Source organism: Haliotis rufescens, unplaced genomic scaffold (assembly GCF_023055435.1).
Source record: "Haliotis rufescens isolate VD_foot unplaced genomic scaffold, xgHalRufe1.0.p SCAF_7, whole genome shotgun sequence".
NCBI classification, from domain to species: Eukaryota; Metazoa; Mollusca; class Gastropoda; order Lepetellida; family Haliotidae; genus Haliotis; species Haliotis rufescens.
This window is the reverse complement of record NW_025964361.1, coordinates 46,192,287-46,264,375: the sequence shown is the minus strand read 5'-3', so window position 1 is coordinate 46,264,375 and position 72,089 is coordinate 46,192,287. Positions and strand designations below refer to the sequence as shown.

The 72,089-nt window shown below is 38.6% G+C and overlaps 2 protein-coding genes across 2 annotated transcripts; both read right to left on the bottom strand.

The window, feature by feature from the left end:
* Window positions 1-19,700: 19,700 nt before the first annotated feature.
* On the bottom strand, window positions 19,701-44,187 carry LOC124143663 (penicillin-binding protein 4-like). Its single transcript, XM_048388179.1, has 6 exons — window positions 43,778-44,187; window positions 24,469-24,577; window positions 22,673-22,852; window positions 21,900-22,163; window positions 21,230-21,477; window positions 19,701-20,551 (listed from the first exon to the last, which is right to left on the bottom strand). The coding sequence occupies exons 1-6, from the start codon at window positions 43,992-43,994 to the stop codon at window positions 19,860-19,862; spliced, it is 1,710 nt and encodes a 569-aa protein (XP_048244136.1). The 5' UTR covers window positions 43,995-44,187; the 3' UTR covers window positions 19,701-19,859.
* Window positions 44,188-53,739: 9,552 nt separating this feature from the next.
* On the bottom strand, window positions 53,740-62,791 carry LOC124143662 (tereporin-Ca1-like). Its single transcript, XM_046512689.2, has 3 exons — window positions 62,694-62,791; window positions 56,262-56,496; window positions 53,740-56,168 (listed from the first exon to the last, which is right to left on the bottom strand). The coding sequence occupies exons 2-3, from the start codon at window positions 56,463-56,465 to the stop codon at window positions 55,779-55,781; spliced, it is 594 nt and encodes a 197-aa protein (XP_046368645.1). The 5' UTR covers window positions 56,466-56,496; window positions 62,694-62,791; the 3' UTR covers window positions 53,740-55,778.
* Window positions 62,792-72,089: the final 9,298 nt, after the last annotated feature.

The window sequence follows — 72,089 nt, the reverse complement described above, 5'->3', positions numbered from 1 at the left end:
AAAGAGGAAGTAAGAAATATAAGGAAACAAAAAGTGAAACATAAAAAGTAGCCAGTTCCTGGGATTACATATCACCAAGTAGCCAGTTCCTGGGATTACATATCACCAATTCTGAGTCCCTCGGGTGAATGAGAGAGCTCAGCATTATTCCGGACGTAAAATGTTAAAATTGCAGAATAAAGTAGTTTAACTATGTGCTGCTTGTTGGTCAGTTTGGGAAACATGCGTCTACGGGTAATTGATTGGTGGTGACACCAGAAACCCTGGATCTGCCTATGCCTCTGCTTGCTACACAATAATATAAAATATAATTTCCGTCGCTAGCTTGTCAGTTTTTGCTGACTGTGTCGTTAAACAAAATTCAACATAATATGCCACACATCACTTCACGTACACAAGAATAATTGTGGATATCCTATCTTGTGTAAACGGGACAGTTATAATAGCTTTTCGTCACAGGGATCACGTTTTACACATGATTCTTATTATTGACCATAAGAGAGAAATGTTCAGAGGAGATAATGCCGGACTGCACGTTCCACTCTTGCCTATGAATACATTACATTACCACTTTCACATGGCTGTCCAAATCGCCAAACATTAAAGCCACAGAACATTTGGGCTAGATAGGACCCAAAGCCTTCTTCAATCATGACGATGCGGATCAGTTTTGGAGTCACGTAGTGGTCTCAATAGCTACCGAGAACAAGGCCCATTTGTGAACTGACATCATCACTGCTTGAACTTTTATTGACTTATTTACAATTACTAACATTCTCACATTCAGGCCATCATTTCCATGTGAGACGTTGACTTGCCTTTACACGTGTTCGCAATGTGTGGGGCACAAAAATCGCACCTTTTCGCAAACATCCGATGTCAACACTACTTTTCACACTTATTCATGAACACTTGATATGGTCGCACTCGTAGAATGTACACGGATGTCACTTTTATTTCCAAGTTCTAATTTTAGCGGTTACACTGTGTGTAACACTCACGCATATTAATTTAATTCATCAGGGAATGGTGTTGGCGTTTGCTGTATATTACAAGATACATGTTGAATGGAGCAATGCCTTTGATCCCGTTTGTTACGTGGTATTATAACAGTGATTGTTGATTAATGAACTGTCATAAAAATATCGAGCAATTAAATTTGGAGAATCGACATCTGATGTGGACATGGCAAACGTTGAATTACGAATTGAAGTATAAGAGCACCAATTACTGCATTTTTAAGATATCACATAATCCCCAAATCATTAACGATACATCCAACAATGGGTATATATATATCCAATCAACAACATTGGTATTCTATGTTAAAATAGAAAGCACGTAAGTCTCCTAAAAGCAAGGTTTGACCAACTTACTGGTACATTAGCATCAAATAGGATATCAATATGGTCTAATCAATGTATTGATGTACGTGGGGAAACCTGGCCAGCATACATGTGTAATAATATACAAAGCAATATGTCATCAGGTCGGTTCGTGACCAGTGAAGATCCGGGGTAGAATAGATCTTCAGCAGCCCATGCTTGCCGTAAAAGGCGACTATGCTTGTCGTAAGAGGCAAATAACGGGATCGGATGGTCAGGCTCGCTAACATGGTATCCCAATTGCATGGGTCAATGCTCATGATATCAGTCATATATCATGAAACACTGAACATTGAACCATATATGTAATCCTGACACAGGACACCTCACATTTGAAGTCAGGATTTGTGTGAGTCAGTGTGTTGGGTTTAACGCCGTTTTGAACAGTATCCCAGTTATATCACGACGTGCCAGCTAGACGTGGGCTGAAAGCCCATACTAATGCAGGTTTCAAACCTTTATCACCTTGGTGAAACCCACAAGCACGGGTGTGGTGCTGGCAAACCTAGAAAGGTAATCGTGGCGAACCGGGATTCGATCTCACAATCATATGTTTTCAATGGACCTAACTCTGCACAGTGAATTGCTGAGCCTTAGACGACTGGGCCACCCATGGACTCAAATCAGAACAACTGTTAATGCAACGTTGCGAGGACACCTTTTTAAAACGACGTCCAAGCTAATACTTGATTATCTGTTATTCTATGCATTGAACCAATGTCTTGCATGCACAAAACATGATAATGATGTATGATGAAACTATTCCATTGTCACAATGGATGTAATGTGTGGATAGTGCTTGAATAGGATCCGACCCGTTAAGATATGGGGTAGAATAGGTCTTCTGCAACCCATGCTTGTCGTAAGAGACGACTAACGGGATCGGGTGGTCAGGCTCGCCGACTTGGTTGATGCATGTCATCGTATCCCAATTGTGTGGATCGATGCACATGATGTCAATCACTGGATTGTCTGGTCCAGATTCGATTATTTACAAACCGCCTTCATATAGCTGGCATATTGCTGAGTGCGGCGTTAAACAGCAAACAAACAAACTGTTGATAGAATTTTAGATCTTCACAATCACCGGGTGTGACCATATAGACAGAATCTCGTTAGGGTTTGTGATTTTTACATTTGCCCAATGACCATGGTGAGTGTTGTTGGGTATACCAAAGGTGACAGTTTACTATTAGAGGAAATTGGTTGTGAGTACTTATACCATTTGGATAGGATATCTTTAGGATTTTAATCCTTTCTTTCGCTGTGGGTAATCCTTTCACGTTGATGGAAGGAAGTCACTCAACCAGGTCATGACAATGGTTATGCGCAAGGCTCGGAATCACGAATAGATCACTAGAGGTGTTGATGCAGGCTGGACATGCAGCATACAGCATTTCCAGTGTAGGCTGGCACCTCGTCTTTGTTTCACTCGGTATTTAAAACCTTGACCTTTCACAGGTGCATTTGTCTATTTACAATGAAGTTGTTTGGCATTCCCAGTATTTATATAATATCTCACTGATTACTTGTTAACTGGTCACTGCAAGTGCCTTAATTATTTAAGTTTCAGTGAACTGAGTTTATTCACATGTTAGCTTTCAAAGGTTGTGATACATACTTGTAAAATCCTCAGTTGAGTTTACTCACTAACTACTGTGTTTTTGGCATGATATCTGTGGGAATTGTATAAACACAGTAACTGCTAAAAGCGGCGTAAAACCATGCTCACTCACAGTAACTGTTAATCCTCTGCATTGTGCTGGCAAATTGGAGATAAACCTGTGACGATCAAACTCAGTTAGAATCCTTGTTTATCTGTGACATCTTCCAACTGGAGACATTTTTGTAAACTTGAAAAGTGATGATGAATTTTAATATTCATATTATTGAAACCGTCCTTTTTAAGGGACCGTTTATGCCTAGAATTGTTACGGGGAATTAACTCCGGGATCTCCACGCCTTCAAAAACAGACAGAGAGGTTCCCAGGCGAAATTCAGGAATGACCCTATGCCAAGATACCCCTGCATTTATACCCGAGGCCTCCAGTCCACGTTTGAAAACATGTCACTACCCATTTGTCCAGTTTGGAATTGATAACAATGGTTTCCCACATGGTGGTCAAATTTTGAAAGTTTTGATGTGCTGACTTGCTTAGTTAATTGTTTATAGGCTGGTCGGCTGTGTTTGAAACTGGTCAATCGGCTCTAGAATTTCAATACATGGAATTGATAACAATGGCTTCTCAAATGTTGGTCAAATTATGCAAGTTTTGATGTGCTGACTTGCTTAGTTAATTGTTTATTGGCTGGTCAGTTGTGTCTGAATCTGGTCAGCCGGGTCTAGAATTTCAATAGCGCTAGCTGATTAGCATCTGCCAGCTCGTTTGACTGGTTTCGACAGCTTGCATCTCCAAGCGTTACGTATTATGATAGACGTCCTGTAAACTATGTAGCTTTTACTGGCTTGGGAATGTGAAACTTAAAGTAGTAGAATATATTTGATTTTGATAAAACTTGAAGAAAAACATTATGATTTTCGCACCGTTATATTATTATACTTTTTCAAATTGTCAATAAAACTTTGATAAAATTGTGCTACACTCTCTTGAAAAAAATGTATTGTCTGTGGGTAAGTTTATATGTCACGTCACATTAGCATTTTTTCAGTTATGTTGTGGCGAAATAATTGCCAGCTTTTGGGACTACATGTAACATGGCTGCTTTTATATTTCTTATACAGGTGCTTGACTGCCTCAGTAGTGCATGATCAATTAGATTTTTTATTGTGTAAACAAATCAGTCAAGTTTGCAACAAAAGATGAATAAATTAAATAAATCTGGACCGCAGTTACCGATTAACAACTTAAGACATAGAGACAGGCAGTCGATATATAACAAACGATATGGTCCTGTTAAGACGATTGAAAGTTAGAACGTTGGAGTAAATGACCCTATATTGTAGGGTCAATCGCTTTTGACATGTTTAAACTCACTTTAAGGCACACGACAAGTCAAAGCTGGCCGCCCTGATTACGTTCTTATGTTTGACAGAAACTATGCCCGTGGATTTCAGAGAAAGATATGACTTTTTACCTTGATCTCATTACAATAAGCGAAAATGTCTCCAAAGTCCACAGTTTGTTTAATAGTACAAAAATAAGTGTGTTAAAAATCAACGTTTTCTTTTATTGAACACAATATTTGAACTGTATTACTGTAAATAATCTAGCCTGCTGCCTATGTAACTTAAACATATTTATGTATGATCTTCTTATGCCACGTCTTATGACCTCTATTATCCCTGCTGACGCTATCATAATGTTCAATTTCATTCTGGCACACCAAGCGTGAATAAGCATTATACATGTGTTGATAAAGCACACTGACGCATATACATTTTGGTGGATATGAAACATTCTAGTTAATTGTGGATACACTGGATACATAAGGAAACCACGTGACCGATGAATTGGTACCTTGATATTCAACAAGAAAGAATCTTGTTTATTTCAAGGCCATCCTGGTCATCGTTTACTCCTACTTCATGCATGGTTAGAGGCAGGATCAAAGGCGCCGCCCAGCATTTATTAGACAACAGACAGGGTTGTCTGTTTCGCTTTGAACCACAATCCCCAACCTGTCGGTAGGTGTTTATCTAATCGGTGAGCACATAACTGTGTCCAGTCTACCGCGGGGTTTGATGCGGTGTCAGTGTCGAATGGTTTGGTGATAGTTGTGCAAATATGCGTTGTATATCGTATATTTTGTTACTAACTATCCTCTTATTTGCTAAAAGAAAACGGATATTACCAACAGTAAGTTAGCCAACTGGAAGATCCACTGCCTGCTACATTCCTTATATAGGCTAAACGGTCTTGTTTGTGTGCACTAGCAGAGACCATATCTATTATATGGTCTCTGGTACTAGACGTAACATCCGAAGACTAATAAAGTCAATTTTAAGACTGTACAGACAATGGAGCCGAAAGGTAATATGACCAGAACGCATCTGCTGTTTATCAGAGGATGTCTATGACCTGAAATGTTATAACGTTAGATCGCGAGGGCGAAACATTTACGAGCATTGGGACACTGGCTGTGGTTTAAATCAGTCACTGACATAAGAGATGATGTTAATCAAACACACAATTTTGCTTTCATATGAAGCATTATGAGAACTGGGGAGCCAATATGCAAGTATTACACGCATTCACACACGGAAATAATTTATAGTTGATATTGTATATTTTTCAATCAATCTGAACACATGTATATCAAAATAGCAAATAAACAAGTCCATGGAAAATGCTGTGTTGCACGTTAATGGTTTTTTTGCTTTCACTTTGACATTATATATCATAACAGAGTAAGAGAAGGTTTGGGATTCCTCTTCAAAGTACTAAAATAACAACTGTTGTTTACTGACCAGAGAGTTTTTATGATAAAAAACATTGACAATTAATTTCTTCTCTCATTTTCAATATAGTTCACTTCAAATATCTTCTCTTTTTCTAAACTGTTAAGAAAAAATGTTAACATGATCACAAGGTAAAGAGCCTGTTGAATGTTACCCTGTGAGATCTGTCAAATCCATCACGGATTTGACGCTATCTACAGGTTCAGCCATTTCCAATTTCCTCCACTAGTTATTGGAAACGTTCAAGAAAATATTTCCTTTCTCCCTTAATCCCATCTGTCATGCATGTAAAACATATACTTAGTGAGAGCTTTATATAATCCACACAATACACTAATGTTCATTCATTATGATATTGATGAGTGTAGGGAACAGTCCCTTTGAATTTTATGACACACACACATTTATGTATAGTTTGACAGATTATAATAATATGAATATAAAAAATCATCTCCACTTCTCAAGTTCACTACAATGTCACCAGTGGGAAGTTGTCGGAGATAAACACGGATTCTAACCAAGTCTGATTTTTTTTTTACCATGGAATGCATGAACTGGTTGAGTGACTCCTTTCAATCAGAATTACACACAGAGAAAGAAAGGGCTAAAAATCCTGAAGATATACTGTATAGATGGTATTAAGTTTTCACTACCAATTTCCTCTGATAATAAAATATTCCATTTGACATCACTAAGCACCAATACTCAGCAGGATCATTTGGGCAATTGTACAAATCACCTCTAATGTGAAACCCCCAGTGATTGTTAAGATAACAAATCCTGTCTGTAGTCAGACAACATGACAGTCTACAGTATATTCATTTCCAATATCATCCAGTAAATAGTGGGTAATGCCAGAATAACACCCTCTGAAAAGATACCACTAGTCCTCCACCAAACCTCCTCTTATTAACTTTTACCATAAACAAACAAAAAGTGGGGTGTGGGGAAATGTCCAGTATTGAATATCAAGAGAACTATTTTTTCATAACGAAATACTAAATACCCTTATGGACCTTCTACTATAAGAAATACATCTTCTTCAATAAATGTCTTTAAAATTGTCCAATTCCCATGTGTAATCTATCAAAATAAAGCTGAAGTTATTACGGTTACGATTATGTTATTTTCATATAAATATAATGACAAGTATAGTGGCTATTAAACTTTTACTTAGTAGAACACACATATGGAAATTCACTCCACGCAGATCGCTCAAACTTTCCATAATTTTCTATTATATGGAAAAATAAATACAAGGTAATCACAAAAACAAATACAGGCAATTATCTAGTGATATATAACTTTATCTTTAGAAAAAATCATTTGAATAAACATGATAATTGGACACATGAGAATTCAAACTATCCATGGTACAATCCATAGAATTACCATTTACATTATAGATTACTTTTCACTTAGAATAGCTTTTTAGAATATCTGGAATTACATTTGGGTCAAACAAATGAAATTTCAAAAAGACTCTTGGCCACATAAGTAGATATCAAATTAGGTATTACAGTGCATGTTTTACATATCATAAGTATAGTTTATATACATATGATTCCATGTTCAGGGCACTCTAAGGCTTCAGGAAAAGCATTGTTTTCACGCAACAGCCGATAATCCCTAAGCTTACTCTGCTCCATTCGCCTTCTCCAAAAGAATTCTGCGAGAGTAGTTTCAGCTCTAGTGAGCTCTGCGAGAGTGGGCTTCTTTCCCGAGAATACCTCTGCCTTCTGTCTTCAAACGACCGAAGCGTTTAGGCTTACATACATTTACACGCACGCACACACATAAATACACATACATAATTTACATACATTTAATCATACATACAGCCATACAAACCATGCATACACACAGCCATGTAATCATACGTACATACTGAATAGGAAGGGTGTGTATTGATCTGTTGTCTTAACACTGACCCACCAAGGGTGTCAGTCGGCATGTATCAAATCTTTATATTGTGATAACTCTCACACCTGACTTATTTGTCAGCGACATGCGGTAACGCTTTGAAGTTTTAATCTGTTAACGTAAAGGAATAGTATGTTTTAACATAGGATTAGTATGTTCTCCATGACCACATCTCAGTAATTGATTATGATTTGGTAATCATGCCAATCATAGTAGCATGTTCAATCAGTGTCAATCTTAATTAATTAAATGAGCATTATTAAAAAGCGAGAAGTAACTTGCAAAATGGCAAACGCTCAAGTTGACATCAAATTCATACCATCCCATCTTGGAGGTAGGATTCTTTGTTTTCATGGATTTATGTTCCGTTGCAATAAGAAGAGAGACACGTGGCAGTCTTGGCTGTGTCTTGAAAAGTCCTGCACGTGTTTCGACTGAAGGTCCTTGGTTACTCCACTGGAGACAACTTGCGACATCTTTCGAACCACTTCGGCAACGACGGTCCAAGAACTAACAACTAGAGCACGACTGATGGATGGTGCCGTATCCAGAATGGAGCATGCCGACCATCGCTTCACTTGGAGTAATGTAAAATGATCAGTGTTGTGACATTGTTGATGGTGTGTTTTGTGAATAAAACGAGAGTGACAAAACTTTTTATTATCTTATTTTGTTATTAAAAGAAGAAATATATCTTATTTATGTGTCATATTTCGTGGTGATGTGAAACATGATATGGATTACTGTGTTGTTTTAAACCCTTAATGTGTTTTTATAAGGATTAGACATGGGAGCTTAAACGCATTGTGCACTAAATCCGACCTAAATTGGTTCGTTAGCAAATCTAACGCGAGAGCGACACACAAGTTGAGTCAAATTGAGCTATTGTCACGGTTCACTCCCAAAACTTCTACATGCCAAAACGTCTACATGCCAAAACATCTACAGAGAGTTGTCATGGCTGATTGAGTTTACCTATTGTTATAATGGTTTAGTCCTCCTGTAATTAAGAAGACTCATTAGCTTCTTTTCGATGTTGTTTTAGAAAGGCAAGGAAGGGTACTTTGGGAAGATTAAATAGTTACAGATGTACCTAATGAACACAATTTATTTGTAGATAAAGAAGATTATAATAAAAAAAGACCCGTCACTTTTAATGAAATTAACTGGTTTTGGAAATCACAATGATACACTGTTTAAGATCAAAAGGTTTCATGTGTATGCAGGAAAAGCAACTTACAAGTTGTCGGGCTGAGAGTAGTTTAAACCTTAAATTGGGTTTACTCAATTTATTGTGGATTAACACTATAGTATATAACTAGAGTCCATCATGATGACGCTCCCGTGTGCGAAATACGCATCAGTCGGAAAGCGCACGTTAAATCTCCAAAGTAAGTAAGTAAGTAAGTAAGTGATGCCGTGACATTTGACAAACCAAATTCTCTCTAAATCCCCCTTCACTCACTAACGAACCCCCTTTAGAAACCACCCAGCAAATAAAATTCAATTTTCAAAAAGCCAATTGGCAACTCTTTACAAAACTATGCAACCAAACCGACCCCCCCCCCCCCAATACAAAACAGCAACATAGACACATTCAACACCAACCTTACCAACACACTATTCGATATCGCAAGCCAATGCATACCCACAACCAAACCCGCCCCTTCCCACAACCCAGTCCCCTGGTGGAACGACGACATCCAAAACTCTAGAAAATTAAGAAAAAGAGCCCTAAATAGAAGTAAACGGGATAAAACAAAAAAAACTGATTTCATTCATCTCAGAAACCATACTAAACAGCTTATTAAAACGGCCAGGAAAAAACACTGGCAGCTCTTCTGCAATACCCTAAAAATTGGCGAAAATAATTCAAGAAAAATCTGGAACAAACTTAAATGACTAAAAGGGACATTTCGAAAATCAGTCTAACCCAACTTCAAAAACTGCCCATCCAATAAAGATGAAGCCAATCATATAGCTATTCACTTTGCCAAGATAGCTAACCAGCACCGCCAACTACTCCCCCCCCCATTCCAAGAGACAATCAAAAAGCACCCCCCCCCCCCCCCCCCCCCCTACGTAAAGCGCCCCGACTTAGCCCATCTTCCCATCAATAAAACCATTAATATACATGAACTTCTACATGCACTTCATAACAAAAACACAGCCGCAGCCACAGGACTCGATAACATACGTTACATAATACTAAATAAAATCACACCTCAAATACAACAATTATTACTACAACTCTACAACCAAATATGGTCAACAGGCACAACACCACATGTACAAACCTGGAAACACGCAAAAATCATTCCAGTCCTGAAGCCGGGCAAACCCCCCAATGACCCCGACTCCTTCCGCCCCATATCTCTAACCTCCCATATATGCAAAATCCTTGAATCAATTATCAATAATAGACTTAAGCATCACATCTCTATAAACAGACTAATAAGTCCGGACCAGAGCGGCTTCACAAATAACAGACAAACATTAGACCACATTCTACACCTAGAACAAGACATTAGGACTGCGCAATCAATGAAACAATACACCCTGGCCATCTTTATAGATTTCAGCAAAGTTTTCGACATGGTTTGGCATAACGGCCTCCTTAAAAAACTCGAAAATAATCATATCAATGGGAGAATACTAAACTTCATTCACTCTTCCTAACAGACAGACACATCACCGTTAAATCCCATCAAACCCTATCCGACACACACCCCATTGAAAACGGTACTCCACAAGGAAGCATCTTATCGCCAACACTATTCAATTTTATGATAAATGACATCTTCTCAGATTCCAAAAATAAAGAAAAAAATACCACAGCAAAATTCGCAGATGACGTTTCCTTTTGGACCTCCTCGGCCTCCATCAATTTATTAAAAACCAGAATGCAATCTGCTTTAAACAATATCAATAAATGGGCTTCCAACTGGGGATTCCAAATCAACACCAAAAAGACCATTGGCATGCTCATCAAAAAACAATATATGCAAAATTACACACCCAAACTTCACCTTAATGACAAAGAAATTACATACCAAAAAGAAGCTAAGTTCCTAGGGGTTACATTTGACCGACACCTTACATGGGGCCCCCATATATCAAAATTGGTCAACTCTTGTGAAAAAGATTTAAACTTAATGAGAGCTATTAAAGGTAACACTTGGGGGTCTGACAAACAAACCCTCCTCAACATCTACAAAACACTTATTCAATCCAAAATCGACTACGCCGCTCCGGTCCTAAGCGGCATTTCAACTACTAACTACAACAAAATAAAATCAATTCACTATAAGGCCCTCACAATAGCTACCGGCACCAGGACTGGTACCTCACACCATGCCTTACTACTCATGACCAACACTCTCTCCATTACACACAGAATACAACAGACAATCTTCAACTACTGGGCTGGGGCACAACACAATCCAATCTTTAAAATACTCAAACAAAATATAACAACATTAACAAACAAACGGCACACAAATTCAATAAATCCCCTGACCAAGCCCCATACATGACCCACCTACACAAGCTAATACACACCCACAATCTAAGCAATATATCACACACACACCCCTCCCTACAATACATAGCCGACCTCCCATCCCCCCCAGTTGACACAACGCTCCACGAACTTTTCATACAAAGCCCCGGCACCCCAAGTGCAAAAAAGGCCGAAGCAACCCTTAGACACCTCCACAATAACTGGCCGACACACACTTACATTTACACCGACGCACCCCAAAATAATGGAAAAACAGGACTAGGAATTCACATAGACCAACAACCCCCCCCCCCCCCCCGTCACCACAAACTTTCACTATAAAAACTTCACTAACAATAACACAGGGGAACTATTAGCCATATCCTTACAGCAATACACGTTATCAAAACAATTAACCAACACAAATTTCTAATAATATCAGACTCACTAACCTCACTCAAACAAATTCAAAACAAATACTCAAGAACACGCCCAGACCTCATCAACAACATTATTACTCTCATCAACCAACTTAACAACAACAACAAACAAATCAGTCTACTCTGGGCCCCGGGACACACAAATATACCAGGCAATAACACAGCACACATCGCAGCCAATATAGCCACCCAACAGCCCTCATTAGAAATCTATTTCCATACCTCCAAAGCGGAGATCAAGAACAAATTTAAAAAGTCTATAAAACTTCAAAACTACAACAATATAATCCAAAACACTAACTCGCGATGGCTCAAAACACTTTTTACGCAATACAATCTCAAATGTCGCAACTATAACAGCTCTAACCATTTGGACAATATTATATCAAGAATCATCAGCGGACATACCAACCTCAACCACAATCTACACAAACAAGGCAGACACCCGGACGGGAAATGTACATATTGTAATCAACCAGAAGACTTGTATCATATTTTTAACAGCTGTCCTTTCTATAACACCCTTCACTCCGAACTTTATCACGCTATCCCTCCTAACTATAAACAAAACCTCACACTACTTTTCAACCCTTCCAACCCTATCTACATCTTCAATGCAATAACGCAATTCATCATCAAAGCCGACCTTATAGACCGAATTTAGAACCTCCCAAACAAATCTATACAACATCAGTCAGTCAGACTTAGAGATTTAACGTGCGCTTTCCGACTAAAAGCGTATTTCGCACACGGGGAAGCACTTTATACTATTGGGAGAAAAAAAGCGTAATGAATAAATAAAGAAGTGCGACCCCAAAAAATGTAACTTTTACAGAGCTAATCTAATAAAGCTGCGGGGGATGGGGGTTTGGCTGGGTGGGAGTGGGTGGTAAAAAAGTACTCAATAATATGGAAAAAGTTGGGCGTGGGTTGGAGGGGAGGGGGTCAAGCGTGGGAAGGCACGGCGTCGGCGGGCGAGCTTGTGGCTAGAAGACTAGCGGCGGTGTCCTTGAAGGAGTCTCTTGGTCAGCTTCTCTTCCTGCGGGTTGGGATTCCGGTAGAGACTCTTGGCAAGGAGGGCGGTGGTGTTGGCGATGAAGTGGCCAGAGAATGGAGCGCCATTACTTTGAAAAAAGTGATACAAGTCCGTTAAACTTGTAATGTCGTATTCATGCTCTTCACCCGACTTCTTGTGGATCATGGCGAACGGATCTCCTTGCTTGGCGAAGAGCTGCTCCCTGGGGGTGGAGATGAGCTCAGCACGGAGGTCCGGGTGCGTCTTATAGTGGTTAATCAGGATATCTGATTTTTCCACTAAGACGTCCCTGAAGCTTTTGACCCTGGGGAGGGGCCTCGACCGGGATGGTCTGGGTCTGGGCTTCAGCGAGGGGTGTGGGCTGTGGCGCTGTGGTCTGGACGCTGGAGTCGTTTAGGGCGGGCTCCATGGTCTGTGACTCTGTAGACGCGGTAGTGGTGGTTGGTCGGGGGGAAGGTTGAGGTGAGGGGATGTCTCACTTTGTAACTTTTTCAGACCTAATCTAATAAAGCTGCGGGGGGTGGGGGTTTGGCTGGGTGGGAGTGGGTGGTAAAAAAGTACCTCAATAATATGGAAAAGTTTTGGCGTTAAAAAAAGGTATACAAGTCCGTGAAGCTTGTAATGTCGTATTCAGCCTCTTGACCAGACTTCTTTTGGACCATGGTGAACGGAACTCCTTGCTTGGCGTAGATCTGCTGGATCTGCTGGAGACCGGGATGGTCTGGGTCTGGGTCTGGGTTTCGGTGGGTTGGGGCGCTGTGGTCTGGACGCTGGAGTCGTTTAGGGCGGGCTCCGTGGTCTGGGACTCTGATGACGCGGTGGTGGTGGTGGTTGGTCGGGGGGAAGGTTCAGGTGAGGGGATGTCTCTCCTCCTCCTTTTCTTTCTCCCGTGGCCGGTGCCTTCGGGCGAGCGGAATGGTTCCTCCCCTCTGGATTCGAGGGGAGCGAGTTCCATTGCAGCTGCCGGGGGAGGCGGGGTGGTAGGGAGGGAAGCCTCTATCTCCATGTCTAGGACTGGAGGAGGGGTCTTCTTTTCCCGTGGTGGCCTGTTCTTCTGCGCCGGGCGGGGTGCAAGAGGAGTTGGGGCCGGGGTGCGTGTCACCTGAGGCTTGGTCTTGGCCGGGGCCTTGACCAGAGGTCTCTTCCTTTGACCGAGTTCAAGCGTAGAAGATTGTGACTTATAGGAAGTCTTGAGGGAGTAGTCCCCAATCCGGTAAGCCAGCAAGGGCTCCAGGATGGAGACAAGCTCCCTCGGTAACGACATTGAGAGGTCTCTCATATCCATTTTTGACATAGTTAGACAAACCAAGAGCAAGGTAATCCCGGTGATGGTAATGGTAATCCGATATGGATAATCCAGAGGTGCAGGGGTAATCTCCGTATTCGAATCAGAACAACGAGGAGGAATTTGACACACGAGAGACCACGTGAGCTAGTGGACAGTGGTGACTGATAGTAATCCGTGTCTGTAATCCGGGGTGTAATCCGTATATTCCATTGGTGAATGGGTATAGCTCCGTGGAGGAGCAGGAAAATAGATCCGTATAGGAACTGAACGACGACGTATAGGAACTGAACGACGACGACCGCGACGAACGACCACCGTGACTCACCCCCAAGCCAAGATGAGCCGATATACAACATAACTATGCCCTAGTAAACAAACGCCCCAACTTTCGGATCGGGAACGAAATTTTTCAACACGAGTCGCCCTCTCCGACGTCCGTGCCTATAACCCCAGTTAACCATACACTAACTCAATAGAGTCGTTAAGCCAGCCGGCGCCAACAACAAGCCCACACCGCACGCCACCAAACCACGTCACAACAGACATGCATTCACTGGAAGTGTGTAGACTCCACTTGTAAGGGCAGATGCACCACTGTAGGTGACTTCATCAGAAATGTCTCAGCAGTAGAGTAAGATTCATCAGTACCTTGAGGAAGAGGGCCAGAGAAGAAACCATGTCGATGCGTACCCTGTACAACGGTGAGGTAGCTACAGAAGACCAGCCACAGCTGCTGCCATCGTTCCCATCCATGAGCAGTGCCTTGTACCGACACAGGCGGAAGGACATCCCAGCACTCCCACAGACAAGAGCTGAAGTCCAACTTGAAGGAAACTGGACTGAAACAACAGACAGCCGCCCATTCCTGCTTTTCACTGATTGCGATGCCAACAAGATTGTTGTATTTTCTACCTATGACCAACTCCAAGCTTTGCAGTCTGCAGACACTGTATACATGGACGGAACATTTACATCTTGCCCAGATCTGTGGAACCAGGTATACATCATACATGCAAGAAGTCGTTCCTGTATGTGCCCACTTGTCTTCGCCCTCCTGCCTGACAGACAGACCACAACTTACACCAGACTGTTCAGCCGACTCAAAACAGAAGTCCATCAGAGATTCAACCGTCCCCTCGCTCCTGCCACTGTCCAGACGGATTTTGAGAAGGCTGCCATTCGTGCCGTCAACACAGAGTTCCCGAATGCCGACGTCAAAGGTTGTTTTTTTCATTATTGTCAGGCGATCTGGCGGAAGACACAGGATCTTGGATTAGCAGTACAGTACAAGGAAGATCCTGGATCAGAAGAGCTGCTGGACTTGCCCTCCTGCGCTTGCGTGATGTCCAGGACACCTGGTTGGATGCTAGTAGTGTCCCGTGTTCTCTCCTCATCCAAAAATGCAAAGTCTGGACCCAAGACGTCCTTCACCTTTGACGTCCATGTTAAACTGTAATAGTAATTTACACAAATAGCAACAATCATATAGACGGGTAACTAGGTATACCGACTCATACTTACCACATTTCGACTATTCCTCACTGTATATTCACTAATAATGTAAACTGCAGAGATTCCCAGCAATTTATATTTTCATACGTTTGTTTGTTTGTTGTTTAACGCCACACTCAGCAATATTCCAGGCATATGACGGTGGTATTTTCATACATAAGTGAGAGTTTACCATTATAGGGCTGAAATAAACACGAACTTTTGATTTTGTAGATAAAAGAATAAAGAATCGGGTGGGATTCTGAAATATACCTATACATAGCTTTTATTATAGTTTTGAGTCTTCATTCGAGAAAATTAATCTTTTCAACAACATTCAATTCATTTTTAGGACAGTGTGGAGTCAAATGTTAAATAAAATGTCTTATTACTCGTTATTACAGGGGCCACGGATGGCCTAAGGCGCCGCGATTCGCTGTGCAGAGTTGCGTCCCTTGGGTACGCCAGAAACCTATGATTGTGGGTTCGAATCCCGTTTCGCGCCGATTATGTTTCTAGGTTTGTCACGAGTTTGATACGAGAGGTGGAATCTGATTGGTCCAGAGGAGAGACATATAACTCGTAATAGCCACTGATGGCGCCACGATCGAGCCCAGGAATTCCAGCCTAGTTCAGCAAGGGACTGGACTTTTAAAGTCAGTTAACTTTCTTGCCTCGGGAAGATAATCTTCCGTGTCCCCGCTTCATCTACCGGAGTCGGAAAGTCCAAACCATCAATTACCACTCCGAAAAACACCGGAATTCGAACTTAACCTTAAGGGCTCAAGGGATCTTTCTTTGAGATGAGCATTTTCCATATATTTGTCTTTGTTGTGCATATTCCTATCATTTTACTTGATTCTTGATAAGTGCAAAGTCAATATTGAGAAGCTATTAAGCATCCGTTGTGTATTTCAGACGTAACACTGTTACATTGTAACAATTAGCTTTTAAAATTCAGAATATGTTATTGAATTAAGATTCCTGTTTATCATGTATTCGATTCTGTAAACGATCTGATAAAAGAATCCGATAAACTTGGTATCACGATCCGATAAATATGCAAATGAGGTCAGGAACTACTTTTAGGCCCATACGGAGATGTAATGTCTGTTTGACCAATACCTTCAGTTACCAATGTATTCAGACATGAGATTTTTTATGTGTGCTTGTTTCTGCAGGGAACCATGGCTACAAATCCAATCCACTCTGTTTTAGGTGCGGTTCACTCAATGTACGCAGTTTCTAAAGTTACTTTATTCAGTAAAAATGCGTCTTAAACATCGATTATTATAAGAATGACTTTAACCTCAAGTCTTTCTGCATCATAAATACCATATATACTGAACCGCAAAAGAAACGGCACCATGGATAGATATATGAGAAACCATATTTGTCCAAACACTGTAAACATACTTTGAGACATAGTAAAAAGATGAAACTTGGCAAAATTGATTATCAAGGTTGAAATTAAAGTGTCAAATGTTCTTAAAGTGAAAGTCTCAGAGAAAATGGCATCACAAGTCAGTATCTCGTCTGTCCGCCATGTGCCGTGCAACGTCGATACATGGAATGGATGAGGCGGTTGATGAAGGCCATTGGCACTTGAGCCCACACTCTGAGGAACGCCTGACGCAGTTCAGCTGCAGTTGTCGGCCTTGGTCGGACGTCATTCAGCCGTCTTTAAATCCCGTCCCACAGGTGCTCAATGGGATTAAAATCGGAACTGAGGGCAGGCCACTGCATGGGTCTGATGTCATTCTGCTGGAGGAAGTCTCTTGATGCTCTCGCAGTGTGGGCACGGACGTTATCATGCTGAAACTCGTGGTTGCGGCGACGTGGCAAATGAGGAATGGTATGTGGTCTCAAGACTTGATCAATATACCGAGCTGCTGTGACACCATTGCCTCTCAGTGGACCGATGTTCTGGAAGACCACAGGGCTGACCCTCTGTGCAAGACCAATTCGACCCCACACCATGATGCTCGGACCACCCCACGAGTCTCTCGCAACAACCTAAGGATCCGAATAACGTTCCCCACGGCGTCGCCAGACTCTCTCTCTCTGCCATCTGCTGTTGAGATACAGAAATGACTCTTCTCCACTGCTGGTGGCGCCAATGCTGGTGCTGTGTTAGCCACTGTAGGCGGTCCCGGCGATTATGTGGTGTGGCCTGTGTCAGTGGGGGTGTCTGCTCGTCAATCGTCGACACACGGTGTCCGCACAAATGTGTCGCTGGTGTGTCCCCATGGTCTGTCGAGCAGTTTCCACAGCAGTAACAAAGCGATCTTGAAGATGCTGTCGCACAATGTGACGATCCTGAGAGTCGGGTGGTGACCCTTGGTCTTCCACTACGTTGTCGGTCATCTGTAGTGTTGGTGGTCTGGTACCGTTGCTGGAGCCTGTATATGGTCCTTTCGTTGACTTGAAATGCATTGGCTACATTGCCGGGCGGTTTGTCCAGCTTGCAATCGTCCAAGGGCTTGGTGTCGCTGATTTCTTGTCAATCTACCATGTGGTAGCAATTCAATAACGAATAAATGTTATCCGATTTGGGTGGATTTCTAAAGGGCAAGAAATCGGGGAATGCATGTGCATTTCAATTTGCACGGACCACACGTGTACCATGGCCGTTGCCGTGATGCGTTTGGACGATCGGTTTTATTGTCATCTGCTTTGTTTTTTTTATCATCAAATTTCATTTTAAATTTCATTTTAAAATTTTAAAGGTAATGTTAAATTTTAGAAACTTTGACAAAAATTACCCAGATATTTAAATGACAACTTTTCATGCAATGTTACTTGGGGTGACGTTTCTTTTGCGGTTCAGTATATAAGGTAAAAGAAAAATACTTATTCTCGTCAAAGGCGCGCATAATGCAATTGTCATACATGAGGTATAAACGATACAGAAACACACTTGTCTAATAATCTTTATGTAAGAATTATGGTAGATGCCTTGAAATTACTGTTGCTGCCCGAGTCTGTGCTTGTCCGCCCTCGATACTAAATGTCTGCATCGTCATGTATTTTTTATGCTTTTTTGAATATAACTGCCTGGTACGTTTTGTTTTTAATTTTTTAACGCTGCAGTCAGTAGTATTCCAGTTATATATCTGGAGCCTGTAAAACATGTATTGGTTTTACTCATTTAGTGATTGTGTTACAACTAAAAACGATATGTTAATATATTACATTTGCTGTGTACAAGTACATAGATTCTGCTGCTTTTGTGTAAGGAGAAACGTTTGATGAATGAATTAATTTTGCAAAGTGGGAGAGGTTAGGTTTCTTTTGTATTTGGTTCAGCATTAATAATAGCCGCTACTGAGCTTATGTTGAAAAATTGATGGTTTTGACGTCCGGTGGAATCAGGGTTCACATTGTTAAACTGCACAATAAGCCACAATCAATGTACCATCTGAGTCGAAATATGTTTTAGACAGGACATCAAAACAAGTATCAGTTCATCTCTGTTTATTGATAAAATCAATATATACTTAACATATGTATACATTTATTGAATATTGCTTCCTACAGCTACCTAGGGAGCCCATTGTGGTTCCAAGGTCCTCAGCAACCTATGCTTGTCGGATGACTTAATGGATCGGGCGGTCAGGCTCGGGAGACTTAGTTCACTGTGTGCCATCACACCACGACGGCATAGATCGTTCATCATATCAATACCACATTATTTATAGACCGCCGTAATATAACTTGACTATTGCCAGTTGCGGCGTTAAAGAATTAAGAAGAAACGAATAATCTATCTACGTAAGTCACCTCGGGTTTATATACCGGCTCAAAGACAATTAATTATATTAATAGTATCTAGTCACCGATTCATTTTGTCGCTTCAATTGAAGTTCATTGAGTTATGACATACCTAAAACAATATCATGACCGACTGCTTGTATGTGAGGGATATCCCAAATTAGAATAAAATTCTCGACAGGGCCTTGAGAAGTTATACAAAGTACCCCAGTTACCAATAGGTACTGATATTGATACCACGAAAGTTCTATTTTGAAATAATTAGGCCAAATACCTATGTTCTGTTGAACACACAGTAAACAAGATTGTAAGCAGATCAGATGAACATTAATCAACATTTGAACTACACAATTAACCAGTTTAATCTTACTTAATAAATTGTGCTTAAATACAATCGTCTTGTAAAATAGAAACAAAATATTACATCTCATTATTATCTCAGAATCCAATTATTGACACCGACCCCCCTCCTAAAAAATGTAACATATTAGAAAACAAATCTTCATTTACTTTATACAAAGCAAACGTTACCAATATTTTTAGCGACATATCCTGTTGTCATAAGATGCTCCAGGTCAAACTCTTAAGATTATACAGTCCCTACCACATAAACAAGACTACACAAAGTGCTGCGAACACCATCAGAAGATTGCTAAACTCCTTCACAGTCTGCCCATTTGTTTCAGTTTTGGTACTTGTGTATATGTTTTTATCATAAAAGCTGATACCTCTTTTAAATGTCAACTTGTGGGGGAAAATGAGGTCACATTGTGAATACTTTCCTTTGTTCATCCCATGGAAGTTTACTGGTACAAGAACCGTAGCATTACCTGGCCGAGAATACAACCTATAGGCACCCCATGCATCCAATTTGAACATACTTTTATCAGCTGTGGTATTGAGAGAACCCTGTAACCTATTGTAGTGAAGTTCTAATGACGACCCTGACCCACTCTTAACTTCAAGGTCACCAAACAGATAATGCCCGTACTTGCCAACATAACAATCAAGGCATTCCACTTCAGCGTTCGTGACGTCGGAATTATTTTGACCATTTGGCGGCACATTTGACCATGGCAAAGGGAATGTGCAAGCCGTGGATGAATTTAGCCAAGGTTGATCACCGATCAAAATATCAGAAATATAGAATGAGATAACTGTTTCTGCAATTTCCTCATCCGTTGTCCCAGGTCCATTGGCACTTACAAAGATTCCGAACTCCATGTCGGGGTAAAGGCCTAGCCAGGTTATGTAAGAAACCAAGCCGCCTGTGTGCATCACCTGTTTATATCCTGGAAAATAACATAGAACATTTAATACATTAACAATGTGATATCTAAACACCCCACTTACATTTGTCATGATTGTGACATTGTGCGTTGGTTAAGTTGGACAAAATTGCAGTGAATTTTTTTTGAAAGGATCACTGAACTTCAGTGATGACACCAGGTGTTCGCGAAAGACAGTAGTATGTTAAACTCCAGGGTCTGGTCTATAGACCGTGGGAGGTACTGCCATACAACCTCAACCATCTATTTCAGAACTAAGTCAAGAGATATGTTTGCAAGCATAGTTTGGAATGGAAGTCGAAAGTTTTAAATGTAAAGTTCGAGAAAGCTCTTTTCTGATTGCTGATTTAGGTAGATAAAAGGTCGACTTGCAATGGGATGCCCTCAGATGCTGGTTAGCGGTATCGAGAACTAAGATCTGCTATTCATGCAATTGACATTTTAATTACATTATAGATTATTATTATTGATTACAAAATATATTATTTACTAATATTCAAGAAGATGTGGTAGCCTTAGCTTGAGTTTGTTCGCCACACCAGGCACCCAGTACGATCACTATTGTGAATGCTGTGGTAACAGCCAATTTCATGTCTTCCGCAGTTTTATGACTTGAATATTGCTAATTGCAGCGTACGGCATACTCATTTATGCAAACATTTATTCTGGATTGTGTCTTACCCTTATAATTCGACATGACCCATGCATAGCCATAGCCATACTGCAAGTCCACGACGGGCAACTTTGGCTTTGACGAGGATTGACTGATAGGAATACTCTCGTGAGATTTAAAGACCTCCGCGAGTGTTTTAGATTTGACCAGTGTGACGTTGTCCGCTGTCACCCCTTGCCTCAACAGGAAGTGCATCCATTTAGCCATGTCCTCTGCTGATGACGCAATAGCACCTGCGGCCTCTCCTGGATGTATGCTGCGTGGAATCAAGATCAGCAGATAAAAAATGTTGAGGATAATAAGGATGAGCGTTGTTCATGCTATCAACCACTGAATTGCCTCGCCTAGATTCGATTATATACAATTCGCCTTGAAATAGTTGGAATAATGATGAATGTGGCTTAAAACAACATTAACTCTTTCACTATACAGCAGTTATTCAGGCGATTTATAATTATGAAGCATTGTTAACATTTGTGCTTAGGAGATATAAAGTACGTTTCATTGTTGTTTTTGATAACTGTTTGATCTCAATGTGATAAATGTGATAAACAGCTAACGCAGATACATGAATAACCTACCACCTGACAATCTTAATAATCTGCATAATCTGAAAATGAGTGTTATTTTGTCAATTGTACAAATTAATTATTAAGCAAAAGTGATGTTTTATCTCACTCGTAAATGGAGGGATCGGTTAATATGAGCTCGTTCTCCATGTCAAAGTAGGGTTTTGCCAAAGCTGGTTCATTAACGGTTATCGTCTTTCCCAGAACACGTGACTGGTTCATCCCCAGTGGCTTGAAGATTCGTTTCTCCAGAGTGGCTTCGTAGGATTCCCCTGACAACACTTCCACAACATGGCCGAGCAGAGCGTACCCCCAGTTGTTGTACTCGAAGACGTCACGGGATGGCTTAACTTCCGGAAGAAAGCGGAAACGTCTGTATAAAAGAACAATAATAGCATAAACCACAGAAGTTCCTTCGTCACTTTGTCACAGTGTGAGATGTCAAGATCACAATGACATTTTAATTTGGTTTGACTGTATGGGTGGGCTGTGTGGTTGAACTGTATTTGCCATCATGTTTTGCTTGATGTGAACGTGCAACCATTTTGCAATTTGGGCAATGTGACGTCCCCAGTTTTAGTGGTTGCTTTAGTGGGACTGAGGATCTAGCTCGCAGTCGGGGCACGGGGGATGGTTACCATCTGAGAGAGAGAGAGAGAGAGAGAGAGAGAGAGAGAGAGAGAGAGAGAGAGAGAGAGAGAGAGAGAGGAGAGAGAGAGAGAGAGACGGCTGTTTGACATGGAATTGTAATGACCACAGAAAATCGCCGCCGAATTGGGGCGACTGAGATGACAGGGCAAAGTACCCTCTCATACTAAAGTAAATACTCTGAAATGTGACATTTTCCTGAAAAATATATATTCAGATGTGAAGAAAGTGTACTTGGCAAAATCAGTTCTCGTTAAGTTCTGGTCCAGTCCAGCAAACAGGGACAAGATCGCAGGCTGTAACCCTGTGCGGTGAGTCAAAAGATCCCTCAGAGTAGTCTCCCTTGTTCTCTCCTCGTCCACAAATGCAAAGTCTGGACCCAACACGTCCTTGACCTTTGACGTCCACGTTAAACTGTAACAGTAATATACACGAATAACAACAACAATATACAAGGGAAACTAGGTATACTCAATCACACTTACCACATTTCGACTACTCCTCACTGTATATAAATTAATAAAGATCCAAACCAATGCATATTTTCATACGTGAGGGTTGATACGTACAGGACTGAAATTAACATGAACATGTGACTGTACAGATAAAAGCATTAAGCATTGGGAATGATTCTGAAATATACCTGTACAAAAACTTGTAAAATAGTTTTGAATCTTTATTCGAGAAAATTAATGGTAAAGATGGTTATTCATCAACATTAAATTTAATTTTAGAACTTTGTGGAGTCAAATGCTACATACAATTATTTGTTTATTGTTATTACAGAATACTCAATAACACAATGATCTTATAACAAAGCAATTTGATTTGAATATCCGGAAGTGAATACAACTCGACAGCTTCTAGTCGTTCTGTGGTCATTCTTATACATTAGATACACTATCATACTATGCACATTATTAACGAAAACTAAAAGTTTCCAATGAAATTTTAAATGGCACGGGTCGTTACGTGCCTAAAATATTTTGATGATGATGCTAGAGTATACATATCATTACGTAAATATTGTTCAGTGGAACAACGTTAGAGTAGAGGAAACAAACACCCTTGATGAATAAGACCATGACCACCTACTTTGAGTGAGAGTGACCTGGCTTTATATCTACTTTTAGACAATTATATACAAATGATTACTCTTGACAAGATCAATATGTGAAACCAAGGACCCCAGGACCCTACCCCTTCGGCGGTCTGACCGGACAACCTCGGGGTCGGCTCCTAGGATCCTTTGTTTTGCATATTGATCTAGTCAAGAGTAATGATTCCTTACGTTAAACCGAATTTCACTTTAGTTTGCAATTGATGAAGCTTTCAGACCGTCCCCTGTTTCATTACAGTAATGTTGCTGTGAACAGCGAAATGTTAGTATCAGACGCAATCTTGTTTTCCAACAGACGAGTCAGTATTCATCACGTGACGGGTCCGTATTCAAGGTCATTGTCAGTCACGTGAATATGGGGTCAACATTGAAACGTATTATTTCGTCACATGGAACGGATTAAACCAACGGAATTGCAAGATTCTTAGTGGAGGTATAACAATCTATTATATATTATCCAGTCGTGTCAAGGCGTGTCAGCGTAATGGGGAAAGCAGGTCCCAACTGACATAGGTCCTTCGCGTCCACGGTGTTTTAAACCCACGAGAACAGGTATGTGGTGTTGACAGAGGGCAATCGAGGATTCAAAACCACGAGACGCAACATCGAACCACATAAATTGTGATATAGGTTCATTGTGGTATTAATGCGTGTCTACAATCACTCACTCGAAGTAGACATCTAACTCTGCTGCAGGCATTAGTTCATTCAGAGATTAACCTGGTTGTGATCTACGAGAATTTTCACAATTGATAATCTACAATTCCAAACTCACGAACTTATGTCCAGGCAGGAGGTTGTGGTATTCGTGCCTATATATTCACTCATCTAGAAATAGTGTCATGGAGTACTGTCGCGAGTTGAGGAATCGGTAAAATGTATCCTTTATGTGTATTTATGTCTGACATACCTTCCATTACTTTCATCCAACATCATGGCCAGGAGGGTACTCGTGAAAGCCTTGGTCACAGATCCAATTCCAAACAAAGTATCCTTAGTGACGTTTGTAGCGACCAGAACTGGGATACGACCAGAACTGGGATAAACAGTCCACAATTTCGCAAAACCCCATTTACTGCGGTAATGCTTTCGGTTAGCTCTAAAACACATGGCGATATATATGCGGAATATGATTTAGTTTATATTTTGGGTGGGACCGTACTGAATATGATCTTCTGTATATTTCCATGTCCCATTCCAAATAAATAACGCACATTACATTCTTCACTATAAATTGGAAACATCTTCAGGTATTATTATTATTTTGTTATTTTGTACTTGACAAATATTCACACGCCTTTCTGTGCGGCAATTCACATTTATGCACAAATGTCAGTGTCTGTGCGATATTTCTTTTAACAAATTATGTTATAATTAGATCAATAATTGAAATCAAGGATGTGTTTCTACATCACATTGTGGTCACAATAGTATATAGAATGGAATGGAATCGTCCATATTAAAAAAGTAAAGGCGGTGCTTGAGGGGTTTCTGAAATATTTCGGATTGTGGCCGTTAAATAAAAGAGCCTCGACACATTATGCATTCCATTTAGATTTTGTTTTGTTTGTAACTGTAAACAATTTTCCGTAATTCTGTTGTTTGTGGCCCAAATTAACGTGCGTTCTCCTCCAATCCCACGATGTGAATAGAAATGCAAAACATGTATCCTCATTAATTTATTTAATGTAACTGTGCTGAAGGGAATCCTTGTAATTCACACATGAGTAGATGTGAGAAATCATATTTATATAATTTCAAAACAATTATTTCACTTGCCTCTGCATTTAGACAAGCTCTTTCCACTTCTTTTAATTAGTTCGATGGGTTAATTGTATATGGTTTGCCAGAAGATTGAGGCGAAAATTACACAAGATGAAAGTGTTTTATCATTCCTCTTTACAAAGTTACGGGAAAGTACACAGGTACATCGGACATAAAATATACATTACTCAGAATGAAACGCGGGGTGTCAGACATGTTATATACATCATTATAAATGAAAGACGCGGGGGAGTTTGTATATCGGATATAAACTCTACATCACTCAGAACGATAGATAACGATAGAGGGTTTGTATCGGATGTATTATATTATACATACTTCAGAAAGCTGTAGATGCAGACCAATGTAAGCTTTGAAACATGCTAAGAAGTATGCAAGCTGGATATTGACGATTGTTTCAGAATGGCATTCTACCCACATATACAAGTTAGTGGTAACCTCAAATACCTCCTTAACTTAACCCTATCACATATACATGATGCAGGTAATGCGAGCTCAGAAGTTTGGTGTGCAAATTTATAATAAATGTATAAATATAAATGTATAACTAACAGATATAAGCGGTAAGACGGATATGACTCCTCATGCATGCATGCACCGGTAATCCAGACCTAACAGAAAGGAGTATATAGTTACTCCATAGTGTTTTAGGAACCAGGCAGCTTCGATTTGAAATAAAGGAAAGATATATTGAAGCAAGTCGAAATAATATATTTATATATCTAGCCTAAAATCACGATGATCCATGGACAGTGCATTGTGTATGTCTATGTTGGGCATTGCTTAAAATATACCCACCGCTTCGCTTGTCATGTTAGGCGACAATCGATGGTTGGTTGGTTGGTTGGTTGTTTAACGCCGCACTGTGCAATATTCCAGCTATATGACGGCGGTCTGTAAATAATCGAGTCTGGACCAGACAACACGGACAATCCAGTGATAGACATCATGAGCAACGATCCATGCATTTGGGATACGATGACATGCATCAACCAAGTCAGTGAGCCAGAACACCCGATCCCGTTAGTTGCCTTTTACGAGAAGCATAGTCGCCTTTTAGGGCAAGCATGGATTGCTGAAAAGACCTATTCTACCCCGGGTCTTCACGGGCACCACAATCGATGGACCGGGTGGGCATGCTTGTATAGTGACTTCGTTAATTGTGTGTCATGTACCCCGATATAAATACATGTAAATAAACGATTGGTTTAAGTATGAACAACGTCCCACGCCGACATGTACGATGTCTCGCAATCAACCAAATAACGAACCTGACTACCCGAGGCTCGTTAGTCGCCTCTTATTATACGATTCTAAGCCGGACTCCCCATCCGATCATGGGAATATTACCTGCATGGTCAGCTTTGCTGTTACTGGTTCTTGCAGTAAAATGTTGGTCCACATGGGCAGAGAGCAAAATAGTGATTGATATTATAAGCAAACATCCAGCACGTCGGAGGACGTTGAACCTCCGATCCATGAAGTCACCTAGTAAGACAATTAAAATTAAGCATGTGTTGCTGGGGACCACTTCTACACGAAATCAACTGCCTGAGTGGTCTAGTGGATAGACGTCTGCATAAGGAGTGAGTAAGTGGGTGAATATGTATTTACACTGCTTTTAGCAGCATTCCTGGAGTATCATGGCACGGGACACCAGAAATAGGGTTTACTCATTGAACACATGATGGGAATCGAACCCGGGCCTTCGACGTGACGAGCGAACGCTTTCACCAATAGGCTAACCAATCGCACCCCTGACAGCGGAAGGTAAGGTAAAATACACGGAATAAGATAGTACCCGTGCTTGGCGATTGGCTTTACGTGGATAAACGTGGATAAACACAGTACATATTCTGTTTTACAAAACTCATGTAAGAATCCATGTATTACCTTCACCCTCACTCGGTAAATACAAGAATTTCTGAATTCTGACACTCCTTGTGTAACACACTTACTGGTATAATACTCCCTATAAAAGTACCACTCATGACCTCCCTCAATATTTGCTAAGTTTGTGGTCCTAATCACTTTCAAAAGCTAAAATTAATTATAAATATTCAACAGTTAATAAATTTTAAAGGTGTTATGCCGCTTCTGCATGGTTTGATTACAGTAATACAAGGGTAAATATCTAATCGATAATTAATAAAAATCAGCTACAAGTATTCCATTATTTGTACATGTGAAAGGGCTATCCCATTTCTGGTCAAAGGGACATGAGTGATTATATAGTAAAAGGTCTCTTTTAAATAGCAGTATTGACCCATTACATTAAGAGTCTGCTCATAAGTGCGAAATATTATTTACTATCATCAACCGACAAGAAATCTTAAAATTCCATTAAATGTAGATTTTAAAGGCATTATCCCACTTCTGGCCAAGCTGATATGAGTCATAAAATAGTAAAAAATCTCTTAAAATTAGTATTATTGACCCATTACATTCAGACCTTTGTTCATAGGTTTGAAATGTTATTTACTATCATCAACCGACAAGAAATCTTAAGATTCCATTAATTGTAGATTTTGAAAGGCATTATTCCACTTTTGGTCAAGGTGATACGAGTCATAATATAGTCAAAAATCTCTTAAAATTAGAAATATTGACCCATTACATAAAGATTCTGCTCACAAGTGCGAAATATTATTTACTATCATCAAGCGACAAGAAATCTTAAAATTCCATTAAATGTAGATTTTAAAGGCATTATCCCACTTCTGGTCAAGCTGATATGAGTCATAATATAGTCAAAAATCTCTTAAAATTAGAACTATTGACCCATTACATTCAGATTCTGTCCACAAGTGCGAAATATTATTTACTATCATCAACCGACAAGAAATCTTAAGATTCCATTAATTGTGGATTTTAAAGGCATTATCCCACTTCTGGTCAAGCTGATATGAGTCATAATATAGTCAAAAATCTCTTAAAATTAGAAATATTGACCCATTACATAAAGATTCTGTCCACAAGTGTGAAATATTATTTACTATCACCAACCGACAAGAAATCTTAAAATTCCATTAAATGTAGATTTTAAAGGCATTATCCCACTTCTGGTCAAGCTGATATGAGTCATAATATAGTCAAAAATATCTTAAAATTAGAAATATTGACCCATTACATAAAGATTCTGTCCACAAGTGTGAAATATTATTCACTATCACCAACTGACAAGAAATCTTAAGATTCCATTAATTGTAGATTTTAAAGTCATTATCCCACTTCTGGTCAAGCTGATATGAGTCATAATATAGTCAAAAATCTCTTAAAATTAGTATTATTGACCCATTACATTCAGATTCTGTCCACAAGTGCGAAATATTATTTACTATCATCAACCGAGAAGAAATCTTAAGATTCCATTAATTGTGGATTTTAAAGGCATTATCCCACTTCTGGTCAAGCTGATATGAGTCATAATATAGTCAAAAATCTCTTAAAATTAGAAATATTGACCCATTACATTCAGACCTTTGTTCATAGGTTTGAAATGTTATTTACTATCATCAACCGACAAGAAATCTTAAGATTCCATTAATTGTAGATTTTGAAAGGCATTATTCCACTTTTGGTCAAGGTGATACGAGTCATAATATAGTCAAAAATCTCTTAAAATTAGAAATATTGACCCATTACATAAAGATTCTGTCCACAAGTGTGAAATATTATTTACTATCATCAACCGACAAGAAATCTTAAGATTCCATTAATTGTGGATTTTAAAGGCATTATCCCACTTCTGGTCAAGCTGATATGAGTCATAATATAGTCAAAAATATCTTAAAATTAGAAATATTGACCCATTACATAAAGATTCTGTCCACAAGTGTGAAATATTATTTACTATCACCAACCGACAAGAAATCTTAAAATTCCATTAAATGTAGATTTTAAAGGCATTATCCCACTTCTGGTCAAGGTGATATGAGTCATAATGTAGTCAAAAATCTCTTAAAATTAGAAATATTGATCCATTACAGTCAGATTCTGTCCACAAGTGTGAAATATTATCTACTATCATCAACCGACAAGAAATCTTAAGATTCCATTAATTGTAGATTTTAAAGGCATTATCCCACTTCTGGTCAAGCTGATATGGGTCATAATATAGTCAAAAATCTCTTAAAATTAGAAATATTCACCCATTACATTCAGATTCTGTCCACAAGTGCGAAATATTATTTACTATCATCAACCGAGAAGAAATCTTAAGATTCCATTAATTGTGGATTTTAAAGGCATTATCCCACTTCTGGTCAAGCTGATATGAGTCATAATATAGTCAAAAATCTCTTAAAATTAGAAATATTGATCCATTACAGTCAGATTCTGTCAACAAGTGTGAAATATTATTTACTATCATCAACCGAGAAGAAATCTTAAGATTCCATTAATTGTGGATTTTAAAGGCATTATCCCACTTCTGGTCAAGCTGATATGAGTAATAATATAGTCAAAAATCTCTTAAAATTAGAAATATTGACCCATTACATTCAGACCTTTGTTCATAGGTTTGAAATGTTATTTACTATCATCAACCGACAAGAAATCTTAAGATTCCATTAATTGTAGATTTTGAAAGGCATTATTCCACTTTTGGTCAAGGTGATACGAGTCATAATATAGTCAAAAATCTCTTAAAATTAGAAATATTGACCCATTACATAAAGATTCTGCTCACAAGTGCGAAATATTATTTACTATCATCAAGCGACAAGAAATCTTAAAATTCCATTAAATGTAGATTTTAAAGGCATTATCCCACTTCTGGTCAAGCTGATATGAGTCATAATATAGTCAAAAATCTCTTAAAATTAGAACTATTGACCCATTACATTCAGATTCTGTCCACAAGTGCGAAATATTATTTACTATCATCAACCGACAAGAAATCTTAAGATTCCATTAATTGTGGATTTTAAAGGCATTATCCCACTTCTGGTCAAGCTGATATGAGTCATAATATAGTCAAAAATCTCTTAAAATTAGAAATATTGACCCATTACATAAAGATTCTGTCCACAAGTGTGAAATATTATTTACTATCACCAACCGACAAGAAATCTTAAAATTCCATTAAATGTAGATTTTAAAGGCATTATCCCACTTCTGGTCAAGCTGATATGAGTCATAATATAGTCAAAAATATCTTAAAATTAGAAATATTGACCCATTACATAAAGATTCTGTCCACAAGTGTGAAATATTATTCACTATCACCAACTGACAAGAAATCTTAAGATTCCATTAATTGTAGATTTTAAAGTCATTATCCCACTTCTGGTCAAGCTGATATGAGTCATAATATAGTCAAAAATCTCTTAAAATTAGTATTATTGACCCATTACATTCAGATTCTGTCCACAAGTGCGAAATATTATTTACTATCATCAACCGAGAAGAAATCTTAAGATTCCATTAATTGTAGATTTTAAAGGCATTATCCCACTTCTGGTCAAGCTGATATGAGTCATAATATAGTCAAAAATCTCTTAAAATTAGAAATATTGACCCATTACATTCAGACCTTTGTTCATAGGTTTGAAATGTTATTTACTATCATCAACCGACAAGAAATCTTAAGATTCCATTAATTGTAGATTTTGAAAGGCATTATTCCACTTTTGGTCAAGGTGATACGAGTCATAATATAGTCAAAAATCTCTTAAAATTAGAAATATTGACCCATTACATAAAGATTCTGTCCACAAGTGTGAAATATTATTTACTATCATCAACCGACAAGAAATCTTAAGATTCCATTAATTGTGGATTTTAAAGGCATTATCCCACTTCTGGTCAAGCTGATATGAGTCATAATATAGTCAAAAATATCTTAAAATTAGAAATATTGACCCATTACATAAAGATTCTGTCCACAAGTGTGAAATATTATTTACTATCACCAACCGACAAGAAATCTTAAAATTCCATTAAATGTAGATTTTAAAGGCATTATCCCACTTCTGGTCAAGGTGATATGAGTCATAATGTAGTCAAAAATCTCTTAAAATTAGAAATATTGATCCATTACAGTCAGATTCTGTCCACAAGTGTGAAATATTATTTACTATCATCAACCGACAAGAAATCTTAAGATTCCATTAATTGTAGATTTTAAAGGCATTATCCCACTTCTGGTCAAGCTGATATGGGTCATAATATAGTCAAAAATCTCTTAAAATTAGAAATATTGACCCATTACATTCAGATTCTGTCCACAAGTGCGAAATATTATTTACTATCATCAACCGAGAAGAAATCTTAAGATTCCATTAATTGTGGATTTTAAAGGCATTATCCCACTTCTGGTCAAGCTGATATGAGTCATAATATAGTCAAAAATCTCTTAAAATTAGAAATATTGACCCATTACATTCAGACCTTTGTTCATAGGATTGAAATGTTATTTACTATCATCAACCGACAAGAAATCTTAAGATTCCATTAATTGTAGATTTTGAAAGGCATTATTCCACTTTTGGTCAAGGTGATACGAGTCATAATATAGTCAAAAATCTCTTAAAATTAGAAATATTGACCCATTACATAAAGATTCTGTCCACAAGTGTGAAATATTATTTACTATCATCAACCGACAAGAAATCTTAAGATTCCATTAATTGTGGATTTTAAAGGCATTATCCCACTTCTGGTCAAGCTGATATGAGTCATAATATAGTCAAAAATATCTTAAAATTAGAAATATTGATCCATTACATAAAGATTCTGTCCACAAGTGTGAAATATTATTTACTATCACCAACCGACAAGAAATCTTAAAATTCCATTAAATGTAGATTTTAAAGGCATTATCCCACTTCTGGTCAAGCTGATATGGGTCATAATATAGTCAAAAATCTCTTAAAATTAGAAATATTCACCCATTACATTCAGATTCTGTCCACAAGTGCGAAATATTATTTACTATCATCAACCGAGAAGAAATCTTAAGATTCCATTAATTGTGGATTTTAAAGGCATTATCCCACTTCTGGTCAAGCTGATATGAGTCATAATATAGTCAAAAATCTCTTAAAATTAGAAATATTGACCCATTACATTCAGACCTTTGTTCATAGGTTTGAAATGTTATTTACTATCATCAACCGACAAGAAATCTTAAGATTCCATTAATTGTAGATTTTGAAAGGCATTATTCCACTTTTGGTCAAGGTGATACGAGTCATAATATAGTAAAAAATCTCTTAAATTTAGAAATATTGACCCATTACATAAAGATTCTGCTCACAAGTGCGAAATATTATTTACTATCATCAACCGACAAGAAATCTTAAAATTCCATTAAATGTAGATTTTAAAGGCATTATCCCACTTCTGGTCAAGCTGATATGAGTCATAATATAGTCAAAAATCTCTTAAAATTAGAAATATTGACCCATTACATAAAGATTCTGTCCACAAGTGCGAAATATTATTTACTATCATCAACCGACAAGAAATCTTAAGATTCCATTAATTGTAGATTTTAAAGGCATTATCCCACTTCTGGTCAAGCTGATATGAGTCATAATATAGTCAAAAATCTCTTAAAATTAGAAATATTGACCCATTACATAAAGATTCTGTCCACAAGTGCGAAATATTATTTACTATCATCAACCGACAAGAAATCTTAAGATTCCATTAATTGTAGATTTTAAAGTCATTATCCCACTTCTGGTCAAGCTGATATGAGTCATAATATAGTCAAAAATCTCTTAAAATTAGAAATATTGACCCATTACATAAAGATTCTGTCCACAAGTGCGAAATATTATTTACTATCATCAACCGACAAGAAATCTTAAGATTCCATTAATTGTGGATTTTAAAGGCATTATCCCACTTCTGGTCAAGCTGATATGAGTCATAATATAGTCAAAAATCTCTTAAAATTAGAAATATTGATCCATTACATAAAGATTCTGTCCACAAGTGTGAAATATTATTTACTATCACCAACCGACAAGAAATCTTAAAATTCCATTAAATGTAGATTTTAAAGGCATTATCCCACTTCTGGTCAAGCTGATATGAGTCATAATATAGTCAAAAATATCTTAAAATTAGAAATATTGACCCATTACATAAAGATTCTGTCCACAAATGTGAAATATTATTCACTATCACCAACTGACAAGAAATCTTAAAATTCCATTAAATGTAGATTTTAAAGGCATTATCCCACTTCTGGTCAAGGTGATATGAGTCATAATATAGTCAAAAATCTCTTAAAATTAGAAATATTGATCCATTACAGTCAGATTCTGTCCACAAGTGTGAAATATTATTTACTATCATCAACCGACAAGAAATCTTAAGATTCCATTAATTGTAGATTTTAAAGGCATTATCCCACTTCTGGTCAAGCTGATATGGGTCATAATATAGTCAAAAATCTCTTAAAATTAGAAATATTCACCCATTACATTCAGATTCTGTCCACAAGTGCGAAATATTATTTACTATCATCAACCGAGAAGAAATCTTAAGATTCCATTAATTGTAGATTTTAAAGGCATTATCCCACTTCTGGTCAAGCTGATATGAGTCATAATATAGTCAAAAATCTCTTAAAATTAGAAATATTGACCCATTACATTCAGACCTTTGTTCATAGGTTTGAAATGTTATTTACTATCATCAACCGACAAGAAATCTTAAGATTCCATTAATTGTAGATTTTGAAAGGCATTATTCCACTTTTGGTCAAGGTGATACGAGTCATAATATAGTCAAAAATCTCTTAAAATTAGAAATATTGACCCATTACATAAAGATTCTGCTCACAAGTGCGAAATATTATTTACTATCATCAACCGACAAGAAATCTTAAAATTCCATTAAATGTAGATTTTAAAGGCATTATCCCACTTCTGGTCAAGCTGATATGAGTCATAATATAGTAAAAAATCTCTTAAAATTAGAAATATTGACCCATTACATAAAGATTCTGTCCACAAGTGCGAAATATTATTTACTATCATCAACCGACAAGAAATCTTAAGATTCCATTAATTGTGGATTTTAAAGGCATTATTCCATTTATGGTCGAGGCAATATGAGTCTTAATATAGTCAAAAATCTTGTAAAATTAACAGTATTAACCCATTGCATTCACATTCTACTCACAAGTGCGAAATGTTATTTATTATCATCAGCCGAGAACAAATCTTAAGATTCCATTAACTGTAGATTTTAAAGGTGTTATCCCATTTATGGTTGAGCGAGTAAGTGACTATGGTTTTATGCTGCTTTTAGCAATATTCCAGCAATATCACTGGGGGACACCAGAAATGGGCTTCACTCATTGTACCCATATTGGGAATCAACCCAGGTCTTCGGCGTCACGAGTCAATGTTTTAACCACTAGGCTACCCGACCGCCCCCACTTATGGTTGAGGTGATATGAGTGATAAATAGAGGTTATCACGCGAGTGTGTTTTGGGATGGTAAATATCCTGTATTAGGAATAAACATTGTATTTAGTGAGCCTTGGCTTGTTAAATACATAGTAATTGATATTTCTCCAGATTCCCGATGGTTAATTCTGACTTGATCCCCGAATGACAAGGGCGATGCCATGTTTGTTTATAAACAGTGAAAGTAGTCCCAACTTGACCTTTGACAATTGCATCTCTATCCGCATATGACCCCAACGGATATCGTTTTTATCCATTGGCTTTATTCTGCTGAGAAACCTACCCATTATATGATAATACAGTATAAAATCTCATAAAATTAGAAATATTGACCCATTACATTCAGATTCTGTCCACAAGTTTGAAATGTTTTTTACTATCATCAGCTGAAAGAAAATCTTAAGATTCCATTAACTGTAGATTTTACAGGTGTTCTCCCTTTTTCTGGTCAAGGCCATATAAGTAATAATATATACTGAACAACAAAAGTTCCTGTGACATTAAATAAGATTTAATGCAAAGTTATGTTTTTTACCAAATCTGAAACAATTTCTGTTTGCAACAGAACAAAAGACTCCTGTAAATGTTCAAATGGTTTAATTTGTCATACTAAATGTTTCTGAATCAGCTCCAAGTCATATGGTCTATGGCGAATGTGGTAGATACCCGTTATATATTTGTTCATATTTACGTTTACTCAGATACTGGCTCAAAATAACAGAGATGTCGCTGGAACGAATCCCAAGAAAATGCTACGAAATGATTGTCTATCGTGAAAGTGTTGGTTACGTAACCTGGGCATCAAACATTAAGCATTTACTCTTCTCTCTCGGATTTGGATATGTTTGGCTAAATCAAAGCGTTGGAGACAAAATGTATTTTCTTAGCTCTTTTAAGCAGGTAGCAATTGATATGTTTACTCAAAACTGGAGGTCGTCACTAGATAACAGTACACGCTACGACGTCTATAAAACCTTTAAATATTGTCTAACACCAGAGGTTTACCTGCATACTATAACAGAGATAAAAATTAGAGACACATTTATTAAACTCAGGCTAGGGTTAAATGATTTGATGTGCAACAGGGGTCGCTTCTCCTCTATTCCTAAGGATATGCGTTTTTGTCCATTCTGCGAAAACCATATTGAAAACGAATTACACTTTTTGTTTATATGTCCAATTTACGACAACCTAAGATTGAAATATATGCCTGATATCACTAAGAACCACTATTCCATGAACAAAATATTATCTTTTAATGGTATCCCTAGTAAAAAATTAACTAAGATATTACAATACATCTATCAAAGTCTACGAGTGCGTAGTAAATTACTTAGTAAATCCGATATGTCCAGAAATAATTAGTTGTTTTGAAACTTTCGCATCTAGATCAGGAGTATCTACATTTCATTTTTGTCTGTTTGTTTCTACTAGAAATGCATATACATTTAAATTGTCAAATTGTCATGACATGATGAGTATATTACTGATAGATCCTTTTGTATTGAACGTCGTATGGCTGAAAGCCTTTGCGACGTAAAACTTCATATTTCCATTCCATTCCTTTTGTATTTTATACTACTACTGCTGCCACTGTGGTTATTACCACTGTTATTACAATACCTCTATTACATGTCAAGCATCATATTAGTTATCCAATAATTATATAATGCGCTGTACAGCTGTAAATGATATTGTTTATCTGTATGTGTATATGGGCCAATGGCCTTTCATACAATAAAGATTGATTGATTGACTTCAGAAAATGTGTGATTTCATAAATCACTTTCAAAACACTTTCAAAACACTTTCAAAGACATGTTAGGAGGGCTTACTTTGATCAGAAACATTATTCTTCAAGGTCAAATTGTTGGTTCTCAAACTTGCTCCAAGAGAGCATTGCTACCTTTTATTGGTGCATTCTCACGCAATTTATTTGGTGCCGCCCTGACAGCGACGTGAACATAATACGACAACATATCAATATCTTATCAAACAGAATGAGAGCTGAAGAAGCAGCTTTTAATGTGTCACAGGATTACATGGGTTCGTACATATCTAAGGCTAATGACAGAATGGATGGTTTGAAGCAAGGTATAATTCAAATAATTCCAGTATAGTAAAATTATTTTTTTCTGCTACAACATTAACAATATGAGCTTATGACCTTGCTTAAATTTACACTGAAGTTCTCACACCCTTCATAGAGATAGTTCCTCCTTGGAATTCAAGTATCAACAATCTCCTGAGCAGTAAGAGATCTGAACAGACAACTACTCAGTAGTAATTAGGGAATCATCTTGTGACATGTTTATGGCTAGTGTGTCAGGTCAGTGCTAGCAGTAGCTTGCCTGTATTCAGTTGTTTGAGCCCTCAACAGACCAATGAACCCTTCAGTATAAACTATCAATTTCCACTTTCCCCAGTTTGGCTTTAGCAAGTCTAGAAATAGACAAATACACATATCCATGGAAGGTGGTAATACATCAATCTATACAGATGTTCACAGGTCATAATCAACCTATGACATTTTATACACAATATCATCATACAATCTACACTTAATGGAATGTTAAGATTTCTTCTTGGCTGATGATAGTAAATCACATTTCAAACTTGTGAGCAGAACCTGAGTGTTATGGGTCAATATTTCTAATTTTAAGAGATTTTTTGCTATTTTATTACTCATATCCCCTCGACCAGAAATGGGATAACACCTATAAAATCTACAGTTAACGGAATCTGAAGATTTTCTTTTGGCTGCGGATAGTAAATCACATTCTAGCTTGTGAGCAGATTCTGAATGCTATGGGTTAATATTTCTAAGTTTAAGAGATTTTTTACAATATCATTACTCATCTCCCCTCAGCCAGAAATGGGATAAAGTATATAAACTCGACAATTAATGGAATCTTAAGATTTCTTCTTGGCTGATGATAGTAAATAACATTTCTAGCCCGTGAGCAAAGCCTGAATACTTTGAGTCAAGATTTCTAATTTCTTGTCGGTTGATGATAGTAAATAACATTTCAAACCTATGAACAAAGGTCTAAATGTAATGGGTCAGTATTTCTAATTTTAAGAGATTTTTTTACTATATTACTATTCATATAACCTTGACCAGAAGTGGGATAATGCCTTTAAAATCTACAATTAATGGAATCTAAAGATTTCTTGTCGGTTGATGATAGTAAATAATATTTCACACTTGTGGACTGAATCTTAATGTAATAGGACAATATTTCTAATTTTAAGAGATTTTTGACTATATTAATACTCATATCACCTTGACCAGAAATGGGATAACACCTTTAAAATCTACACTTAATGGAATCTTAAGATTTCTTCTTGGCTGATGATAGTAAATCACATTTCTAACTTGTGAGCAGAACCTGAATGCTATTGACCAATATTTTTAATTTTAACAGATTTTTTGCTATTTTATTACTCATATCCCCTAGACCAGAAATGAGATAACACCTATAAAATCTTCAGTTAACGGAATCTGAAGATTTCTTCATGACTACTGATAGTAAATAACATTTGAAACTTGTGAGCAGAATCTGAATGCAATGGGTCAATATTTCTAATTCTAAGAGATTTTCTACAATATCATTACTCATATAACCTTGACCAGAAATGGGATAACGCCTTTAAAATCTACAATTAATGGAATCTTAAGATTTTCTCTTGGCTGCTGATAGCAAAGCACATTTCTAGTTTGTGAGCAGAATCTGAATGCAATGGGTCAATATTTCTAATTTTTAAGTGAGTTGGGTTTAACACCACTTTTAACATTATTCCAGTTATATCACGGTGTGTCAGCTTAATGTGGGAGGAAAGCCCAAAGTGATGGTGCTGACAAACCTAGAAGCATTATTGGGGTGAACCGGGATTCGAACCAACCATCATGGTTGCTGGCGGATCCAAGGGACGCAACTCTGCACAGACACGGCCACCTGTGCCCCCTCTAATTTTAAGAGATTTTTAACTATATCATCACTCATCTGCCCTTGACCAGAAATGGGATAACACCTTTAAAATCTACAATTAATGAAATCTTAAGATTTCTTCTAGGCTGATGACAGTAAATAACATTTCAAACCTGTGAGCAAAGCCTGAACACTTTAAGTCAAGGTTTCTAATTTTAAGAGATTTTTTTACTATATTACTATTCATATAACCTTGACCAGAAGTGGGATAATGCCTTTAAAATCTACAATTAATGGAATCTAAAGATTTCTTGTCGGTTGATGATAGTAAATAATATTTCACACTTGTGGACTGAATCTTAATGTAATAGGACAATATTTATAATTTTAAGAGATTTTTGACTATATTAATACTCATCTGCCCTTGACCAGAAATGGGATAACACCTTTAAAATCTACACTTAATGGAATCTTAAGATTTCTTCTTGGCTGATGATAGTAAATCACATTTCTAACTTGTGAGCAGAACCTGAATGCTATTGACCAATATTTTTAATTTTAACAGATGTTTTGCTATTTTATTACTCATATCCCCTAGACCAGAAATGAGATAACACCTATAAAATCTTCAGTTAACGGAATCTGAAGATTTCTTCATGACTACTGATAGTAAATAACATTTGAAACTTGTGAGCAGAATCTGAATGCAATGGGTCAATATTTCTAATTCTAAGAGATTTTCTACAATATCATTACTCATATAACCTTGACCAGAAATGGGATAACGCCTTTAAAATCTACAATTAATGGAATCTAAAGATTTCTTGTCGGTTGATGATAGTAAATAATATTTCACACTTGTGGACTGAATCTTAATGTAATAGGACAATATTTCTAATTTTAAGAGATTTTTGACTATATTAATACTCATCTGCCCTTGACCAGAAATGGGATAACACCTTTAAAATCTACAATTAATGAAATCTTAAGATTTCTTCTAGGCTGATGACAGTAAATAACATTTCAAACCTGTGAGCAAAGCCTGAACACTTTAAGTCAAGATTTCTAATTTTAAGAGATTTTTTTACTATATTATTATTCATATAACCTTGACCAGAAATGGGATAACACCTTTAAAATCTACAATTAATGGAATATTAAGATTTCTTCTTGGCTGATGACAGTAAATAACATTTCAAACCTGTGAGCAAAGCCTGAACACTTTGAGTCAAGATTTCTAATTTTAAGAGATTTTTTTACTATATTATTATTCATATAACCTTGACCAGAAATGGGATAACACCTTTAAAATCTACAGTTAACGGAATCTGAAGATTTCTTCATGACTACTGATAGTAAATAACATTTGAAACTTGTGAGCAGAATCTGAATGCAATGGGTCAATATTTCTAATTCTAAGAGATTTTCTACCATATTATTATTCATATAACCTTGACCAGAAATGGGATAACGCCTTTAAAATCTACAATTTATGGAATCTTAAGATTTTCTCTTGGCTGCTGATAGCAAAGCACATTTCTAGTTTGTGAGCAGAATCTGAATGCAATGGGTCAATATTTCGAATGTTTAAGTGAGTTGGGTTTAACACCACTTTTAACATTATTCCAGTTATATCACGGTGTGTCAGCTTAATGTGGGAGGAAAGCCCAAAGTGATGGTGCTGACAAACCTAGAAGCATTATTGGGGTGAACCGGGATTCGAACCAACCATCATAGGTTGCTGGCGGATCCAAGGGACGCAACTCTGCACAGACACGGCCACCTGTGCCCCCTCTAATTTTAAGAGATTTTTAACTATATCATCACTCATCTGCCCTTGACCAGAAATGGGATAACACCTTTAAAATCTACAATTAATGAAATCTTAAGATTTCTTCTAGGCTGATGACAGTAAATAACATTTCAAACCTGTGAGCAAAGCCTGAACACTTTGAGTCAAGATTTCTAATTTTAAGAGATTTTTTTACTATATTATTATTCATATAACCTTGACCAGAAATGGGATAACACCTTTAAAATCTACAATTAATGAAATCTTAAGAATTTCTTCTAGGCTGATGACAGTAAATAACATTTCAAACCTGTGAGCAAAGCCTGAACACTTTGAGTCAAGATTTCTAATTTTAAGAGATTTTTTTACTATATTATTATTCATATAACCTTGACCAGAAATGGGATAACACCTTTAAAATCTACAATTAATGGAATATTAAGATTTCTTCTTGGCTGATGACAGTAAATAACATTTCAAACCTGTGAGCAAAGCCTGAACACTTTGAGTCAAGATTTCTAATTTTAAGAGATTTTTTTACTATATTATTATTCATATAACCTTGACCAGAAATGGGATAACACCTTTAAAATATACAATTAATGGAATATTAAGATTTCTTCTTGGCTGATGACAGTAAATAACATTTCAAACCTGTGAGCAAAGCCTGAACACTTTGAGTCAAGATTTCTAATTTTAAGAGATTTTTTTACTATATTATTATTCATATAACCTTGACCAGAAATGGGATAACACCTTTAAAATCTACAATTAATGGAATATTAAGATTTCTTCTAGGCTGATGACAGTAAATAACATTTCAAACCTGTGAGCAAAGCCTGAACACTTTGAGTCAAGATTTCTAATTTTAAGAGATTTTTTTACTATATTATTATTCATATAACCTTGACCAGAAATGGGATAACACCTTTAAAATCTACAATTAATGGAATATTAAGATTTCTTCTTGGCTGATGACAGTAAATAACATTTCAAACCTGTGAGCAAAGCCTGAACACTTTGAGTCAAGATTTCTAATTTTAAGAGATTTTTTTACTATATTATTATTCATATTACCTTGACCAGAAATGGGATAACACCTTTAAAATCTACAATTAATGGAATATTAAGATTTCTTCTTGGCTGATGATAGTAAATAACCTTTCAAACCTGTGAGGAGAATCTGAATGCTATGGGTCAATATTGCTAATGTTAAGAGATTGTTGACTATATTATTACTCACATCCCCTCAACCAGAAGTGGCATAAATGTTATGCTTTCAAGAATGAAAGGAATCTTGAGAGTTTTGTTTTCTGAACATTGTCAATCACATTTACAACCTTTGAGAAACATGTACTTTGACAATAAGCTTTGAATATGAAACTACATAGTTTTAAAAAAAGCTTCGTCCCCTTCACAGCTGTAATAGGCTAACTGATCATCATGGAGGGACTGACTGCACAATGTATGACATTGTGCTAGGTCTGTATCTGCCTTGATAGAAACCACAGAAAAAAGGTAAAAAGTAAAGGTATAATGACTTACCTACACATTCTCGTCTTTCAAAGAAATATTATCTTAGAAACTTCAGCCACTTGGCCTTCAACAGCAAGGACCAGACGACCATTTTGATCAAGTTGTAAAGGGAGGATAACTCTTACTGTTGCTTTGTCTTGCAAATTTTAATGTCAATGATGACAGAGCATGAGATAACAAGTTCAGTTCTCTATTAGTAATGGGTTTATTAAATATATGTTATCTGTCTTAAGTTGGTAATTTTGAAACCTTTCTAAATATTTCAATCATATTAAATAATATCATTTAGATTCCATATGGTCTCCCCAGAAATATGAGGGCATTTTGCTGGCAAAACGGTTTTGAAAGCTTCAACGTATATATGTCAATAAGCTACCAGGAATGGTTCAATGAGTTTCCCAGTTATTTTAATACTGACCAGGAAGGAGATTTTATCATACCGGTTATTACATATGTATTTTTTCCTTTAAAACAATGAGAAAAAGAATAGTGTTGTGGGTGAATCAAAGGAACATTAAAGAAATCTTTTTTTAACAAGAGAAATCTTTTTCAACAATTTCTACTCTAATATTTCTATATGTAATTAGTTTCTTTTATTTTTTAAGTTAGACTTCTAAGATGAAGCACAAACTTTCTCACATCCTGCATCTGCTATGCCTGGAAGCAGTTACATCTACCTCCACCATTAATATAAGAAAATAGTTGCTTTTATCATCATGTACACAATAATCAAATGGAGTGATTTTGAATAATTGTTACCACTAAAATCTAACATGATAATGATAGTAATATTTACAAAAAATGACTTTGGGACTTGAGAATACAAACAAAAATACACACATCAGTTGCCAGAGGGCTGTGAGGTGATGGGGCTTAGAAATCCCTTGAACAGTACAAATTTAACTGTACCCCTTTCAACTCTGACATGTTGAGTATTCATTGTTTGATGTTAAATGACACACTTAGTTATATTCAAAATAATTAATATTATTATATTGATGTACATACCCTCCCACATATATTTTGTGAACATCATGGCCTATTGTACAATGTCATGAGTATTTATTCCTAGACATTTACCTGCTGTTTTACTGTGTATGAGAAGAAATATATCGAACTCTCATAACTCTTGCAAAATTGCATAACACAAACATCCTAGGAACTTGAATTATTACGCTTGTATCCCCACCAATGAGTGGCATAACAACTTTAAAATACATAAATTAGAGAATAATTTTATTTTCATTTGGCTTTTGCATTTTTGTAGGAAACACTGTGTTCAGAAGTGGCCAAGATAGCTATTTAACAGAAAATTTACTCTGTTATTAAACATGTCACCACCTCACAAAGGTTATGATATGATAGACAATTAAATAATACATTTGGGAGTGATATCATGGTTAGAAATTAAACATGGCAATGGGCAGTAATTACAGATAATAAGCAACACGACCATATTTACAGGAATTGCATTTTGTCATGAGCGATATTGTATTCCGCTTTAGTTCCGCATTACCACTTTTATACGCTGCTATATTTAGCTGCAAATGTCGGACATCGAGTCAGTAGCATTGCCATTGGCGCACTTTGCAGAACCGAGTAAAAATACAAAACACAAGAAGTACAGATGATTTTGCTCTTATTAAATGTTTGTCAATTAAACACATAGTTGCATGCCACAGATATAATTCTCTACGGTGTTTATCCCAGTTCTGGTCGTATCCCAGTTCTGGTCGCTACAGACGTTCACTCCCTGTTCTATGTCCGCCTGTCCGAACCCCCGTGTCCACGTCTCACCCCCCTTCACAACAGCCAGGGTCAGCCCGGGGACCTGTCTACACCGCATGACCTCTTCTACAAACATTCCCACCTTATTCGCCTGGTCATCGGAGAAAACCTCCGCCGACTCTATTGAGACAGAGAACATGAGCAGTAATACTACTATACACCACATCATGTATTTTGCAGAGTTATCAAGGTACTGAACGGCTTACGAGATTCTAGGCGTTGGCCTCAACGTAAAGTACGCCCGCCGAGAAAATATATTAGAGGCGATATTGGTTGAGATTATAGATAAGCTGAGTTGCTTCGTTGTATGACAGGCAGATCTAAGCGCATCCACAAACACTGAACGCGAGATTCAGGGGCGAGGCACTCTCACCCACAGTCTCGGTGTGTTTTACTTCAGATAACAAGGAGATACATACCAGCAGTACTTTGGTGATGGAAGGAAGGCGTGGGATGTTAAAGGGGTCAATCAATGACACAGTCGTGTTAACCTTAATGGGTTTGTTGACGTGTGTCGGTTCATGGTAATTGTATGTTGTAACGAAGATAACTCATCTTGTACCCTGGTCCGGATATATTTGCCCGCCGTTCTACACATAATAGACATGTGTGATTCTTAGGTAACCAGGAGTATCTGATAAGAAAACTATATAAATTGTTATATGTTGAATGACATCTCTCGAAGAGAGCAATATTCATGATGTCCATCACACGTGATAGATGTTTAATGCGTATGATTCATGGACAAGTCAATATTTTAGGGTATGGTTGAAAGTATGATTCCACAAAACTATTGATCAATATATTATTGACACTATACTCATCTCACTCTAATACATCTCTGTGTCATACTTGACGCGATCATTGTACCTAAAATAACTGAAGTTTCTCTTTGTAAGTAGTACACGAGTTAGAATGTGAGTGAGGGGTTAACGCGGATGTTTGAACACTATTTCGGGTACATCACGAAGTGTAAACATAATGTTGGATAAAAGCTCCAAATGAACAGGCCCTTTATTGAAGGTCGCTTGTTGAAACCCACTAGCAAAGGTATGGTCCTGACAATCTAGGGCAAATCTGAAATTCGACCCCGGATTATGTCACAACTAAATTACACAACAGGTGCCTGAGATGACTGACAGCCGCGTCACTAAAACATGAAACTAGAGCATTATTCAGCATTTTCTTATATCTTCATGACATGGAAAATATGCAGTTGCCTGCCTTGCCGCTCACCTTCTCGTCTATGTGTACATGTGTTATTCCGAAACATTGTATGAGTGAATGTTGATCTCCGCCGCAAAAATGTTACCGTTGTATAAGCGGTCTGTAAATAATCGTTTTGAACAGACTAGCCAGTGTTTGAGAGCATGAGCTACAATCGGGATACGATCAGTGATACACAGTCGACCAGCTGGTCACACATTATAACCATCCGATCCACATTTGAGATCCAGATGGTTCTAAAGGCCTAGCCGTTTCCCGAATGTCCACAGGTGTTTTTCTTCCCAACAACACATTCAGGATATGGATATTTCCGGTGAAGAATAGATACCAGGTATCCCATGGTTCTGGTACGAACTGAGCAAGGGGCATCGGGTCAGACTCTGATACATCTGTGGTGCATGTTATCGTACCTGACAGTGTCGATCGCTGCTCAAACGTTCAGTCACTGGTTTGTCTGCTTTACCAATACCCATTATGGTGCCGTGGGCATTTGGAAATGTCTCCAGTAAGAAGGATAGGGTGGTCAGGCTTGGTTCATTTTGTATATCGAACAAAACTGGCGTGTGATGCTACTCACGGTATAGCCTCTTAAGACAAACATGCGTTGCTGAAAAGCAATCCTAACCCGGATCTTCATGGGGGTTGATGTAAACGACACTAATGAGTGAGTTGGTTTAACGTCGGTTTAAACAGTACTTCTGTCATTTGATGACGTGTCAGTTTCATGTGTGGGGGAAAGCCCGAAGTAATGGAGGCTGAAGACGTTAATTTATCCAACATTTTTCGCGAAAAGATAAGCGCACCCTGTCCCACCGATGACATAGGTCACATGTGTAGTATAGATGTAGGCCAAAATATGGAATTGCATCATTTGGTCTCTGATGCGGATGATTTGGAGAAGGCAGCGACGTCTCTAAGGCAACACTTCTCAAAATGCTTCACCAAGGCCGCGTATGTTGTAACCCTGATCCAACAACTTCTGAGAAACATTCATATGACGCTCTTTGAAGACTTCGAGAAAAAACATTCTCGATGTGTAACTCAAAGTAGTAAAATGTAGACGCCAAAGGCTGGTACTGCTGGAATATTGCTCGACATGAGGGGAAATCAGACTATTGAAAAGTAGAAATCAGCACTCCTGTCATAAAGTATTGTGTTCTCAGCTAAAGAAGCTATTATTTTATTTTATTTGCTTTCGAAAATAAATAAGTTTCACTGTTTACATATTTTCAATTACACCAAATACACGAACTTAGACTTAATTGATGTTCTTCATATTAATAAGCAATGTAACATATTTCGTTTAAGCTATTTAATTACACAGTTTATATTACCCAAATCCTTATTCGGATTAATTCCACAAACTTACTTTTAGTTAGAAATGAGAGCCATGATGTAACGTGTGCATGGAACAAAAAAATACTGAAATGTCATCTGCTTCAAGTGTTGGTATTTATAGGCCATCCACACGTGACACAATGCAATGAGAACAGGAGTTGCCTCCCTTTGACCACTACCCGTATTTTACATATCCACCCTGAGAGAGAATGTATGCTGTGCTGCTTTTCCCCAGAAGGATGGAGGCTAACACATTACCGATTTCACTCCTAGCGTGAGACAACTGACTGCAGTGTATTATTCATGTTTTAGTGTAATTTTAAAGTACTCTTTGCTATTCCTCAGAACTGATTAGTTAACAAAGTAAATAAAATCAGTTCAAATAAGACACTTGAAGATCCGGGGTAGAATAGGTCTTCAGCAACCCGTGCTTGTCGTCAAAGGCGACTATGCTTGTCATAAGAGGCGACTAACGGGATCGGGTGGTCAGACTCGTTGACTTGGTTGATGCATGTCATCGTAGCCAAATTGCGTGGATCGAAGATCATGATGTCAATCACTGGACTCGATTAAATACAGGCCGTCGTCATATAGCTGGAATATTGCTGAGTGCGACATAAACAACACACAATCATTCAATCAATCAGTTCAAATAAAACTAACACTGACTTTAATTTGTTTTATTGTTATAAGCAGATGAAGACAACAGCATCAGGCAAAAGTGGTCTACCCAGAAATGTCTTCTTAAACAGCTGTCAACACACAGTGATGGTCGTGGGGAACAGTATATGCAATAACATAATACAAAATGCGAAAAGATGAGAGAATTAGTATAAAAAGATGCGTACATCACTTTACAGTAACCATAAAGAGTCAGTGACTCTTTTTATAATGGGGATGATGACCGGAATCACTAACCTTAAGACGAACAGTTTGAATGAAATAAAGATATTCCTTCAGCATAATTTGAGCGGAGCCACATGGTATGAAATTATATTTCTTTTCAAATCAAATCTTTAGTGACTGTGCAGGTAATGCATGTAATCATAAATTTATACAAGGGAATATATTGCCTCCGTTTGTATTAACATTCAAATTAAATCTTGCTTTTATTTAACCCCATGTTTATACCCCAGCAGAACATATCAACATGGCAGAACACTTGTAAACCTTTTTTTATGTCCAAGGTATGTATCAAACAAATTTTGTGTGAATGTCATTGTTTATTATGTTTATTAAGTTGTTTTAGCTTCGAAAATGCAATATTTCCGAAATAAGAGAATATTTGTTTACACTCAAAATTCATATTATACACACATTTTTTTCATACTTTATCACATTTTCATATGATATTGTATTATGCATAGTTTAATCTATCACTGTATACATAATGTTTACTGTTGTTTGTTGTGCGACATAGATGTAATGTTTTTCCTTACAGTGAAAATGAACGAGAAGTTCTTATTTACCTGAGTAATATGAAAATTGTTGGTGTTAGGGAATGACCATTTCATATAACGGGAGAGGGGGGATTTATCGAAACACATAAATTGTCCTCGAAAATGCTTGTAGAAAATAATTGTGAATCTGACTCTAGATAGATAAATAAATTGTCAGCCACAAAAAATACATTGCCGCAATCTTTAGTGTCATAAACAGCATACACCAGCCCAAAGTAAGACTCCGTCATCTGATTAGAATGTAAGTATCAACATAGTCAATGTAATTACTAGTGCACCTTTTTTATGTTTATTAGGTTACATATAATTGTCTCAGTAAACAGTATTGTAATAAAATATTCTTCCTTAGATTACTTCATGATTCAGTCAAACTTTTCTTTTCTTTTGTTGAATGTTGGAGGAGCCTATCCCGTCCGAACCATTTACTCATTGTCATTAAAAACTTATATTTTATATTTTTTTATTTAGAACAATGAACCTGATTATTTTCCTCAGAAAAACAGCTTGCAAGAATGTAAAAAAAATGTGACAGGCAATATTATCCTTTTTCAACAATCTGAAGCATCATAACTATTTTTACAGGGGGGAGGCTTTGTATTGAAGCACAGCTACTCATGATCAACTTCCAAGAATGTCATTTTAGTGAAGGCGAATTATTTTTCAAGAGTCTATAGCATAAAATTTTTTTCAACAAGTTTCGGGGCCAGTTAATTTTTATTTCGACAAAATCATTGAGCCTTGGAATCACTATTAATATAGAGATGATACTAGGTGCGAAAAGATGACAGTGTCCTTATCTCAAACACAAACCGCATCAAACGGGATCGGGTTGTCAGGCTCGCTGACTTGGTTGAGGCATGTCAGCGTATCCCAATTGCGTGGATCGATGTTCATGATATCAATCACTGGATTGTCTGGTCCAAACTCGACCATTTACAGACCATAGTTAGTTAGCTGGAGTATTGCTGAGTGCGGCGTAAAACATCAAACCAACCAACCAACCAATTGATAAAGGTTTGCTTGGACAACTAAAACTGACAAACGTTTGGTAGAACATTTTAAAATAGGGTCACAAAGCGTTGTTGAGTCTACCGTAAGACACAAATGAAATTCTCACTGTATGCTAAGTTTCGGAGTTGTGAGACAAAGCAACACTTTCAAATGCAGGCCCCCATATATTTGATTTAAAGAAATAAGGCTTTACTTTATATATCACGTCAATTACGCTTGTATAGGTTGTGTAGATGGTGTTTTCAGTCTATCTTCTGTGGTAATTTTGTGTCAGCGGTCTTTGGTTGTATTACAATCGTTATCGCATTCCTATGACCCGAACCCATGTTTCCTGATATCATCAGGTCATCATCTTCGAGCGATATGGTGACGGTTTTCTCAAAGTACTTCTCCTTTAGGTAACATTTCAAGTTTCCTTGTTGCCCACTGTACATTTTCTCAAACATATCCTTTTCATGAACTGTGTCACCTGGCTTTGTTATCCCAATCGCCAGATGATTTTTGTTGAAGATATGGTTGAAAGGAGAGCTCCACATGACCACCACACGACGACTTTCTCTAGAAGAGGGTGTAACCTTCCAGGATACAGTCCCGTACGTTCCACAGAAAGTAAAACCTTTATTGCGAGCCACCTAAAATGAAAACTTTGAATCATTTAGAAAAGTTGAAAGATAAATATCCAAAAGAAAAAAACATAATGCAAAATGACCAAATTGGACTTCATACCATAGCTTCTTTATGTCCTGGTTGAATTATCATTGGAGGAATGATTATCAGCCCATCATCTGGATAAGCTATTGGATCGTCCAGAGTCCACTGTGTCCAATTTTCAGTTAAAATCACGCTTGCCACTTTATGCTCGAGGCTGGATAGAATGGCAGATATTGACGTTCCCGCCAATGAAGCACCAGCGATAAGTGGGGTTGCCATGATCACTGTGAGCCTGGGATCTTAAAGGGATCTGCAAAAACAACGTTGAAGTTATTATAATGGAAAGACCCATATTGTAATGGAGTTACATTACTACCTTACTGCTTCTACTGCTATTTTTCTAACCTAGGAGGCGGAGCTATGAGAGGTCTGGCTACAGAAGTTGTTGCACCCACTAGTTGAGTGGCTTCCGTCTTTCCACAGCTATCACGTAACCGGAAGTGGCGAAATCGCGCACAATCACATCACTGCTAGTCATTGGCCTATACAGGCGTCTAAAAATTAAGCTCCCAAGTTTGAAGAACAAGACAGCATCCTCTGCCTATCCTTATGCATTTCCTTTGATGACCAGTTTATTCTCAATTATGGAGTTTATAGTCTGATGTACCAGGGTTGTCTTTTCAGGCCTACGTTAGCATAATTATTGCCTGACTTTGGCTCTTCCCTACGCTTACTTCGCACGTGTGTTGTACCTGTCGCCATGATGTTTTGCCACATTGTGCTAAATTCCTTTCTTTCTGGGCTTTTAAGGTGTATGACTATACTCTTTATCTTGTAATTTTTCTCGTGAACTTACTAAAAGTTTGAGTTTTCTTTGTTGACATGTTTGTCTGTTCTACTCAAAACCCTTTGAATTTATATGTCACATTGCTCACAATGCCAGGGCAATAAATCAGCCAAGGGCCCTCACCCCAGTTTGCGTGTATTTTATGCTCCCCTGTTCCTCGTCATCTATCCCCCAGTGACCATCAGGATTTTCAGGAAACAACACACCCAACGTGGTCACAGTCATCCAAAGATGTCTGACCACAGGCACACTTCCCTCACTTGGAGATAACCAATCACATCGACGAAGAGGTGTTTTTATCCACAACTATGCTACAATCATCACTAATAGAGCACAACCGCTTGTCTGCACCTACGATCACCTTTTTGTATTAATTGGCCTTCTTACATCAGATCAAGATCTGACAGTCAGAGGCTGACTACACCTTCGTCCAAAACAACGGTTTCAATCACAGTGTATTCGTCGGCAGAACCCGCGGACCTAGGTGACCCAGCTCACCTCCACTGGTATCTTCATTGGTGGACAGTGAGATCGAATGTCTGTGACGCCGTCCTTAACCTGATCTTTGATACATCTGGAGGACCAGACTGCCTCCGGACTGTGGTCAAATGATTAACTCCGATGAAACAAATACAATCTAAAATTAGAAGCACTCATCCTTGCCGTGTCTCATTGACAGTCACAGCCCTAGAGCCAAGTGCTAGCCATATGCACAGACAACATCACAGTCGTCTGGTGTCAACCAGCCGAGGCCTCACTCATCATCCCTACTGTTCTCAGACCTTCCGGTTCTTTCAATAAGTGGAGCAAGTACACATGAGATTCATCCTTGGTTGTCGCAACATCCTGGTAGATGAACTCTCCAGGCCAGACAAAGAGGCCCCAATGGAGTGGGTGCTCCACCCCGACACCTTCAGTGATTCAGCCTGCCAAATATCGACCTATTTGCCACCAGCCAGAATTAACAGCTCTGGACCTACATCTCACCGGTCCCGGAACCTGTTGCTTGGGTAGTCGACACATTCGCTTAAAGCGTACACTTTTCCCGCCATCTGTACAACTTAGGAGGGTTCTGCAAAAGATCAAAAACACACCGATTCTTTAACTGCTTTTGATCGAGCCTTGGTGGACGGTTCAGAATTGGTAAATGGATCTTTGTGACCTCACCAGTCGCGACCCTCTCGAACTCTCAGGGTTGGCACACCTTCTGGTACATCCCCCCAGTCAGTTGCCACACCCACCTCCAGACAAGTTTCGTCTGCATGCTTGGCACATCTCCACGTGGCCCAAAGTGCTTAAGGTCATTTGGCTAGAGCAGGGAAGGCTGTTGCCTCAGCACACTGACCATTGACACGCTCTCTGTATGATGACAAATGGTGTTTCTTTGAATCCTTTTGTAAGGATAAGAAACAGGATCCTATTTTGGCATCATCACAATTTATGGCTGAATTCCTTCTCGACCCCTACAACAAGCGCCACATCAAGGGTAGTACCATAACTACATATCTGGCAGCCATCAAATCGGGGTTGGCAGTTCCTAAGGATCACAAAATCACTAAGATCACGGAACTTTAATCTTTTCGACAGTCCTTTTGTCTGGAGGATCTCGAATGTCCACAGGTGTTTTTCTTCCCAACAACACATTCAGGATATGGATATTAGATGTGAAGAATAGAAACCAGATATCCCATGATTGTAGTACGAACTGAGCAAGGGGCAGCGGGTCAGACTCTGATACATCTGTGGTGCATGTTAGCGTACCTGACAGTGTCGATCGCTGCTCAAACGTTCATTCACTGGTCCGTCTGCTTTACACTACAATTACCGACCTACTGACATTACCAATACCACACTATGGTGCCGTGGGCATTTGGAAATGTCTCCAGTAAGAAGGATAGGGTGGTCAGGCTTGGTTCATTTTGTCTATCGAACAAAACTGGCGTGTGATGCTCCTCATGGTATAGCCTCTTAAGACAAACATGCGTTGCTGAAAAGCAATCCTAACCCGGATCTTCATGGGGGTTGATGTAAACGACACTAATGAGTGAGTTGGTTTAACGTCGGTTTAAACAGTACTTCTGTCATTTGATGACGTGTCAGTTTCATGTGTGGGGGAAAGCCCGAAGTAATGGAGGCTGAAGACGTTAATTTATCCAACATTTTTCGCGAAAAGATAAGCGCACCCTGTCCCACCGATGACATAGGTCACATGTGTAGTATAGATGTAAGCACAGAATATGGAATTGCATCATTTGGTCTCTTGGAGAAGGCGGCGACGTCTCTAAGGCAACACTTCTCAAAATGCTTCACCAAGGCCGCGTATGTTGTAACCCTGATCCAACAACTTCTGAGCAACATTCGTATGACGCTCTTTGAAGACTTCGAGAAAAAACATTCTCGATGTGTAACTCAAAGTAGTAAAATGTAGACGCCAAAGGCTGGTACTGCTGGAATATTGCTCGACATGAGGGGAAATCAGACTATTGAAAAGTAGAAATCAGCACTCCTGTCATAAAGTATTGTGTTCTCAGCTAAAGAAGCTATTATTTTATTTTATTTGCTTTCGAAAATAAATAAGTTTCACTGTTTACATATTTTCAATTACACCAAATACACGAACTTAGACTTAATTGATGTTCTTCATATTAATAAGCAATGTAACATATTTCGTTTAAGCTATTTAATTACACAGTTTATATTACCCAAATCCTTATTCGGATTATTTCCACAAACTTACTTTTAGTTAGAAATGAGAGCCATGATGTAACGTGTGCATGGAACAAAAAAATACTGAAATGTCATCTGCTTCAAGTGTTGGTATTTATAGGCCATCCACACGTGACACAATGCAATGAGAACAGGAGTTGCCTCCCTTTGACCACTACCCGTATTTTACATATCCACCCTGAGAGAGAATGTATGCTGTGCTGCTTTTCCCCAGAAGGATGGAGGCTAACACATTACCGATTTCACTCCTAGCGTGAGACAACTGACTGCAGTGTATTATTCATGTTTTAGTGTAATTTTAAAGTACTCTTTGCTATTCCTCAGAACTGATTAGTTAACAAAGTAAATAAAATCAGTTCAAATAAGACACTTGAAGATCCGGGGTAGAATAGGTCTTCAGCAACCCGTGCTTGTCGTCAAAGGCGACTATGCTTGTCATAAGAGGCGACTAACGGGATCGGGTGGTCAGACTCGTTGACTTGGTTGATGCATGTCATCGTAGCCAAATTGCGTGGATCGAAGATCATGATGTCAATCACTGGACTCGATTAAATACAGGCCGTCGTCATATAGCTGGAATATTGCTGAGTGCGACATAAACAACACACAATCATTCAATCAATCAGTTCAAATAAAACTAACACTGACTTTAATTTGTTTTATTGTTATAAGCAGATGAAGACAACAGCATCAGGCAAAAGTGGTCTACCCAGAAATGTCTTCTTAAACAGCTGTCAACACACAGTGATGGTCGTGGGGAACAGTATATGCAATAACATAATACAAAATGCGAAAAGATGAGAGAATTAGTATAAAAAGATGCGTACATCACTTTACAGTAACCATAAAGAGTCAGTGACTCTTTTTATAATGGGGATGATGACCGGAATCACTAACCTTAAGACGAACAGTTTGAATGAAATAAAGATATTCCTTCAGCATAATTTGAGCGGAGCCACATGGTATGAAATTATATTTCTTTTCAAATCAAATCTTTAGTGACTGTGCAGGTAATGCAGGTAATCATAAATTTATACAAGGGAATATATTGCCTCCGTTTGTATTAACATTCAAATTAAATCTTGCTTTTATTTAACCCCATGTTTATACCCCAGCAGAACATATCAACATGGCAGAACACTTGTAAACCTTTTTTTATGTCCAAGGTATGTATCAAACAAATTTTGTGTGAATGTCATTGTTTATTATGTTTATTAAGTTGTTTTAGCTTCGAAAATGCAATATTTCCGAAATAAGAGAATATTTGTTTACACTCAAAATTCATATTATACACACATTTTTTTCATACTTTATCACATTTTCATATGATATTGTATTATGCATAGTTTAATCTATCACTGTATACATAATGTTTACTGTTGTTTGTTGTGCGACATAGATGTAATGTTTTTCCTTACAGTGAAAATGAACGAGAAGTTCTTATTTACCTGAGTAATATGAAAATTGTTGGTGTTAGGGAATGACCATTTCATATAACGGGAGAGGGGGGATTTATCGAAACACATAAATTGTCCTCGAAAATGCTTGTAGAAAATAATTGTGAATCTGACTCTAGATAGATAAATAAATTGTCAGCCACAAAAAATACATTGCCGCAAACTTTAGTGTCATAAACAGCATACACCAGCCCAAAGTAAGACTCCGTCATCTGATTAGAATGTAAGTATCAACATAGTCAATGTAATTACTAGTGCACCTTTTTAATGTTTATTAGGTTACATATAATTGTCTCAGTAAACAGTATTGTAATAAAATATTCTTCCTTAGATTACTTCATGATTCAGTCAAACTTTTCTTTTCTTTTGTTGAATGTTGGAGGAGCCTATCCCGTCCGAACCATTTACTCATTGTCATTAAAAACTTATATTTTATATTTTTTTATTTAGAACAATGAACCTGATTATTTTCCTCAGAAAAACAGCTTGCAAGAATGTAAAAAAAATGTGACAGGCAATATTATCCTTTTTCAACAATCTGAAGCATCATAACTATTTTTACAGGGGGGAGGCTTTGTATTGAAGCACAGCTACTCATGATCAACTTCCAAGAATGTCATTTTAGTGAAGGCGAATTATTTTTCAAGAGTCTATAGCATAAAATTTTTTTCAACAAGTTTCGGGGCCAGTTAATTTTTATTTCGACAAAATCATTGAGCCTTGGAATCACTATTAAAATAGAGATGATACTAGGTGCGAAAAGATGACAGTGTCCTTATCTCAAACACAAACCGCATCAAACGGGATCGGGTTGTCAGGCTCGCTGACTTGGTTGAGGCATGTCAGCGTATCCCAATTGCGTGGATCGATGTTCATGATATCAATCACTGGATTGTCTGGTCCAAACTCGATCATTTACAGACCATAGTTAGTTAGCTGGAGTATTGCTGAGTGCGGCGTAAAACATCAAACCAACCAACCAACCAATTGATAAAGGTTTGCTTGGACAACTAAAACTGACAAACGTTTGGTAGAACATTTTAAAATAGGGTCACAAAGCGTTGTTGAGTCTACCGTAAGACACAAATGAAATTCTCACTGTATGCTAAGTTTCGGAGTTGTGAGACAAAGCAACACTTTCAAATGCAGGCCCCCATATATTTGATTTAAAGAAATAAGGCTTTACTTTATATATCACGTCAATTACGCTTGTATAGGTTGTGTAGATGGTGTTTTCAGTCTATCTTCTGTGGTAATTTTGTGTCAGCGGTCTTTGGTTGTATTACAATCGTTATCGCATTCCTATGACCCGAACCCATGTTTCCTGATATCATCAGGTCATCATCTTCGAGCGATATGGTGACGGTTTTCTCAAAGTACTTCTCCTTTAGGTAACATTTCAAGTTTCCTTGTTGCCCACTGTACATTTTCTCAAACATATCCTTTTCATGAACTGTGTCACCTGGCTTTGTTATCCCAATCGCCAGATGATTTTTGTTGAAGATATGGTTGAAAGGAGAGCTCCACATGACCACCACACGACGACTTTCTCTAGAAGAGGGTGTAACCTTCCAGGATACAGTCCCATACGTTCCACAGAAAGTAAAACCTTTATTGCGAGCCACCTAAAATGAAAACTTTGAATCATTTAGAAAAGTTGAAAGATAAATATCCAAAAGAAAAAACATAATGCAAAATGACCAAATTGGACTTCATACCATAGCTTCTTTATGTCCTGGTTGAATTATCATTGGAGGAATGATTATCAGCCCATCATCTGGATAAGCTATTGGATCTTCCAGAGTCCACTGTGTCCAATTTTCAGTTAAAATCACGCTTGCCACTTTATGCTCGAGGCTGGATAGAATGGCAGATATTGATGTTCCCGCCAATGAAGCACCAGCGATAAGTGGGGTTGCCATGATCACTGTGAGCCTGGGATCTTAAAGGGATCTGCAAATACAACGTTGAAGTTATTATAATGGAAAAACCCATATTGTAATGGAGTTGAATAATTTTTTAAATCTCATCCTGCATTACTACCTTAATGCTTCTACTGCTATTTTTCTAACCTAGGAGGCGGAGCTATGAGAGGTCTGGCTACAGAAGTTGTTGTACCCAGTAGTTGAGTGGCTTCCTTCCTTCCACAGCTACCACGTAACCGGAAGTGGCGAAGTCACGCACAATCACATCACTGCTAGTCATTGGCCTATACAGGCGTCAAAAAATTAAGCTCCCAAGTTTGAAGAACAAGACAGCATCCTCTGCCTATCCTTATGCATTTCCTTTGATGACCAGTTTATTCTCAATTATGGAGTTTATAGTCTGATGTACCAGGGTTGTCTTTTCAGGCCTACGTTAGCATAATTATTGCCTGACTTTGGCTCTTCCCCACGCTTACTTCGCACGTGTGTTGTCCCTGTCGCCATGATGTTTTGCCACATTATGCTAAACTCCTTTGTTTCTGGGCGTTTAAGGTGTATGATTATACTCTTTATCTTGTAATTTTTCTCATGAACTTACTAAAAGTTTGAGTTTTCTTTGTTGACACGTTTGTCTGTTCTACTCAAAACCCTTTGAATTTATATGTCACATTGCTCACAATGCCGGGGCAATAAATCAGACAAGGGTCCTCACCCCAGTTTGCGTGTATTGTATGCTCCCCTGTTCCTCGTCATCTATTCCCCAGTGACCATCAGGATTTTCAGGAAACAACACACCCAACGTGGCCACAGTCATCCAAAGATGTCTGACCACAGGCACACTTCCCTGACTTTGAGATGACCAATCACATCGACGAAGAGGTGCTTTTATCCACAACTATGCTGCAACCATCACTAATAGAGCACAACCGCTTGTCTGCACCTACGATCACCTTTTTGTATTAATTGGCCTTCTTACATCAGATCAACATCTGACAGTCAGAGGCTGACTAGACCTTCGTCCAAAACAACGGTTTCAATCACAGTGTATTCGTCGGCAGAACCCGCGGACCTAGGTGACCCAGCTCACCTCCACTGGTATCTTCATTGGTGGACAGTGAGATCGAATGTCTGTGACGCCGTCCTTCCACCTGATCTTTGATACATCTGGAGGACCAGACTGCCTCCGGACTGTGGTCAAATGATTAACTCTGATGAAACAAATACAATCTAGAATTAGAAGCACTCATCCTTGCCGTGTCACATTGGCAGTCCCAGCTTTAGAGCCAAGTGCTAGCCATATGCACAGACAACATCACAGTCGTCTGGTGTCAACCAGCCGAGGCCTCACTCATCATCCCTACTGTTCTCAGACCTTCCGGTTCTTTCAATAAGTGGAGCAAGTACACATGAGATTCATCATTCAGCACATCCTTGGTTGTCGCAACATCCTGGTAGATGAACTCTCCAGGCCAGACAAAGAGGCCCCAATGGAGTGGGTGCTCCACCCCGACACCTTCAGTGATTCAGCCTGCCAAATATCGACCTATTTGCCACCAGCCAGAATTAACAGCTCTGGACCTACATCTCACCGGTCCCGGAACCTGTTGCTTGGGTAGTCGACACATTCGCTTAAAGCGTACACTTTTCCCGCCATCTGTACAACTTAGGAGGGTTCTGCAAAAGATCAAAAACACACCGATTCTTTTACTGCTTTTGATCGAGCCTTGGTGGACGGTTCAGAATTGGTAAATGGATCTTTGTGACCTCACCAGTCGCGACCCTCTCGAACTCTCAGGGTTGGCACACCTTCTGGTACACCCCCCAGTCAGTTGCCACACCCACCTCCAGACAAGTTTCGTCTGCATGCTTGGCACATCTCCACGTGGCCTAAAGTGCTTAAGGTCATTTGGCTAGAGCAGGGAAGGCTGTTGCCTCAGCACACTGACCATTGACACGCTCTCTGTATGATGACAAATGGTGTTCCTTTGAATCCTTTTGTAAGGATAAGAAACAGGATCCTATTTTGGCATCATCACAATTTATGGCTGAATTCCTTCTCGACCCCTACAACAAGCGCCACATCAAGGGTAGTACCATAACTACATATCTGGCAGCCATCAAATCGGGGTTGGCAGTTCCTAAGGATCACAAAATCACTAAGATCACGGAACTTTAATCTTTTCGACAGTCCTTTTGTCTGGAGGATCAACGTGCCACGTTTTGTCCCCAGGTTGGGAATTGAACGTAGGACCGCTCCTTTAGAGCCACTTCACTCGGCGTTCTCTTCAATCTTACCAAAAACAGATGTCTCCTAAGTATGGTTCGAGCATAGAGAACAAGGTGCTGTGCATCTGGGGCTGTGCTTGGATTTCTCCCAGGACAGACGGACAGATCATTCACTGTTCCTCTTTTATCATCAATAGTGGGTTCCGAAGACAAGGATGAACTACTCCTGTTCTCAGTTTGAGCCTTAAGGGTTTTCCTCTGTCGTCTCAAGTCACAATGTGGATCTCGGAAACGACTATTTATTCCAGTCTTGTCTACATCCAAGATGGCAGCTGGCCATAACACTATCTCACTTTAGCTGCATTTTATTTCAATGCAGGCGTATGAATTGGCAGGAATGGACCCGCCAGAGACAACAACCGCCATGAGATTTGATCTGTCACCTTGACCATGGCTCTCAACAGCAATTGCTCCATCCGATCCGTCATGGAGGATTGTTTTTGGCGCCCGGATACTGTCTTTGCCAGTCATTATCCCAAAAACGTGTCTCTTGAGGATGAACAAGGTGTTCAGATTCGGTCCGCTGGTGGTAGCACAACAGGTCAATATCCCCTGACGATCTTGATTCCTATACCTCGGAACTGACCCTATGATCTCACTGCTAGTAATTATTCCAAGATTAGTGGGTTTCCGTTTTTTCCCGCTCAGGAAGCTATCCTATTACCCAGGTTAGTTGGAGGGCCTTACCTTAATTCTATCTGAAAGGCATGCCCTCTTCCGTTTCATCTGACAAAGATGCTGGGATGTAGTAATGCAAGATAAGATAAAGCAATAAGTAAAATGTAAATGCCTGAAGTGCCCACCCATTGATTTTCTACCTCCCCTCGAAGTTCTTTCTGATGGGCGTTTACTAGCAGGTATGTGACTGTACTTGACCTCGCCACCCCCGGTTAGTGGTAGCTGTGGGAGGAGGGAGGAAGCCACATAATACATGTATAGTGGGTACAACAACTTCTGTAGCCAGACCTCTCACAGCTCCGTCTCCTAGGTTAGACCAATAGGAGAAGCATTCAGGTAAACTACTGTGCAAAAGAAACTTATCACCTTATTCAGTAGCTCTATAAAAAGAAACAAAGACAACTGTTAACTGTATGATTCATTTTTCAAGGTTGGTACAAAATTGCAATGGCATATCGATAGTGTACTTGCCATAAGGCCGAGCGAAAGAGACATGGAGTCAAAATAAAAACATTACATTTACAAAAGGTGCTCATAAAGTCAAATCATGTGACAAAGTGAGGTGAGGGGAAATGGGGTTTAACGTCGCGTCAAAAATTATTGCACTTATACAGCAACATGCATGCACATGCACATAAGCCCCTTTTTGCCGAGCGCCAGACAGGGTAACACCAAGTGCCATCTTTTAACGTCTTTTGGTATGATGCGGCCAGATCGAACAACGGACCTTCCGCACTCCAGGCGGAAGCTCTATCACTAGATCACGGAGTCCTTAGTGTGACCACCCCCCTGCATCATTGCATGCCACAAATACGTCTCCTCGTGGGTGTCGCCAGTCTCCGGAATTCTGCGCCACTCATTCAATAAAACCTGTTCAAGCTGCTGTCTGTTTGGTAGGGGAGGTACGCATTGTCTCAGCTGTCGATCAAGATGATCCCAGAGAAGCTATATAGGATTCATGTCTGGAGAACATGCTGGCCAACATAATATGTTGACGTTAACGTTGTGCATATATTGCTGAATAAGTCTGGCGGTACGAGGTCGTGCAGTATCCTGCTGCAAAAGGGTACCCCTTGTCTGTCCACGTAAGAATGGCATTACTACAGGTCGCAACACTTCATCTCTTTGGCCCGTCAGATTCCCACAGATAAGACATGCCTTGTTGTCCACTCACCTCAAATACCGCCCCATACCATGATACCGCCTCCACCATAAAGGTGGACAGCTTGGATGCAGTTAGGTGCAAGTCACTCTCCCCAAGGTTAATAAACACAGACTCGGCCATCATTTTCAGAACAAGTTAAAGCGACTTTGATCTGCTAACAGCCCCCTTTCTTAATCACGCCGCTGCCATTGACGTAAGGTTCGTGCCCATTGTAAACTGCATTGATGGTGTAGAGGGGTCAAGGCCATTCCACTGAAGGGCGGTAGTGAGTGAGTGAGTATTGTTTTACGCCGCTTTTAGCAATATTCCAGCAATATCACGGCGGGGGACACCAGAAATGGGCTTCACACATTGTACCCATGTCAGGAATCGAACCCGGGTCTTCGGCGTGACGAGCGAACGCGTTAACCACTAGGCTACCCGACCGCCCCCGAAGGGCGGTAGGCTCTGATACCAGCAATGTGGAGTCGTCATAAGATTCGTCTCCTGATGGGGTGTCCCAGTGCTGTTGCCGCCGTCACGTATCGGTTGCTGATAATGGGTCAACAAGTTGCTGATACATCCTTATTTTGAGTATACTGGACCAAAAGGAAGGTTAAGTTGTCCGGTATTCGATGTTTCAACAATGCATGTAGTAAATCGTTTAAGGTCAAATTGTTTGATAGGCATTACTTAGAAGTTGACGGATTTCAAGGTAGACACAATTTTATGTATAATAACTTCTTTAATATTGTAAAAAGCAACGTTTCGGTGTAGATCCTTATACCGTTGTCAAGCAAGACTGAATGAGGGACATAGTACAGAATATATATAGTAGGAGGAGGATTAACAGTAACAACCATTGCATACATCAGTGTGATAACATAGGTAGGTGTTGACAACAAAGGGATAATACTGTAACATCACGATGGACAGAGAACACACAGGTTGAAGCCAATGGGACTTGAAGCCAATTAATGATGGCTTGTGGCGGTGAAAGTGGACTGCTTCTGTTAGTTTTCTTTTAGTGAAATCATGGAGGTTGTTGGAGAGGATTTGGACGTTGTCCAAGTTGATGGAATGATTGGGGCAGTTGCTGATAAGGTCCGACATGGATGATTTACTGTTGGATTTAATGGTGGATGGGTTGTGCTCTTTCATTCTGGTGTTGATTGGGCGGGATGTTTCACCTATGTAAGATTTCCACAGTTGCAGGTCTGGGTATTGGATGGTGTACAGTGTAGATGTTATATTTATATATATATCAATTAATCCTTGAACATACAATTTCTATAGTTCATTGCAAGAAACACTTAATGATGTCACACGATATTTTCATAAGACATTAGTGGAATAAACTTTAAAATATTTGAGTGGTTCGGCCATATATATTCAATACGCAAAACATCATATACTGGTGCTCATCTTCTGCTTCCTGTTACTGCATAGTTTACAAACTGCATTCTTTAAATATGTGTGTGCATCTTCTCTGTTCAATGTTAATGTATGCGATTGGCATCTTATTCTAGAAATTGTTCTTAACGTTTACAAGGTTTTAAAAGATGTTCTTAAACTTTTAATTGAATTTCAAACATTACGTAATGTTTAAAAGTTTATGATAATAATAGTGCCATTCCTTTAGTCTTTGAGTGACTTATAAATCAAATGTTCAGGAAGTTCTGCTTTCTGACACACATAGACAAAACCAAGTTCGTTAATACAGTCCCGTGAAAATCCGGGGTCTTAAGTAGTATAAAGTTATATAAACGTTCCACTCTGTTTATTTGTGGCAAATACAAACACGACTTTGCTGCCACATGCTTTCCGTGTCTTGTGTCAATACTGAACGGCCTCCCCGAGGCTACAAGGTACAATCCCTTACATTTATTGTTGAGATTTGCATTTTTGAATAAGAAAATATAAAACGTAGGCAGTTAAATTCCATCAAATTAATCATCCATTGCGTCAACGGAGACAACTTACGTATCGCTGAATATGGTTTATTTATCTGTATAGGGCATCTAAATGAATATGTGTCCACGTGCAATTAGGATCGAAGTCCATTTGATACCAGCTATATGTAGCTATATAAATTTCTAGCAAGGTTTAACACCTACCTCCAGTCGTAACGCTTCAGGATGTTGGGTGGGACTGCGGACAACGGAACAAGGTGTGATGAGGACAAATTACCGAATCCCCATCAGGTACGGAAGGTTCGGCAATTTGATTGGTTAAGGAGCGTGACGTCAAAGTAATCAACTCCGTTATCTCAATGCGTGGTGCAATATCGGGGAATCTCCGCTATTCTTAGCTAGACATGTTTAAACAAGTTTACTCAAGTGCTTGGCTTTTTGTTTTGATTGTTTGTTTGTTGTTTAAAGCCGCACTCAGCAATATTCCACCTATATGACGGCGGTCTGTAAATAATCGTGTATGGGCCAGACAATCCAGTGATTGACATCATGAGCATCGATCAACGCAATTGGGATCGATGACATGTATCAACCAAATCAGCGAGCCTGACCACCCGATCCCGTTAAAGCGGTATATACTTGTAGGACAGGTTTATTGTATTGGGGAGTTTCATTTTGAGCAGGGATCCAAACTATTTCTAAGCCTTTACCTAGTTTACGTAGATTGTTGGCGCTTATAATTATCTGTTGTATTAGTTTTGGGCGCTTTTTGTGTTTTTGTTTTTTATGGTCTGGAGCCCACTTAATGAGTCTGAAAGGATTAGGGGTTTTGGGTGTCTATTTATTTGAGCGCTGTACAGGGATGTTACTATCCCCATTAATTCGGCTGTGAAAATTGCTTGATTATTTGGGAGCCTATATTTTGTATCTTTTTAGGGGTTTGTTGATATGGATACCGAATCCTGTGCGTTTTGAGCCCGGGTCAAAGGACCCGTCTGTGTAAATGTGGCACCAATTTGGCCATTTTTCGTGAATGTACACTAGTGTGGTGGATTTAGCGGTATTTGGATCAGTTTCTTTATTTAGCCTGGTGGAGAGAGATATGTCGATTTTTGGGGTTTGGGTATGAAGGTGTTATTTGGTGCTGTGTTTAATTTTAATAATTTAGGTTGTGTGTATTTAGGTAATTTATTATGCGTTGAGAGATTGGTATAAATTGAGGGTTTTTGCGAGCTAGAGTTTGGAGTCTGAGGCTTATGTTGGTTTTAAGGATTTGTTGGTTTTGTTGGGTTGAAGCCCAGTAATTTGTTGTTAGATGTTCTCGGCGTAGATCCAGGGGCATTTCGCCCCTTAGTGTCTGTAGTGATATGCGCGGCGTGCCATGCTGAGTGCGTGTAATTATCTTGAGTGTTTGATATTGAATTGAGTTTAGTTTATCGCTTAATGAGGAGTTTAAGGTGTTGTATATTTAGCATCCATAGTCTATTTTAGATCTAATTAGTGATTTGTAAAGTGATAGTAGGGTCTCCTTGGAGGCCCCCCAGTTGGAACCTGTCAGGCAGCGTAGTGTGTTTAGGTCTTTAATGCATGTATTTGTTAGGTAGTTAATGTGAGCACCCCAGGTGAGGTGTTCATCAAATATTAGGCCAAGCAATTTGGTTTCTTTTTTTAATTGTATGTTTTTTTGGGGGGGGGTTTAATTGTAGTTTGGGGGTGTTTACAGGCATATTTCTGTGTTTGAAAAATACTATCCCTGTAGTTTTTTCGGAATTTATTGAGAAACCACATTTATTTACCCATATTTGGATTGTATTCAATGCATTCTGCAGTAATTTGCAGCCATATTTAATCTTTGAATTTTATTGGGTTTTCCCTCGTTTAGGTCATTAATCATAATGTTGAAGAGTGTTGGGCTTCGAATGCTACCTTGGAGTGTGCCATTTTCTGAGGGACACTGGTCCGATAGCGTTTGGTCGACACCCACGGTTATTTTGCGATTAGTTAGGAAGTCTTGGATATAGTTTATTATTTGGCCTTTAAGTTCTGCTTTGTTTAGTTTTTGTATGAGCCCGTTATGCCATACCATATCGAAAGCTTTAGAGAAGTCCAGAAATATGCCTACTGTGTATTGTCGGTTTAGTTGGCACGTTTTGATGTCTTGTTCTAATCGGGCGAGGTTGTCTAAGGTTGATCGGCCTGGGGTGAATCCACTTTAATCTTGGTTTATTATATTGTTTTGGTCTAGGTAGTGTTGGAGTCTATTTTTGACCATCGCCTCCATGATTTTACATAAGTTTGGGGTTCGGGAGATTGGTCTCCCATGAAGTAGGAACCTGGCTGTTTTGGAAGATGAGATTCTATAGTTTAAGTAGTGATTCCAGAAGATTTTTGGGTAGCTGTTTAATTATTTGTTTCTATTATTTAGTACATGGAGTAGTTCCTCTAGTGTGTATTGTTGGTCAATTTCTAGGTTATCATCTTTGGGTAATTTGAAGAATTTATTTTTATTTTTTAATTGTTTTTGGAATTCCTCAGGAAAGTTACTATGACTACTGATGGCTGAGAAGTGAGTTGAGTTATTAATGTTCGGTGTTTTTGGGGTTCGTTTAATGCCTCGGATTGCGTGTATTTTGCGCCATGCTATTCTTGCGTCTATGTAATGGTTTATTTCTTCGCAGAATGTTTTCCAGTTTTTGGCCTTTGCCGTTTCGTCTAGGCTTTGCACTTCATGGTTTAATTGATGGTTTAATTGTGATTAACTGGGTGAGAGTGATTTTAAGAGTATGTGTGTAAGGATGAAAGGATAACGTGGTAATTACCGATGGTGAAGTTCTCCTTGGCTGCTTAACAGGCGATGCTCTGTGCTGGCTTGGGAGGTGTTGCTCGCTTGGAGTAGAAACTGCAACTGAACGCACCACTTGATCTATATGTTGACACAGCTGATACAAACCAGTCGAGACAAGTTACACAGTACAGAGTCCGCTTGGATAAACAAGCTTTGTTATGGCTTAATCCCGCCGACCTCGATAGATAGGCTTTTTATGCAGGGTCGGTAATTTGTACTCATCAAAGGTGGCATACAATCTGATCACAAGCCTGCATGGCAGACTGTGTTTATAATCGATAATTTATAATTCTGCCGTAATTTGTAGCCATATTTATGCTTTGAATTTTATTGGGTATTCCCTCGTTTAGGTCATTAATCATAATGATGAATTCGAAGAGTGTTGGGCTTCGAATGCTACCTTGGAGTATGCCATTTTCTGAGGGACACTGGTCCGATAGCGTTTGGTCGACACCCACGGTTATTTTGCGATTAGTTAGGAAGTCTTGGATATAGTTTATTATTTGGCCTTTAAGTTCTGCTTTGTTTAGTTTTTGTATTCGCCCGTCGGTTTAGTTGGCACGTTTTGATGTCTTGTTCTAATCGGGCGAGGGGCCTGTCCTCATTTCGCCTACACCCTTATCAAAACAAATTTACAGCTGACTGCACATAAGTCAAGTGCTGTGTTACCTCTAAAATAATGAACTGACCCAAAAGAAGGTTAAACAGACAAGACAATCTTGAAGCTTCATACATTGTTTAATAGCTGATATTTACATTATGCAGTAATAATAATAATGACTCATGGTTACTGTAGCTTTAGTACATATCCAACGGCATCAAGAAATTGCATTACAGTTTTTCTTCCACTAAGAAGCTGTGTCTTTAGTCTTTCAATTATTTCGTCCCTTTGTCTGTCAACACGAGCTCGGGGTCTGCATGATCCTCCAAGATCAATTTGTTTCCTGGAGCGTCTGTCTGCCTTTCAATCTTCTTGATCTCCTTCAAGAACTGATAGATGTTAGGGTGAGATCGGGGCATTCTCTTTTTCAGTCCACAGTGGAACCCTTCCAGATGGTTGTTGGATCGGGGACCGGTGTTGTCGTGCTGGTTCCAAATATGGCAGGGGAATCTAGCGTCGTCATCTACCCATGTGCTGGTGATAGTCGTTAAAATCACCAATCTGTTGATCATCAGGTCCTTTCTCCATCACTTCAACCCATGCATTCTGCATGGGAGGAGTGGCAGAGCTGCGCCACGTCGAACATGGGAATGAATTTGCTGGATTGTTCGTGTATTCTCGTACAAGACCTCTCTCAACTACCTGACGCCACAAAGCTTGTGAATAGTGAAACAGACAAGCCCTCACATAACTATAAGGAAAAACCTCTGCAATGGCACTTATGACTGCTGACTCGTAATCAGTCTGAAACACCTCTGGAGAAAGTTCAGTACCAGTTCTGTTTCCTACTGTGTCCTTCAACAACCTAAATAGTCTAACATATGTCTGTTTGGTCTTGTTAGGAAGCAACGAAAAAGCAACAGGATACAATTTACCATTTACAAGACAATGAATAATATACACTTGGAGCCACAAGCTAGGACAAACAAAAAAAGTACCATCCATAAACAAACTGTCAGAGTCACTCATGATTTCTAACATCTCAGTGGTAGGAAACACCAGTAGTCTGTCGTCTTCCCCGTCATTGATGCACAGAAAGTCTCTTCCATCTTCTGTCTGTGTCCACGTTCCTTCCAAGTTGACTGCTGCTCTGGTTTCTGGAACTTGTGGAATAGTCTTGGCTCTGTTTCTGTACAGAGAAGCTTGAACACTTGCAAAAGATTAGAGCTTGGATTAGTTAACAGCCTGAGATGGACAATGCCAATTCATATAATAGGGGTGAGGCAATTAAGCATTTGAATTATTGTAGGCGAAATGAGGTGTAGGCGAAATGAGGGCAAGCCGGGCGAGGTTGTCTGAGGTTGATCGGCCTGAGGTGAATCCACTTTGATCTTGGTTTATTATATTGTTTTGGTCTAGGTAGTGTTGGAGTTATTTTTGACCATCGCCTCCATGATTTTACATAAGTTTGGGGTTCGGGAGATTGGTCTTCCATGAAGTAGGAACCTGACTGTTTTGGTAGATGAGATTCTATAGTTTAAGTAGTGATTCCAGAAGATTTTTGGGTAGCTGTTTAATTATTTGTTTCTATTATTTAGAAAATGGAGTAGTTCCTCTAGTGAGTATTGTTGGTTAATTTCTAGGTTATCATCTTTGGGTAATTTGAAGAATTTATTTTTATTTTTAATTGTTTTTGGAATTCCTCAGGAAAGTGACTATGACTACTGATGGCTGAGAAGTGAGTTGAGTTATTTATGTTCGGTGTTTTTTGGGTTCGTTTAATGCCTCGGATTGCGTGTATTTTGCGCTGTGCTGTTCTTGCGTCTGTGTAATGGTTTATTTCTTCGCAGAATTTTTTCCCGTTTTTGGCCTTTGCCGTTTCGTCTAGGCTTTGTACTTCATGGTTTAATTAACCTCGATAGATAGGCTTTTTATGCAGGGTCGGTAATTTGTACTCATCAAAGGTGACATACAATCTGATCACAAGCCTGCATGGCAGACTGTGTTTATAATCGATAATTTATAATTCTGCCGTTATTTGTAGCCATATTTATGCTTTGAATTTTATTGGGTATTCCCTCGTTTAGGTCATTAATCATAATGATGAATTCGAAGAGTGTTGGGCTTCGAATGCTACCTTGGAGTATGCCATTTTCTGAGGGACACTGGTCCGATAGCGTTTGGTCGACACCCACGGTTATTTTGCGATTAGTTAGGAAGTCTTGGATATAGTTTATTTTTTGGCCTTTAAGTTCTGCTTTGTTTAGTTTTTGTATTCGCCCGTCGGTTTAGTTGGCACGTTTTGATGTCTTGTTCTAATCGGGCGAGGGGCCTGTCCTCATTTCGCCTACACCTCATTTCGCCTACACCCTTATCAAAACAAATTTACAGCTGACTGCACATAAGTCAAATGCTGTGTTACCTCTAAAATAATGAACTGACCCAAAAGAAGGTTAAACAGACAAGACAATCTTGAAGCTTCATACATTGTTTAATAGCTGATATTTACATTATGCAGTAATAATAATAATAACTCATGGTTACTGTAGCTTTAGTACATATCCAACGGCATCAAGAAATTGCATTACAGTTTTTCTTCCACTAAGAAGCTGTGTCTTTAGTCTTTCAATTATTTCGTCCCTTTGTCTGCCAACACGAGCTCGGGGTCTGCATGATCCTCCAAGATCAATTTGTTTCCTGGAGCGTCTGTCTGCCTTTCAATCATCTTGATCTCCTTCAAGAACTGATAGATGTTAGGGTGAGATCGGGGCATTCTCTTTTTCAGTCCACAGTGGAACCCTTCCAGATGGTTGTTGGATCGGGGACCGGTGTTGTCGTGCTGGTTCCAAATATGGCAGGGGAATCTAGCGTCGTCATCTACCCATGTGCTGGTGACAGTCGTTAAAATCACCAATCTGTTGATCATCAGGTCCTTGCTCCATCACTTCAACCCATGCATTCTGTACCTGGTCAAGTGGGAGAAGTGGCAGAGCTGCGGCACGTCGAACATGGGGGTGAATTTGCTGGATTGTTCGTGTATTCTCGTACAAGACCTCTCTCAACTACCTGACGCCACAAAGCTTGTGAATAGTGAAACAGACAACCCCTCACATAACTATCAGGAAAAACCTCTGCAATGGCACTTATGACTGCTGACTCGTAATCAGTCTGAAACACCTCTGGAGAAAGTTCAGTACCAGTTCTGTTTCCTACTGTGTCCTTCAACAACCTAAATAGTCTAACATATGTCTGTTTGGTCTTGTTAGGAAGCAACGAAAAAGCAACAGGATACAATTTACCATTTACAAGACAATGAATAATATACACTTGGAGCCACAAGCTAGGACAAACAAAAAAAGTACCATCCATAAACAAACTGTCAGAGTCACTCATGATTTCTAACATCTCAGTGGTAGCAAACACCAGTAGTCTGTCGTCTTCCCCGTCATTGATGCACAGAAAGTCTCTTCCATCTTCTGTCTGTGTCCACGTTCCTTCCAAGTTGACTGCTGCTCTGGTTTCTGGAACTTGTGGAATAGTCTTGGCTCTGTTTCTGTACAGAGAAGCTCGAACACTTGCAAAAGATTAGAGCTTGGATTAGTTAACAGCCTGAGATGGACAATGCCCATTCATATAATAGGGGTGAGGCAATTAAGCATTTGAATTATTGTAGGCGAAATGAGATGTAGGCGAAATGAGGTGTAGGCGAAATGAGGGCAAGCAGGGCGAGGTTGTCTGAGGTTGATCGGCCTGGGGTGAATCCACGTTGATCTTGGTTTATTATATTGTTTTGGTCTAGGTAGTGTTGGAGTTATTTTTGACCATCGCCTCCATGATTTTACATAAGTTTGAGGTTCGGGAGATTGGTCTCCCATGAAGTAGGAACCTGACTGTTTTGGTAGATGAGATTCTATAGTTTAAGTAGTGATTCCAGAAGATTTTTGGGTAGCTGTTTAATTTTTTGTTTCTATTATTTAGTACGTAGAGTAGTTCCTCTAGTGTGTATTGTTGGTTAATTTCTAGGTTATCATCTTTGGGTAATTTGAAGAATTTATTTTTATTTTTTAATTGTTTTTTGAATTCCTCAGGAAAGTTATTATGACTACTAATGGCTGAGAAGTGAGTTGAGTTATTTATGTTCGGTGTTTTGGGGGTTTGTTTAATGCCTCGGATTGCGTGCATTTTGCGCCATGCTGTTCTTGCGTCTGTGTAATGGTTTATTTCTTCGCAGGATTTTTTCCAGTTTTTGGCCTTTGCCGTTTCGTCTAGGCTTTGTATTTCATGGTTTAATTGATGGTTTAATTGTGATTAACTGGGTGAGAGTGATTTTAAGAGTATGTGTGTAAGGATGACAGGATAACGTGGTAAATACCGATGGTGAAGTTCTCCTTGGCTGGATAACAGGCGATGCTCTGTGCTGGCTTGGGAGGTGTTGCTCACTTGGAGTACAAACTGCAACTGAACACACCACTTCATCTTTATGTTGACACAACTGATACCCACCAGTCGAGACAAGTTACACAGTACAGAGTCCGCTTGGATATACAAGCTTTGTTATGGCCTCGCCGACCTCGATAGATAGGCTTTTTATGCAGGGTCGGTAATTTGTACTCATCAAAGGAGGCATACAATTATGATCACTGGCCTGCATGGCAGACTGTTTATAATCGAGTAAGTTCACAACATTCACGCCGCCAAGGCATGTTGAATATACATCCGCCCTGTCATACACTGCAATTCTCCCAAACTGAATAAGTCGACCCTTATAGGGTACTGGGGATTTATTATATAATTTAATTTTAAAGACTGGGTTTTCTGGTGTTGATAAAAATGATATTTACATTGCAGTGAACATATCACTTTGACAAGCCTATTCTTACAAGAATTACCTCCCTGTAATCTCCTCTTAATCGTAAGTGTCTGCTTCTAGAAAACAAAGGATATTTGATTGCTGTTTACGGTAGACAGACGTGTTTATTCAGTATTTGTTTATTCAGAGTGCAACTGAATGAACAAAATATAGTTGCAGTCACATGACTGACAAGACATTTGCTCACTTAACAACTCTTAGAAATATTATAGAAAATGTGTTTGATAAAGATAGCTACTAACGTAAGGGTATTTACATCATGTTTGTTGAGTAAATTGTAAATTACTTGGTATTTACGTGGCACGTATTTCTTTCTTATAGGGATAGCAGATTAACAGGATATAAAACTCGTCTGCAAAAGACCCAGCTTTACAAAATGTACATAAATTGCTTCAATATTCTATGTCTTTGTTCTTTCTAATATCTTGCATTTTAAACAGTGTCAAGAGAATCTAAACAAATCGCTCGGAGAAGGGATTTATCAATATTAGATATTTCTCAGATGCAAAACACAGATTTAATCGAAGCATAAATGTAAAAGAAAATAAGCGGATTTGATAATTTCTGACCAACCTGGAACGAGTGTTCTTTTTAAGGGTAGAAACAAATAATAACTTATCCCAAACATCTTGGGCATTCAATGGAAAATAACAAAAATAATGTTCTGACATCAGTTGTATGTTTGCTATATATATCTAAAGATACAAGCAACCAGTATCTCTGGTAAAGGTAACGATAACATGGCATACATATACGTTTACTCCAATATTTTATTACTTTCATCAGAGTTTCAATAAATATAGTATAGCGCCCAGTCTCCCCTGGTATTGTCGAAGCAAACTTTCCTACAGCAAGATATCGTTTTAAAATTTGACGCTTGAAACTTTTTAATTTCTTCAAACTGACTGGTGCTAATCTCTGCACCATATCCAACGATTGTTGATGCCATTTTATCAAAAAGTGCACTGGTTCTTGAAAATGTAACATACTTGTTTTCTTTAAATAGTTATAGATTTGGGAGTAGAGGTTTCTGATCCTGAGCAGCAGGCGTTTGCAGGCCACTGACCAATTTAACCGCGAAGAAAACATTAAACCTAAATATTTATAATAGGAAACAACTCTCAAAGTTACATTACGAACCGACAACTTTTCCTTTTGGGCAGACCGCCTCCGTGGTCTAGTGGTAGAGCCTCCGCCCGGAGAGTGGTGGGTCCGGGGTTTGATCCCCGGCCGGGTTATACCAAATGACGTTAAAAGATAGTACTTGTTGTTACCCCGTCTGGC

What these genes read in the sequence shown, in the direction of transcription:
- LOC124143663 (XM_048388179.1), bottom strand. Translation starts at nt 43,994, where the DNA reads ATGATGTGGTGTATAGTAGTATTACTGCTCATGTTCTCTGTCTCAATA. An exon ending in AGAACAGGGAGTGAACGTCT is followed by an intron (nt 24,578 to 43,777) that starts GTAGCGACCAGA and finishes GTCGTATCCCAG; the next exon opens with TTCTGGTCGCTACAAACGTC. An exon ending in ACCGATCCCTCCATTTACGA is followed by an intron (nt 21,478 to 21,899) that starts GTGAGATAAAAC and finishes GATTCCACGCAG; the next exon opens with CATACATCCAGGAGAGGCCG.
- LOC124143662 (XM_046512689.2), bottom strand. Translation starts at nt 56,465, where the DNA reads ATGGCAACCCCACTTATCGCTGGTGCTTCATTGGCGGGAACATCAATA. An exon ending in CAGGACATAAAGAAGCTATG is followed by an intron (nt 56,169 to 56,261) that starts GTATGAAGTCCA and finishes TTTTCATTTTAG; the next exon opens with GTGGCTCGCAATAAAGGTTT.